The sequence below is a fragment of the Diadema antillarum genome, unplaced genomic scaffold (genome assembly GCF_040938485.1).
Source record: "Diadema antillarum isolate AM-2024a unplaced genomic scaffold, OU_Dant_1.0 scf00000000, whole genome shotgun sequence".
Classification (NCBI taxonomy): Eukaryota; Metazoa; Echinodermata; class Echinoidea; order Diadematoida; family Diadematidae; genus Diadema; species Diadema antillarum.
The window spans coordinates 357,870-429,958 of record NW_027270889.1 but is presented as its reverse complement, the minus strand read 5'-3'; the positions used below and the strand labels follow the sequence as shown (position 1 = coordinate 429,958).

General features: G+C 38.7%; 2 long non-coding RNA genes across 2 annotated transcripts in view; both read right to left on the bottom strand.

Moving 5' to 3' along the window:
* LOC139740121 (uncharacterized) overlaps positions 1-971 on the bottom strand; it is a 3,918-nt gene extending 2,947 nt beyond the window's left edge. Inside the window, exon 1 of the long non-coding RNA XR_011711562.1 lies at positions 784-971. This is a non-coding gene — a long non-coding RNA (uncharacterized lncRNA). The remainder of the gene's footprint in view (positions 1-783) is intronic.
* Positions 972-28,492: 27,521 nt separating this feature from the next.
* LOC139739425 (uncharacterized) lies at positions 28,493-53,425 on the bottom strand. Its single transcript, XR_011711528.1, has 4 exons — positions 53,251-53,425; positions 30,558-30,653; positions 29,692-29,805; positions 28,493-28,648 (listed from the first exon to the last, which is right to left on the bottom strand). It is a non-coding gene; the product is annotated as an uncharacterized lncRNA (long non-coding RNA).
* Between the last annotated feature and the right edge of the window lie 18,664 nt (positions 53,426-72,089).

Sequence of the window (72,089 nt, the reverse complement as noted above, 5' to 3'; positions counted from 1 at the left end):
CATTTCATTAAGATTCTAAGGCCGTGATTGCGTTATATGGTCAATAGTCCAGAATTGTCTCCCCGATATTAGAGCGACTACAATTGAGAGAATGAAAACGCAATTTGTGTACGTGCAGCGTACTGGCCTATAGTATGTTCTAGTCTATATCATGGCATACAATGTGTATAGGTTCGTACAGTCGGTGAAGGGCTGCACGTCTCTCATAATTTACATTTTCTACAACTTTGAGCCGAGCCGCACACCAAAGAGCATTTAAATGTTGTCCTTCAGGCTGCGTTCACATAGAAGTATTTGGTATTCGGTATTCGCTATTCGGTATTCGGTATTCGGGCACGAATACACCATCACCTGCACCGTCAACTCACCATCCCATGCAGTGAGGATTTCTTCCTCCTACATCCCAGCAAATCTTATTAACAATTTCTAAACTGCATCAGAATGTCAGTCTACATGCTTATTTTTGCTAAAGGGCAAATCCAGACCAAAAGTGTCATTATTTCATAAACGAGAGACGGTATACGCAGCAAGAAAATCGAACAAGCTCGATTCCCACTTTGCTATACTATTCGCAGCTATTCGGTACTTTCGAATAGTGCCCTCTTATGTGAACAGGTGTGAGGAAATCCTATCGTTCGATTCAAGCTATTCGCATGCCCTCGAAAAACGAGCCCGAATACCCGAATAGTATACTTCTATGTGAACGCAGCCTCACAGATTTAATACTCAGTGGGTCTAGAATAAATTTCGGACACTGGTTATGCAAAAGAAAAGAAAACTTACCCTTGCAGCTACAGCACGTACAGTTTGCGTTAGGCATGGTGAAGAATTTGGACGTTTACTTCAGTGGTCTGTCGGTAGGCTTCTTGGGAGCTTTTTCCTCCTCGTAGTTTTCTGCGTCGTCTTCGTAGATATTGTCGTCTTCGTATCAGTATGGTTGCCGTTTGCCTCACTCGGAGTCTTGGGTGAATAGTGAACATGGTGGATATGTGGTGAATTTATAAGGATTTTCGGCTGATAATTGCACTCAGTACACCAGCCATTACAACGGCACTTGACTTTGGCTCGTGTGCAAGCGAGGTGATTGCAAAAAATAATTTAGTGACGGCGGCACGACTCTTATTAAATTCGCACGGCACGGTAAAAGAGCTAGCCTTGCAGTCTACGAGCTAGCCGATGATGTGCCGCCCTTGCCTCGTACACCGGTCATGCAGCAATGGACTGCAGAACGCAGTATTTCCATGGGTTATTGATGATATCAGGACCTATACCATTTTTATACGCAGACTGTTTAACACTTGACAGACTTGTCCCGCTTAAATTTTCAAAGGTGAAGTGAATAACTAGATCTAGACACAATTCATATATTTTCATTACTTCTATTTTTCTTTAGAATACTTGGATACCCCCACAAAAAAAAAACAACCTTCCAAACCAAGATTCTGGTTGTGACCTCATCTGCCAATCTATAAAGTACTAATATGATAAACAAAAGACATTGGAATGCACGCTCTCCTAGACCGAGCATAATTTGCATGTTAGTCACATTAGTATCTAAAACATGCAAGTTATGCATAAATATTACTGTTCTTTCATCAGTTTGCGCGTGTCTTGCATTCATTGGAAACGACGTATTATAATTAGTTTGATTAATTTCTGAGATTTACAGATTTCGCCTCATTTCCTCATTATTTTTTCCCAGGAACTAGAAAAGTATTCCCGTTTTCAGGGGTCAAGTTCCTTTATAAATAATAAAATGATAAACAACTGGTGTTCAATCATCAAGTTAGAATTTTGTTCCAGTTCGGCAACTCTGAAAATCAATTAGCTTGTCTCTGTACATACCATTACTATTTTTCGAGTTGCAATTTTTAGAATAATCGCTCGCTGGTTATGACAATCGTGTCTTTTCACTCTTACAAGTAACACTCTGCAGTCTGAACAGCCAGCTGTTCAGATTATGGACATTCATCGCTCGTTTATTAATTCAAACACCTGTTTCTGTGAAAGGAGTCACAATGACATTTTAAAGATGCTTTGATCTCTTTGTGCATCACTGACAGCCAGCCTGGAGTAAAAACAAGATGGCGCTTTGAGATCCCTAAAAACTATAACATGCGCAGAAGATAGTAACTCTCTTGAATCCAAAAAGATGTATGTGCAGTTGTAGTATACATTGGGAAATCATCGCTTGGTTAAAGTTCATTTGCAAAATGTACGTACATTACGAGAGAATGCAAGTATTTCGGCAGGTTGGTTGTAATTTGTAATCGATTTTTTTTTTCATTTTTTGCACATTGTTTCAGAGTAAACATGGACAGTAATGGTAGACGACATGTATGTCTTACCATTAAGCAACGTTACATGCGCGTCCACAAGCGTCCACTTCAGTAATTACTGATTTTGTGACACGAAATTTTGTCATGATTTGAGGTTTGCTTATTCTCATCATTGTCTATTTTCCAAAGGCAGTTAGGTCTAAAAAGTCTTGCACCTCAGCGAAATAAAATCCAAATGAGGGAAACGGTTCCTTTGTCAGTGACGATGAACGATTACATAATCGTCGTTGTCCAAATAACTGAATGTACTCATCAAGGTGCGCATAATCAGGAGGCAGTGATGCAGGTCGGATCAAAGAAAAACCTCCGTTCATATGTGTAGTAGGTCCATGTTCAGATCGCTCCATCCGAACGGTTCAAGGACCTGTGGGGAAAATGCATATTTATAAGCCACTTCAGTCGCGCAGTGCCAAGCGTAGGACTATCCCCCCCCCCCCCCACATACACGTTTGTATCCACACGAGCTCTGCGCTCCGCCCCTTGCATTGTTTACTAATAATGTAGCATGCTGTGAGGCTCTTTGCAATAAGCAGAGACTCCAACTCTCCCGTTTTCGACGGGAGATCTCCCGCCGAAAACCCATTTTTGCAAAATCTCCCGTTCTCCCGTTTGAGATTTAATTTCTCCCGCCCAGGATCTTTGTCTCCCGTTGGAAAGGATTTCTTACATATTTCTATCGTATGATGAAAAAATAAGCCTTAGATAGCACCAGAGAGCATCTAGAACCCTGGGAATTTCGCGCTTCGCACACATCAACTTTGAGTCTCCCGTTTGCTAGGGGTTTCAGGCGGGAGAATCTCCAGATCAGAAGGTACTTTGGGTTGGAGTCTCTGAATAAGCACTAGTGCAAATTGAAGTAATGAACTTGTGATATTGAGCCTGGTGCAAACATTAGACTACGTGATGTGTAAAGTTTGAAACGTGGAGCTATGGTCGTTTGCCGACCCTAGTACACAGTACCAAAGGGAGAATAATGACTATTTCTTCAATGACACTAGTGTCGTTAACTACACTAACGTTAACGTTAACGATGGGGCAGCCAACAACTTTATTATGTCATCATCTCCTATAAATATAATTATGTACACAAAATGTTATAAAAACAATGAAAAACGATTTCTATCCATAGTTTAGCGATTTCTATCGATAGCTTAACAACTGCATTCTTGCCTTGTATGAGGTTTCTATGATGACTAGATAAAAAATAATGATAGTTTATACACTTCTATTTTTATAATTTTGTTATTATTATTGTGTTTCCTTTTTGGTATGGTTTACCTTTTTTAACATACCGTCAACTTCACAACATTTTGCAAACCTGTATCTATCTGCATGTTTTACCGGTTTCGATTACTGATAGTCACTGTACATTGATTCCTTCAATTTGATCTCAGTTTGGTTAACGGAAACGGAAATCTCTCGTCTGCTTACGGGGCTAAACGTTTTGCGCCCGAAAATAACAAGCACACCGGTAGCGTTTAGAGTCCCTAAACGTGTGAAATAATGCTGTGTGCGGTATTTTCTTTTCTTTCTCTCTTTTCACACGGCCAGTTCTTGGAAACAATGCATTTTGCAGACTGTGCGATCTTCGTCGATCTTTACGTGTGCATGCAGAGACGTGTCAGCTGTGTGTGGTGTGCCAAAAACAACAACCCCCCTAAAAAAAAACAAAGACACACACACACACACACACACACACACACACTCACACACACTCACACACTCACACACACAATTCACGGGATACCAATATTTACTTTGCACTTGGTACAAAAGTCCATCTCCGATGTCGGTCACAGAGATTACAACAAAATAACATCACTCGACAGAATGGGGCATATGAAGTGCTGCATTAACGGGCGAGGGGTCAGACGTGTAGTTACAATGTATGTGTGGTGTGCCAAACATAAAAGTAAGCAAACACAAATTTTAGCACGTGATGGTAAAGCATTAATCTCCGTTGTCAGTCACAAAGCACTGCGGACACAAAAAGCTGCCTTAAACTTGAGGGGAGGGGGTATTTCCTCTAAAAGGTTCCACGACATTTGCTCCGACAATGGCTTCCATGAAATATCTGTACGCTAAGCCAAATGTTATTCTACCCACATACACAACCTTTACCCTAATCCTAATCCTCACATCAAACTAAACCTAAAACCCTATCACAACCTTAACCCTGACCCAAGGTCCTCAGAGGAAATGAGACCGGTAGGAGCAAATGTCTTTTAACCGCTCTAGGCATCTCTGGGCCACTTGGAATATAGGAGTAGAAGAAGTTCATCTGATTTGTAAACCCGTATTAGAAGCGGAGTTCCGTTATAGTTCACAATGTGAGTTTGATTTTAATACGAGTATTCGCCTACTGAATGGTTTTTGCAACTGCAGCTGCGGGCCATGTCAGAGTGGCGTTGATTCGCCGTAGATGGCGCAATTGGCAGTCTTGAGATCAAAGAGGATAATGCTCTATTCTTCACACCACCCACTTCATTATGCGCTTGTTGTATACTGGAGGCTCGTGGAAAGGATCCATTCTCACTGACAGACTCAGAAGAGATTGAGACTGAGGAAGATGATTTCAAAAGTCCTCCTCAGTAAGACGTGGATACGCGTCTTTCGGACTGGTCTTTCGGACAAAATAAACTATAAATCAACAGTAATAAGCCAGTTCGTAAATGACCTTTCTATATTTTTAGTTGGCTATGCGCTTCTCTCATATTCAAAGCAACATAATGCGTACCGGTAAGTTTGCCTGGCGTAACAATTTATGGAATTCATGTCAAAAAAAAAAAAAAAAAAAAATCTCGCATAGCGACACCAGGTGACCAGTTTCGTCAAACAACCTTCAGGGGAAGCATCCATTTCTCTGTTTTGTATTGAATGCATTAAAACATGTTAATATTCGTATTGCCAAATACCAAGTTTGCAGTCAGGTGGATGTAATGGCAAGTATCATGTACAATGATTGCATAAATAATCATTATATGACAGATGCTTATCTCCGTGAATTTAAAAACTCTTATGCGTTTTGGTACAAACGACCTTTTTCTGCTCATGCGCAATGTAGAACTACGAACTGGCTTATTGTATGAGAGTTCCAATATCAAACAGGACCTTTAAAAACAGAAACGGAAGAAAGCCATGATCACCATACTTTATGTCAATTACACATTATGAAGCACTGCCAAATAATCTTCAAGAAAATGCCAATTCTATGACCGCCGCGCCGGGTCCGGCAAACCCTCGTCAGGAGAGAGTCAGGAGTCAGGTTATTCCTATCACTTATCCGTCTGCCATTACCCCATCTACGGCAAGCCAACGTCAGTCTGACGACGCTTACAGAAACCAGCTATTCTGGAATTTTGCTTCTAATCTCTAAAACACGTCTGGAATGGAGAAATTATTTCAAAGATGGCAAGCTGGGATCTAAAATATGCACTTATGGGCTTCTGGAATCACCCCCACCCCCGTACAAAGCTGGTACACAAAGATTTTATTCAATATTTTGGCTTAGTGATAAAAGCATTTTAAAACTGCGAAAAGTGTGATGGGGTATATTGAATTCAATAGTTTTTTTCTTAGTAAGCGTTTTCACATCAGCCCGATAAAAATCCAAGCTCGAAATATTTTTCGCGATCAGGCGTTTTCACATCAGCCCGATGTTTCGAAATAGCGCGCTATTTTCTGACTTGGGAAATTAAAAAATATCTCGAGCTTGGATTTTTATCGGGCTGATGTGAAAACGCCTAATGGCGAGCTAGCGCGCTATTTCATTTCTTATTCACATCAGCCCGAAGAGAATCAGCCTGAATTTTTGTCGAGCTAATTCGACAGCTGAGTATGTGCAAACGGCATAAGTAATGTATGTGCCCTCTTAAAAATTCCTCGTGATTTGTGTGCAGTTTGCCTCGATCGATCGGGTCACACACGCTAGACATAATGGGATGCATCGCGCTAATTTCTCGGGTCGTTTTCACATAGCGCGCTACTATCCCCGAGTTGGACTCGAGAAATTTTCTCGATCAGAGCGATACAATTAGCGCGTTAATAGGCGTTTTCACATCAGCCCGATAAAAATCCAAGCTCGAGATATTTTTTAATTTCCCAAGTCAGAAATTAGCGCCCTATTTCCAAACATCGGGCTGATGTGAAAACGCCTAGTGTGATAAAAACAAATCATGCCTCAAACAGTGAAGCTACTGGCCTACTACATGCTCAAACTGTGGCTTATAGGTGACATGAAATCAAGGGCTTTCTTTGTGTGTGTGTGTGTGTGTGTGTGTGTGTGTGTGTGTGTGTGTGTGTGTGTGTGTATGTGTGTGTGTGTGTGTTTGGTTCCTCACTGTGAGGAGTGAAAAGAGGCTGGTTATCTGTGTGAGCATGAAGCAGATCCCTTAAGCGTGAATCTGACATCTTTAACGTGTGGAAGACTTCGTAGGTCTGGGAACACAGTATACAATGTATATATTACATCTACACTATCATAACCATCATAGCAAGGTGAATGCAGATTACTAGTATAGCCGCGCAGTAATTTCACAGTTTCACCTATTCAGTTTGTCTCAACACAGCTTTGCATTTACGAATGAGTCACCATCGGACAAAACATTGCCCTTTGAAGTGACCCGAAAACAACTTCAGAGATACACTCACGCAAAGTATAGGAGTAAGAGGAACAATGATTTCAAAGCTATGCACCGTTATATCTTTTCTTATATCTCATTATGTAGGCCTATATGTATCATATCATATATGTTATATATATATATATATATATATATATATATATATATATATATATGTATATATTATATATGTATATATAATGTGAGAAATAATTCCCTGGGTCCCGAACGTACGCGGTGCCGCATTGTTGTATACATATCCGCAATGCAAATAGACATATGAATATGAAATATATGTATAATGATTCTGTTTGTGATCATCATGCCAAGAATTATAAGACAATATGATTATTATATGGCAGCATAATGATATGAGAATTTATTTATGTGTGCGTATGCGGATGTATACATATACGCAATGCAAATAGACATATGAATATGATATATAAGTATAATGATTCTGTTTGTGATCATCATGCTAAGGATTATAAGACAATATGATTATTATATGGCATCATTATGATATAAGAATTTATTTATATATTTTTTGGACATATGGTGTTATTCTGATGATTATTTGAGGTTAGATTGGATATTTGTATTGAATTGAATGATTGATTTGTGTATATAAAGGAAATGATTTAGAAGATTGGTAATATGTGAAATTGCATTATATATTATATGACACATCAGGTTATTCATATAATAATCGTTCTGTTGGTAGGTCCTGACGAAGGCCCAATGACGGGCCGAAAGCTTGACAAATAAAAGGGAGACTAAGATCGAGAGCAACGTCCCGCCTCAGTCCAATTTCTTTCAACTATATATGTATATATATATATATATATATATATATATATATATATATATATTTCACACATAAATAAAATCTTATAACAGCTTTTCAAGCCTGGGACCACGATGCATTTTGTAAGTTGTAAGCCAGGCTCGCATCTTTGTCTATTTTGCTTCTATCCAGGAGCGTCCTCATATCTGCCGATTATACACTAATACTCTGCGCCTACTTCAGCACGCACGCACAAACACACACACACACACACACACACACACACACACACACACACAAATATAAATATATATGTATGCATATATTATATACATGTACATAATTATATATGTATACATCTCATACATACACATTGAAACTCGTGCTGGTACTACATGTACTCTTTCATTGCAGCTATCATACCAAGTAAATCCTTAAAATACACACATTAGAAAAAACTATTCAGACCAATATCTGCATTGTCTTTCGTTTGGGTTGTTTTATTTCTTTACATATTCACAAGTGTGTTCACAAGAGTAAATTATCAGAAACAAAGTGTCTTGTAACCTTATAATGGCCCCATTAGAATTCAAATAGAAGTGCGGTTCACCGCAACTTGTTCAAATGACTTTTTTTTATAACAAAAGTAGAGGTTGCACAGTTATTTTCTCGAAAGCTCCGAATTTCAAATCCTTGAGCGTATTCTCTCCAAACCACATTTTTTTTTTAGTTTAGATATGAATAAAAAATAGTTTACCGTTCATACATTTCATACAAAATATTTTATACATTATTCACATGACTATTATACAACATTTTTTTTACAAGATAACTGGCGGTCAGGTTATTTCAAAGCTGGCTGCCATTTTCATTGAAGATGAACTTGACCAGACTGCTCAGGAGGTCCGCTGATGGATATCTGCACATAATAAAGAAAAGGAAGAAGACATAAGTACACGTGTATATCTTTGTCGAAAATGCATAAAGTAATGGACTATTCAACAGCACTACAGTTCATACTTTAATTTACAAAAAAAGTAATATAACTTTAAAGGGTTACTATTTCATAACTGTTAGCTAGTCAGAGCAAACAGTTTTTGTTGCGAGGGAAAAAAACTCTTCCTCTTTCCACTGGTACTCGGTATACATGAACTTTAAAGACCACAATGACAAATTGCACTTTTTTTTCCAATTTTGAGTGTCACATGAAGGAACAATGAATGTCTCTCACTGAATGAAGAATATCTGTCAATGAAAGTTGTCAAATAAATAGGCCAGGCCTGTACAGATGCATGTCTAAAAAATGTGGGTCTCACCTTAAAAGGGCCTCTCAAGTTGAATATTTCAGTCAAACCCAGTTTCATTAAATAAACTATGAATTCCTCTTATTTCCATCTCCCCAATCAATACTATACATCCCTTTAATATGTGTTTGATACTAGAGTGCAAGCTCTATTTTTCTAATTAGTGTATATTGATTCTCCAAACAGAAGTCAAAAAGACAAAAAAAAAATCCCGTGTTTTTCAATCCTTTAACCTCTGCAAATCACAGTCATGTTACATGCTCATAACCATGTTAATAAATTCAGCACTTGATCTTCATTGCTCGTTTACACTGTTGAAATCTGGTCTGTCTACGCCCTTGAGAATCTGAATTTGCATGTAAAATGTAATTATGTCTCTTGGGGCCAGTCTCTCTCCCTCCCCCCCCCCCCCCAATTCCCAACTAAAGTTAACCTTACAAGGTCCTAAAATCACAGAGCTCACTGTAAGATTCTTCGTGGGTTTTGCTTCCACAGCAAGTCAGGTACAATACAAATATCTTCGTTCACAAAAAAGGGGGCGACTTTTCTAAAGTATTCCCAATGGGCACCAATAATACTCAAATAATGTAAAGGGCTTTTTACACTTGTAAATTTTTGCTTAGCCCCGGACCAACGGTGGGGCTAAGGGGGGCCTTAGCCCCACCGTTGGTACGGGACTATCCTTAGCCCACTTTCTGTTAACACTCGTTTTTGCCAAAGTGGGCTAGCCCCACCGATAGTACGGTACTATCTGGCCCTGCAAAATAGCAGGGGTTAGCACCGCAATTGCGGTGCCAAGCAAGTGAGTGTAAACAGAACGAAAAAATAATCCTGGGCTAAGCGACGGAGACGAAGTCCGACCCTCACTGACCAATCAGAAACGAGGTAATCAAGTGCTGCCGGTGCGTGGGTGTACGTGAACAGTACACAGCGTAATTATGAATATTCATGTGGTTTGGAAAGTCCGGTGCTAAGGAATACGAGTGTAAAAAGGTCAGTTTTCCCTTAGCCCCGGACAAGAGATAGTACGGGACTAATTGGCGAGTGTAAAAAGCTGAAAAAATTGGTACGGGACTAACGATAGTCCTGGGTCAGAGAAAGTCCGGGGTAAAGAAACACAAGTGTAAAAAGCCCTTAAGAGACAGCGAGTACAAAATAAAAAGAAAGATGTTTTTATCTGTGACCGAATGCTTCAGTCCCATACCTGGCTCACAATCCTCCTCTGGCCACCATGTTACCGTGGACAGGATCTAACAGTTACAGCTTCCAGCAGGACATTTGCAGTTTGGGCCACAGTCACAGCAGGTGCATGCAGAGTCTGGAGGGGGAAGGGGAGTGGCGGTATTAGTAAGATTGCTTGTGACAACTCATCATTGTGTAGAGCAGCAAAAGGGTATTCAGTCTTCATACACAATATCATTTCTCAACTTTTCCCTTAACTCCACGTCAGATAAGACATAAGATTTCTTCCAAGCTGCCTTACACTGATGCGTTGAACGATTTCTTCTCCAACTCCATGAAAACATCTGGTGATGAGTTATATAAGCTCGACTAATGGCAGTTCAGAAGTGTTATAAAGCATTGCCACGAATTCACACAAGAATATGAGCACAAAACAAATTAAAAGTGTAACCACGTCTTTTGTCTATCATTCTCAAACGCACGTCTAGGAAGTGTGTCAACAAATAGACATAAATGGCGTTTACAACAGTGCGCAATTGCGACATGATGCACACAATGATAACATATGAACAATAACAACAAAACACCGAACATTTCAAAATACCTCGTGTCTTTTTAAATTGATTTATATGAATCAAAGCACACAATGATAACATTAATTATGAACAAGACGCGCGCCACGTAAAGTGCCCACGAGTACGTGTACACAGGTGTATCCATCAGCTGTGTGTAATGCACGCATATGCTTGGAACAAGGAGGTGTTTCTCTCACCAACAAGGTTTGAGAAATAGAGTAACAACAGTCTCATTCCCTTTGATCCCATGTCTCATGCCGCCACTCAGAAATATTTGAAGTATGTGCTAAACTGGAGCTACCTCACAGATAGGAAGACAATTGATTCATGTGGCATTGTATCATGACTCGTCACTCTCAAAGGAAGATATGTCTTTATGTTAGTGGTAATTGCTTTTCGCCGTCCCGTCTTAGAAAACAAGCGGCACATTAATAGTACAGGCAGTCAGGGCTTTGGACAGGGCTATGGAAAGGGCTATGGAAAGGGCTATCGAAAGTTGATAAACGCAGCCGACGAAAACGAGCGGCACATTAATAGTACAGGGAGCAGACAGGGCTTTCGAAAGGGCTATGGAAAGGGCTATGGAAAGGGCTATCGAAAGGGCTGTCGAAAGGGCTTTCGAAAGTCGTTTAAACTGGGGAAAGTTGATAAACGCAGCCATAGATAGACAAGTGCAGATAACAATCACGCAGTAATTAAAAGGATCGCCTATGAATAGTTTGTCTCAATACAACTTTACATTTGCGAATGAGGGACGGGGAGGGGGCGGACGAAAAACATTGCGCTTTGAAGTGACCAGAAAATAACAGTCTCGGGGACACACACACACACACACACACACTCACGGGTATAAGCCGACATATGCCAAAGACCCGGGTCTGAATAGATTCCCTGTAAAGACAAGTTTTTCAACTTGTTCATCGTTTTTTCCCCCTATCAAGCATGGGACGTACCATTTTGTAAGCATTTGTATACATTTTGTAAGCAGCTAAGATCTAATTCATGTCTAAGTTTAGCATGTTACACTCCCATTCTGCACCTGCCTCAACACACACGCACGCACACAAACTTACTAACATGAATTTGACTTTACTCGTATCACGTTAGGCAGAGTCTCTTCAACAACTCTTTATCTTGTCTCAATAAACCTACATCATCCACATCACCTTTTTTTATTATTTACTGACAGACAGTCATGTAATACAAATACAAACACTCACTCACTCTCACACACACACACACACACACACACACACAACCAGTGCTGTGCTTTCCATAGCAGCTATCGTACTAAGTAAATCCTTATTACACACATTACAAAATAGCATTCAGACCAATTTCTGCATTGTCTTGTGCTTGGGTTGTTTATTTTATTCGAAACTGTGTTTAAAAATGATTACGTAAAAGTGAGTTGTCAAAAACGAAGTATCTTTTAATATTATAATGACCCCATCTATAATCCCAATAACAGTGCAGTTCACCACTTTCTGAAATCAATTTTTTTTAATAACAAAATTAGACTACACGGTCATTTTCTCGAAAGCTCCAATTTCGTGTTTTTGGTTTAAATATAAAAAAATAGTTTACTGTTGAAACATACAAAATAATATTACATTATTCACATGACTATAATACAACAAAAATCTTGTCTAAGATAACTGGTGTTCAGGTTATCTCCAATGCCGGCGGCCGTAGTCTTGAGCAATAAGCTTGACCAGACTGCTCGGTAGTTTCAATGGATATCTGCACATAATAAAGAAAAAGGAAGAAGACAAAAACACATCTTTGTTAAAAAATGCACAGATAAGGTAATGTACCATAAGTTTAGCGGCTGGGGCATTATAAGAAGGAAAAGTAGTTTAATAATTTCACACAGACGGGATCGTGTCAAATTTCACACACACTGCATGTAAAGTCCAGGAAATCTTCCTCGACTAATCGGGAGAAACATATAGGAATCTCAATCAATCATTCCAATCTAGTAATAATTGTCTATAAAAAAGAATGCACAAAATCTATGTGTCTCGCGAAATGAAACTGAATTAATTTTGCTCATTAGTTGTTCCATATAGCATAGAAGCCGAGCACTGAGCATGTGGGATCTTGCTGTGCAATCTTTCTGATATCTTTCACTGACAATGCATGAACCTCGTATCTAATTTTAAAACATACCACTATACACCCCTGATAATGGTAAGAAAAGTGTTTCATGTGTGTACTACTCGTATCAGGTCGTGAAAGCTCTAGGTTACAATTTTTCAATTCAATTCAATAGTTTTATTTATTTCCTTCATCAAAAAAGAAAAAGAGAACATGATTCAAAGCGGTACAAATTGTCGATTTGTCTTTCATGCGTCTGATAAGGGCAGTTTTTTTCAGATACAATATAAAGTATATGCACGAATAATGTCATAAAAAATAAACAATGCACATTGTCATGGCAACAAATATAGTAAATAATCATAACGATGGAAAACAGTGTTCTACTAAGAAGTCAAGCTTGCAAGACGTGGAATAGTGGAACAAACAAACGATATCACCAATTTGTTATACCAAAATGAATAGGTTTTCAAATAGAAGATAGAGGCAGGACAAAAATCGAAGTGTTTGTCAGTCTACAAATTCTGCTCATAATATTCGTCCTTTTCTGCCCAAGTAATCTTCATAGCCTATTTACACTGTTTAAATTGGGACTGCCTGCACCATCAAAAATCTGAATTTGCATGTAAAATGTAATAAATCTCTTGGGTCAGTCATCCCCCGAATTCCTATAACCAATTTTACCTTAGGGTTCTCCAATCACGGAGCTCACACACCTCTCACGGACGATTCTTCATGGGCTGGCAAGTCAGAAAACATACAAATATCTTCCTTTTTTTTTAAAGAACGAAAACTTTTCCAAAATATTCCTAGTGGGCATCAACTATACGTGAAATGGTAAACACAAAATAAAAAGAAAGATGTTTGCATTCTGTAGTTCAATGTTTCAGTCCCATACCTTGTTAGCAATCCTTCTCCGCCATGTTACCGAGGACAGGTCAGATCTAACACGTGCAGCTTCCAGCAGGACATTTGCAGTCTGGGCCACAGTCACAGCACTTGCAGGCAGAGTCTGGAGGGGGAAGGGGGAGGGCGGTATTAGTAAGTTTGCTTGTTAAAATTCATCACTGGCTTTAGAGCAACACAAGGCTTCTTTTCTGTCTTCGAACACAATTTTCTCAAATTTTCTTTCACTCTCATTTCAGATAAGACAAAGATTTTCTTCTCTGCTCCCTTACACTGTTCGTGATGTAGCACGATTTCTTCCCTGCAACTATATGAAAAATCGTATCTGGTAACGATTTAGAAAGGAAATATCCATAAGCTCAACTCTCATCAGTTCACAAGTGTCAAAAGCATTGAATTTACATAATAAGAACACAAAGCAAAGCACACACACAATCATTTCTATGGTCTATCATTTTCAAATGCACATCTAGGCAGTATGTTAACAAATAAACTTGTAAATGGAGTTTCAGCAGTGTACCATTGCGACGTAATGCACAATAAGATGCGAACAAAAAAATATGGAACACTTTCAGTAATGTACCTCAGGTCTTGCTTATACATAAAATATCAATCACAAAAGACAAAAATAATCTACTTTAGATCTATCATTAATGGCAGCCATCCTTTATGAAGGTTGCGTTTATACCATTAATTGGCACACATCATGGAGGTAAATGTACTAGATAATCATGCAAGGCCTAGTTGGTAGAAAAGCTTGATGCCAACTTACCTGAACATGCTCCACACCCACACTTTCCACTAGTACAGCAACTGCCAGTCTCGCAGCAAGCTTTTCCTTGGCAACCAGCGCAGTTCTTGCTTCCCTCTATAAATAAACGGATGGAATCAAGAAAGATCAAAATATTGCCTCTGTGAAGCTCTCAAAACATAATGCTGTCTACCATTCTTTTCAAAACAATGCACTTGTACGTGATGTATGTTATTTTCCCCGGTCAAGTTCTTCCTTAGATTCCTCCCCTCATGAATAAACCATGAAGCTACTCAGTAACATGAATAAACATAACCACGTGCGTTTGCACAACTATTCCCGGAATTCGCGGCGTTATTCACTATACGTTGGTGTACGTGCTGACGAACAAATTAAATCTATGGGTCGATCCTCATTTTAGATTAAAATCTAAAGCATTCTTGTGACAAAAAAAAAAAACACAACAACTTTAATATATTTCATTAAGATTCCAAGGCCGTGATTGCGTTATATGGTCAATAGTCCAGAATTGTCTCCCCGATATTAGAGCGACAACAAGGGAATGAAAACGCAATTTGTGTACGTGCAGCGTTCTGGCCTATGTTCTAGTCTATATCATGGCATACAATGTGTATAGATTCGTACAGTCGGTAAAGGGCTCCACCTCCACGTCTCTCATTTAATTTACATTTTCTACAACTTTGAGCCGAGCCGCACACCAAAGAGCATTTAAATGTTGTCCTTCAGGCTGCGTTCACATAGAAGTATTTGGTATTCGGTATTCGGTATTCGCTATTCGCTATTCGGGCACCCAGTACACCATCACCCGCACTGTCAACTCACCATCCCATGCAGTGAGGATTTCTTCCTCCTACATCCCAGCAAATCTTATTAACAATTTCTAAACTGCATCAGAATGTCAGTCTACATGCTTATTTTTGCTAAAGGGCAAATCCAGACCAAAAGTGTCATTATTTCATAAACGAGAGACGGTATACGCTGCAAGAAAATCGAACAAGCTCGATTCCCACTTTGCTATACTATTCGCAGCTATTCGGTACTTTCGAATAGTGCCCTCTTATGTGAACAGGTGTGAGGAAATCCTATCGTTCGATTCAAGCTATTCGCATGCCTTCGAAAAACGAGCCCGAATAGTATACTTCTATGTGAACGCAGCCTCACAGATTTAATACTCAGTGGGTCTAGAATAAATTTCGGACACTGGTTATGCGAAAGAAAAGAAAACTTACCCTTGCAGCTGCAGCACGTACAGTTTGCGTTAGGCATGGTGAAGAATTTGGACGTTTACTTCAGTGGTCGGTCGGTAGGCTTCTTGAGAGCTTCTTCCTCTTCGTAGTTTTCTGCGTCGTCTTCGTAGATATTGTCGTCTGCGTATCAGTATGGCTGCCGTTTCCCTAATTCGGAGTCTTGGGTGAATAGTGAACATGGTGGATATGTGGTGAATTTATAAGGATTTTCGGCTGATAATTGCACTCAGTACACCAGCCATTACAAAGGCACTTGACTTTGGCTCGTGTGCAAGCGAGGTGATTGCAAAAAATAATTTAGTGACGGCGGCACGACTCTTATTAAATTCGCACGGCACGGTAAAAGAGCTAGACTTGCAGTCTACGAGCTAGCCGATGATGTGCCGCCCTTGCCTCGTACGCCTGTCATGCAGCAATGGACTGCAGAATGCAGTATTTCCATGGGTTATTGATGATATAAGGACCTATACCATTTTTATACGCAGACTGTTTAACACTTGATAGATTTGTCCCGCTTAAATGTTCAAAGGTGAAGTGAATAACTAGACACAATTCATATATTTTCATTACTTCTATTTTTCTTTAGAATACTTGGATACCCCCACAAAAAAAAATCCTTCCAAACCAAGATTCTGGTTGTGACCTCATCTGTCAATCTATAAAGTACTAATATGATAAACAAAAGACATTGGAATGCACGCTCTCCTAGACCGAGCATAATTTGCATGTTCATTGTTAGTCACATTAGTATCTTAAACATGCAAGTTATGCATAAATAATACTGTTCTTTCATCAGTTTGCGCGCGTCTTGCATTCATTGGAAACGACGTATTATAATTAGTTTGATTAATTTCTGAGATTTACAGATTTCGCCTCATTTCCTCATTATTTTTTCCCAGGAACTAGAAAAGTATTCCCGCTTTCAGGGGTCAAGTTCCTTTATAAATAATAAAATGATAAACAACTGGTGTTCAATCATCAAGTTAGAATTTTGTTCCAGTTCGGCAACTCTGAAAATCAATTAGCTTGTCTCTGTCTGTACATACCATTACTATTTTTCGAGTTGCATTTTTTAGAATAATCGCTCGCTGGTTATGACAATCGTGTCTTTTCACTCTTACAAGTAACACTCTGCGGTCTGAACAGCCAGCTGTTCAGATTATGGACATTCATCGCTCGTTTATTAATTCAAACACCTGTTTCTGTGAAAGGCGTCACAATAACCGTTTTAAAGATGCTTTCCTGCTTTGATCTCATTGTGCATCACTGACAGCCAGCCTGGAGTAAAAACAAGATGGCGCTTTGAGATCCCTAAAAACTATAACATGCGCAGAAGATCGTAACTCTCTTGAATCAAGAAAGATGTATGTGCAGTTGTAGTATACATTGGGAAATCATCGCTTGGTTAAAGTTCATTTGCAAAATGTACGTACATTACGAGAGAATGCAAGTATTTAGGCAGGTTGGTTGTAATTTGTAATCTATTTTTTTTTTGCACATTGTTTCAGAGTAAACATGGACAGTAATGGTAGACGACATGTATGTCTTACCATTAAGCAACGTTACATGCGCGTCCACAAGCGTCCACTTCAGTAATTACTGATTTTGTGACACGAAATTTTGTCATGATTTGAGGTTTGCTTAATCCCATCATTGTCTATTTTCCAAAGGCAGTTAGGTCTAAAAAGTCTTGCACCTCAGCGAAATAAAACCAAAATGAGGGAAACGGTTCCTTTGTCAGTGACGATGAACGATTACATAATCGTCGTTGTCCAAATAACTGAATGTACTCATCAAGGTGCGCATAATCAGGAGGCAGTGATGCAGGTCGGATCAAAGAAAAACCTCCGTTCATATGTGTAGTAGGTCCATGTTCAGATCGCTCCATCCGAACTAGGCCATGGGGTGAAGCTGAAAAAGAGGCTTAGAAAATGGGTTTCGTTCCAGCAACACTGGCACTACTTTCTGAATGCGGAAATGTGATGTTTTGTACATCCTAAATATACTGTAAAAAGTTCTCCTCGAAATATCCTGCAGTTTTTGCGAAAATCCATATTTTATAAACTGCGACCAGCAGCCCAATACACATATCGTAATGGGGCTGCGGATTGTAGCATTTAGGATCATGACAGGGAAGTATCGCGGACAAATGTCAACCTTAAATCGAACAAAAATTCTCCAATTTGAAGACTTACAAGTAAGGTTGAAGTATTGACAACAGGGTTCGTGCAAGGTTTGGTTCTACATATAGTCATTTTCTGTTCGATTTGATGACTTAATATGACTAGGTCGAGAGGAATCTGGGAGAGCTACGCTGAATTGACGGTCAGCGCAGGCGCACACATCACTGCGCACAAATTTCGTATCCATCGACTAGATATTAGATGTCTGTATGTGCATGCGCTGGCCGTCAATTCAGTGTAGCTCTCCCAGTTTCCTCTCGACCGAGTCACATTTAGTCATCAATTTGAACAGAAAGGAACTATTTGCAGAAGCAAACCTTGCACGAACTCTGTTATCAATACTTCAAATTTATTAATAAGTCTTCAAATTGAAGATTTTTTCCCGATTTTAAGTTGATATTTGTCCGCGATAAAATATCCGTCATGATCCTGTATGCTACAGTTCACAGCCCCATGACGCTATGCGTATGGGGCTGCTGGCCGCAGTTATGCGTATGGGGCTGCTAGCCACAGATATGCGTATGGGGCTGCTAGCCGCAGTATAGTTCCCATAGTGTTTCTAAGCTGAAATGCATATACACATTTGTAAAGCACTGCTTTTAGCCATATACCTAGAAAAAAAAAGTGAAGATTTGGTTTAATAGTTGCATTATATCTCATGTTTCAGCTTTTCCTGATGCTGGCTATGCAAAGGAGGACAAGAGCAAAGTGGTTCAAGACCATATGAGAGAGAGCACTGACTGACCGTCAGAGGTCAAGGCAAATGCCTTATATTCTGTTCAAAGACATGTTATTAATCAAATGACTAATCATTCAAGGCAAAAAAAAAAATCATTGTGTTTGTTTGTGTGTGTGTCCGCGTGCATGTGGGAGAATCTTATTGTACACACACACACACACACACACACCGTCACATGCACACACACATACGCACACACATAGTTATGAAGATTCAATATACCCAAGTGTATTAAAATATTATTCTTCATGCCTTGGCCATTTATCACATCAGCATCATAAAAAAGATTATCATAAACATGAACACACACAATGATATAATACATGTACTGATCAGTGCATTACACATACACAGGTGCATAAAAACGCTGACATATTGTATACACTCACACGCACACATACAAACTCATTGACACACATGAGACATTACTATTAAACAGATCATATTGTTTATCAGTAAACATGTTTTTCTTTTCTTCTTCTTCTTCTTAAGAAGCTTTAATATACTTAGATCACATAGCAATCACGTTGTTCATGAAATATTATACATTACTTTAGCACTAGAAAATTTAATCTTCATAAAATTTCCTGAAGTTTTCATTGCTATCATTAGGTTACAACATGGTGGGACACTACCTCCTTTCATGTAAGATAGCTCAAAATGATAATCATTAGTCAAATTTTCTAGTTTTAATAAATTTCCTGGAACATTCCATGGTCCAAATATCCTTGAAAGGGTGTAAAAGTTTTGAAAAATGCCAATATGTAAAATAAAGGCAAAATTATAGTTTACCCATTCATGAGTGAAAACTGTTGGATTCTGCATTGGAGGCAATGTGTACCTGAAAATCTTGGAGAGAATAAAACAGGTTTGGCATTACAAATTATGATAACATTGCAATTAACATCCAATATCAGAGGATCTGTGCAAACCTGACTCAACTTATGCACAATTTTCATTTGGCTGGTGTGTATTAGTTTTAGCAAACTGATTTTGTACTCACACCTACATTGTACTGACCTTTCTACATGAACATTCTGTTTCAGTATTAATAATAGTTACATATTTTTTTCCCCAGAGTGGGAGAAACAAATTTTAATCGCAGTCATTCAGTTTTATGAAAAAAAAAAACACACTTAGGAAAACATCTTTGTTCTTAGAATAATTCAACCCTAATCAAATCATAATAGTGGGCAGAAATGTTTGCTAAAGGGCGAACAATCACATACTGAGGCAAGGAGTCAAAACATGTTGCATAAACATTGGCATTCAAAATACAGGAAGCAATCTGTATTACAAAGATATTTTATCATGCACAACTTTGGTAAGATGTCAATTCTTGAATATCAATCACATTGACCAAAGCATTGGTGCATATACAGTACATTCTGTTGTTTCTGAACTTTGCACTGAAGTTCTTTGTGTATGTGTGTGAATGTTTCAGTGGTGTATAGGCCTATATATTGCTCCATTTTATCAAGGACAACTTATAGTAACATGACAATGTTTTCATGCTTCAATATCAATCATATTAACCTATTTCCCTTGGCAAGTAATGAGCAGGTTGACTCTGTTGCAAATGATGCATTTCACAGGCAACACAGCAGAAACTGAAGAGCTTCCAGAAGAAAATCTTGATCTTGATGTGAGCGTCTTAGGGGAGGAAACAGATGCTCCTGCTGACGGACCAGGCTCCTCCTTCAGCTTTCGTTTCCTAGCGAGATTCAGGCGTTTGCTATCTATAAACCTCTTGTAGCACGTTTCATGGAATCCTATTTAATACAATGGAGAAATGAACAGCAATGATTAGCCGTTGGATTTTGTTAGGGGGAAAAAGGCTAAATGCTAGAGGGAGGGGTTGAACATTACACTCAATATATCATTAAATGTATGGTAGACTATTGACTGCCAATATTTGAATCTTGTAATTACCAATACACAGGCCCTAGTACTATGCCAGGTAATCATGAACACCTCATGATCATTGTCATCATCAACTACTTCAACTTGTACTTGCAGTGCAATTACTGATTTTAAATTACATCTACAGCTTTCAGCACCTGATCACATGCAATATCAATTATCATAATTATGAATACAACTGCCTTATCACCATTAATACTAGTAATCCTTGGCCTTTCACTATCACCACCACCCACTGCTTTATAGTTTGGCACAACATAATGGTAATCATATGTTTTAGGGAGTTTAATTGTTGCAATTATGTTATTGTCATTGTTGGTCTTTTAGAGATCTATTTATATCAAATATTAATAAGTTAATTTAATAATAATAATAATAATAATAATAATAATAATAATAAGGTCTTATTTACCCAGGGTAGCCTCTTCAGTGTTGCCACTGCTCTACCAGAGGGCCCTGCTATTATTATTACCCTAGCGTTGCCAGGTACCCATTTTACACCTGGGTCGAGAGGGACATTGTGGGTAAAAACATCTTGTCCAAGGATGCAAGCACTGGGCGGGATTCGAACTCACGGTCCTCCGTTTGGGAGTTGGGAGTCTTATCCACTATGCCACAGCGCCCCCACACAGAGATGCTAAATGCGTGTTTTGAGGGAGGATTTGCCAATTTCGGGGCGAGAGAAACAGGATGGATTTTTAATATTAATACTCCATGGCCATGATTATGAAAATATAAATTTACATGCAGTTTAGACCTTTTTCAATCCAGTCCTGTGTGTCAAGACTTTTACAAAACAATATCACCGATCAGCTACATCAACCTAACCTGGGCTGTACATAGAACAACATGTAAAATTACATCTAGGCGACATTTTATAACGGCGCTATGCCATGCCAAGGTGAAATTCAAGATAATTTATCTAAGTAACAGACAGTACGCTAACGGCTAAGCTACTGCATTAGCGCCCATTATAACATACACAAGCAACGTTCATAACATAGCTATTAAACGTTGTACAATTGTACTTGTAGTCATCGTGGTCATTAACATTATGAGTGAGACTGCACTGCAGTGTCGACTGCTACGACTCGACTGTACGCACGTAAACTAACCTGTAAATTATCCTACTACCTGACTACGTAGGTTGCAGTCAGTCCCCCTGAGCAGCTGAATCACTTCGTTCTGGTCTGCGATTTCACGGTCTCCCCCACTCAATTTGATCCACTCTTTGGCACACAAAATAGGTTTCGTCTATCTTAGGTTTGTCATAGCCGTGAAATTTTCAAACTTTATCGATGTTACATGCATAATAACGCATAATAAGTTTCGGCTGAGCAGACGACGTAGACGCGTCGACAGGCTCACAGGGGGCGGCCATTTTGACTCGTAAACAATAATTCTCGATTCGGATTGGATAACATACATCACATGATCGTTCGCGAATGAATATCGTACACGGCAAAGTGTACATATTCAGCTCCTCAGTGACAAAAAAGTTCACTGTTTCCCCCTAAATTACCAAAATACTGCAGGAGGGTTTGTGTCGAACTTTTTCCTGTAGCCTTTTTGGTCATTTGTTTACACGTAGCTGTGGAGAAATTTTAGTGCCGCAGTTGTCGGAACGAAACAAGCGAAAAAACCAGCTCACCCCATGGCCTAAACGGTTCAAGGACCTGTGGGGAAAATGCATATTTATAAGCCACTTCAGTCGCGCAGTGCCAAGCGTAGGACTATCCCCCCCCCCCCCCCCATACACGTTTGTATCCACACGAGCTCTGCGCTCCGCCCCTTGCATTGTTTACTAATAATGTAGCATGCTGTGAGGCTCTTTGCAATAGGCACTAGTGCAAATTGAAGTAATGAACTTGTGATATTGAGCCTGGTGCAAACATTAGACTACGTGATGTGTAAAGTTTGAAACGTGGAGCTATGGTCGTTTGCCGACCCTAGTACACAGTACCAAAGGGAGAATAATGACTATTTCTTCAATGACACTAGTGTCGTTAACTACACTAACGTTAACGTTAACGATGGGGCAGCCAACAACTTTATTATGTCATCATCTCCTATAAATATAATTATGTACACAAAATGTTATAAAAACAATGAAAAACAATTTCTATCCATATCGCAGATTAGCGATTTCTATCGATAGCTTAACAACTGCATTCTTGCCTTGTATGAGGTTTCTATGATGACTAGATACAAAATAATGATAGTTTATACACTTCTATTTTTGTAATTTGTTATTATTATTGTGCTTCCTTTTTGGTATGGTTTACCTTTTTAACATACTGTCAACTTCACAACATTTTGCAAACCTGTATCTATCTGCATCTACGGTTTTACTGGTTTCGATTACTGATAGTCACTGTAAATTGATTCCTTTAATTTGATCTCAGTTTGGTTAACGGAAACGGAAATCTCTCGTCTGCGTACGGGGCTAAACGTTTTGCGCCCGATAATATAAACACACCTGTAGCGTTTAGAGAAACGTGTGAAATAATGTTGTGTGCGGTATTTTCTTTTCTTTCTTTCTTTTCACACGGCCAGTTCTTGGAAACAATGCATTTTGCAGACTGTGCGATCTTCGTCGATCTCTACGTGTGCACAGACTTGTCAGCTGTGTGTGGTGTGCCAACAACAACAACCCCCCTAAAAAAAAAAAAACCCAAGACACACACACATACACACACACACACACACACACACACACACACACACACACACAAACAAACACACACACTCACGCACACACACACACACACACAGACTCACACACACACACAATTCACGGGATACCAATATTTACTTTGCACTTGGTACAAAAGTCCATCTCCGATGTCGGTCACAGAGATTACAACAAAATAACATCACTCGACAGAATGGGGCATATGAAGTGCTGCATTAACGGGCGAGGGGTCAGACGTGTAGTTACAATGTATGTGTGGTGTGCCAAACATAAAATTTTAGCACGTGATGGTAAAGCATTAATCTCCGTTGTCAGTCACAAAGCACTGCGGACACAAAAAGCTGCCTTAAACTTGAGGGGAGGGGGTATTTCCTCTGAACGGTTCCACGACATTTGCTCCGACAATGGCTTCCATGAAATATCTGTACGCTAAGCCAAATGTTATTCTACCCACAAACACAACCTTCACCCTAATCCTAATCCTCACATCAAACTAAACCTAAAACCCTATCACAACCTTAACCCTGACCCAAGGTCCTCAGAGGAAATGAGACCGGTAGGAGCAAATGTCTTTTAACCGCTCTAGGCATCTCTGGGCCACTTGGAATATAGGAGTAGAAGAAGTTCATCTGATTTGTAAACCCGTATTAGAAGCGGAGTTCCTTTATAGTTCACAATGTGAGTTTGATTTTAATACGAGTATTCGCCTACTGAATGGTTTTTGCAACTGCAGCTGCGGGCCATGTCAGAGTGGCGTTGATTCGCCGTAGATGGCGCAATTGGCAGTCTTGAGATCCGAGAGGATAATGCTCTATTCTTCACACCACCCACTTCATTATGCGCTTGTTGTATACTGGAGGCTCGTGGAAAGGATCCATTCTCACTGACAGACTCAGAAGAGATTGAGACTGAGGAAGATGATTTCAAAAGTCCTCCTCAGTAAGACGTGGATACGCGTCTTTCGGACTGGTCTTTCGGACAAAATAAACTATAAATCAACAGTAATAAGCCAGTTCGTAAATGACCTTTCTATATTTTTAGTTGGCTATGCGCTTCTCTCATATTCAAAGCAACATAATGCGTACCGGTAAGTTTGCCTGGCGTAACAATTTATGGAATTCATGTCAAAAAAAAAAATGATCTCGCATAGCGACACCAGGTGACCAGTTTCGTCAAACAACCTTCAGGGGAAGCATCCATTTCTCTGTTTTGTATTGAATGCATTAAAACATGTTAATATTCGTATTGCCAAATACCAAGTTTGCAGTCAGGTGGATGTAATGGCAAGTATCATGTACAATGATTGCATAAATAATCATTATATGACAGATGCTTATCTCCGTGAATTTAAAAAACTCTCATGCGTTTTGGTACAAACGACCTTTTTCTGCTCATGCGCAATGTAGAACTACGAATTGGCTTATTGTATGAGAGTTCCAATATCAAACAGGACCTTTAAAAACAGAAACGGAAGAAAGCCATGATCACCATACTGTATGTCAATTACACATATGAAGCACTGCCAAATAATCTTCAAGAAAATGCCAATTCTATGACCGCCGCGCCGGGTCCGGCAAACCCTCGTCAGGAGAGTCAGGAGTCAGGTTATTCTTACCACTTATCCGTCTGCCATTACCCCATCTACGGCAAGTCAACGCCAGTCTGACGACGCTTACAGAAACCAGCTATTCATGTATTCTGGAATTTTGCTTAGCTATAATCTCTAAAACACGTCTGGAATGGAGACATTATTTCAAAGATGGCAAGCTGGGATCTAAAATATGCAGTTATGGGCTTCTGGAATCACCCCCACCCCCTACCAAAGCTGGTACACAAAGATTTTATTCAATATTTTGGCTTAGTGATAAAAGCATTTTAAAACTGCGAAAAGTGTGATGGGGTGTATTGAATTCAATAGTTTTTTTTTTTTCTTATTGTGATATAAACAAATCATGCCTCAAACAATGAAGCTACTGGCCTACTACATGCTCAAACTGTGGCTTATTGGTGACATGAAATCAAGGGCTTTGTGTGTGTGCGTGTGTGTGTGTTTGGTTCCTCACTGTGAGGAGTGAAAAGAGGCTGGTTATCTGTGTGAGCATGAAGCAGATCCCTTAAGCGTGAGTCTAACATCTTTAACGTGTGGAAGACTTCGTAAGTCTGGGAACACAGTATACAATGTATATATATATATATATTATTACATCTACACTATCATAACCATCATAGCAAGGCGAATGGAGATAATAGTCGCGCAGTAATTTCACAGTTTCACCTATTCAGTTTGTCTCAACACAGCTTTGCATTTACGAATGAGTCACCATCGGACAAAACATTGCCCTTTGAAGTGACCCGAAAACAACTTAAGAGATACACTCACGCAAAGTATAGGAGTAAGAGGAACAATCATTATTCAAAGCTATGCACCGTTATATCTTACCTTATATCTCATTATGTAGGCCTATATGTATCATATCATATATGTGTTTTATATATATATATATATATATATATATATATATATATATATATATAATATATGTATATATAATGTGAGAAATAATTCCCTGGGTCCCGAACGTAGTGGTGCCGCATTGTTGTATACATATACGCAATGCAAATAGACAAATAGACATATGAATATGATATATATGTATAATGATTCTGTTTGTGATCATCATGCTAAGAATTATAAGACAATATGATTATTATATGGCAGCATAATGATATGAGAATTTATTTATGTGTGCGTATGCGGATGTATACATATACGCAATGCAAATAGACATATGAATATGATATATAAGTATAATGATTCTGTTTGTGATCATCATGCTAAGGATTATAAGACAATATGATTATTATATGGCAGCATTATGATATAAGAATGTATTTATATATTTTTTGGACATATGGTGTTATTCTGATGATTATTTGAGGTTAGATTGGATATTTGTATTGAATTGAATGATTGATTTGTGTATATAAAGGAAATGATTTAGAAGATTGGTAATATGTGAAATTGCATTATATATTATATGACACATCAGGTTATTCATATAATAATCGTTCTGTTGGTAGGTCCTGACGAAGGCCCAATGACGGGCCGAAAGCTTGACAAATAAAAGGGAGACTAAGATCGAGAGCAACGTCCCGCCTCAGTCCAATTTCTTTCAACTGCATATGTATATATATATATATATATATATATATATATATATATATTTCACACATAAATAAAATCTTATAACAGCTTTTCAAGCCTGGGACCACGATGCATTTTGAAAGTAGCCAGGCTCGCATCTTTGTCTATGTTGCTTCTATCCTGGAGCGTCCGCATATCTGCCGATTATACACTAATACTCTGCGCCTACTTCAGCACGCACGCACAAACACACACACACACACACACACACACACAGATATAAATATATATGCATACATATAATACATATATATATACTAGGTGTTTCAAAAAACATTTCCCACTTTTGATCATTGATAGCTCAAAAACTATTCATTCGATAAAACTGTCATTGATATAAATAATAGCTGAATAGTGTACAATTTGGTTGAAGGTAATTTAAATGTGAAAGCATAAATAAGTTTCATTAAATCTAAGATTGATTTTGAAGTAAGGTTTCAGATTTTGATCAAATTTTAACCCTCTGTACAAAAATGAACTTTGCACAGGAACCAATGATGTGTATGTGAGTGTGTGCCGACAATGGCCCTGAACAATAGACATGCCTGAACCACCTGTTGACTAGGCGTCAGTCTCGTGCTCCCTGGCACATGAATGCTTAATCAATAATTCATGTGGATTGCCCAGGGCACTGCTAGTCTGGATTCATGCACGGTAAAGGGTAAACTGCATGCACATGGAAAAAGTAAGCACATGTTTCCATGTGCTTCCAAACACCACATTCCGTTCCAGCTGGCAATCATTTTCAATTTTTGCTTCACATATCACTAAATTTGGGATATAAATAAGCATGAATGATCTAAAGTTCCTCATTTTAATACAACTGTCTACTAATTAAATAGTCAGACAAATTTTTCGCTTTTTGATAAAAAGAAATCATTTTTGATAAAGAGTTCAGCAGCATTTATCATTGGGGCGATATGTTTCACAGTAGATTTATTTAAGGCTCCATTTACACAAGTGTATACTCTAATTGATTTTCTTTGCTTCCTGTCACCATGTTTACGATAGAACAGAAGGTATTCATTGTAATTTCGTTTTTCAGAAGTAGGGAGAGCACCTATCGAGACCCAACGACAGTATCTGCAGGCGTTTGACTTTACACAGATACTGCCAGAGGCTGAATAAAGACTAGTTGTGATAGTGGAATTTCTCATGAATAAATAATGAAGCATTCAAACCCTAACCATTGTTTAGGACCATTGTCAGGGTGTTAACCACACACTCCCATACACACCCATTGACCCCTGTGCAAAGTGAAATTTTGTACAGAGGGTTGAAAATAGAGCAAAATCTGGAACCTAACTGTGAAATTAATCATGGATTTCATGAAACTGATTTATGTTTTCATATTCAAACCACCTTCAACCAAATTGTACACTATTCAGCTATTACTCATATCAATGACAGTGTTATCTGATATATAGTTTATGAATTATTAAGAATCAAAAGTGGGAAATGTTTTTTGAAACACCTAGTACATGTACACAAATATATATGTATACATCTAATACATATACATTGAAACCCGTGCTGTACTACTCTTTCATTGCAGCTATCATACCAAGTAAATCCTTAAAATACACACATTAGAAAATACTATTCAGACCAATATCTGCATTGTTTTTTGTTTGGGTTGTTTTATTTCTTTACATATTCACAAGTGTGTTCACAAGAGTGAATTATCAGAAACAAAGTGTCTTGTAACCTTATAATGGCCCCATTAGAATTCAAATAGAAGTGCGGTTCATCGCAACTTGTTCAAATGACTTTTTTTTATATAACAAAAGTAGAGGTTGCACAGTTTATTTTCTCGAAAGCTCCGAATTTCCAATCCTTGAGCGTATTCTCTCCAAACCACATTTTTTTGTTGTTTTTAGTTAAGATATGAATAAAAAATAGTTTACCGTTCATACATTTCATACAAAATATTTTATACATTATTCACATGACTATCATACAACAAATTTTTTACACGATAACTGGCGGTCAGGTTATTTCAAAGCTGGCTGCCATTTTCATTGAAGATGAACTTGACCAGACTGCTCAGGAGGTCCGTTGATGGATATCTGCACATAATAAAGAAAAGGAAGAAGACATAAGTACACGTGTATATCTTTGTCAAAAATGCATAAAGTAATGGACTATTTAACAGCATTACAGTTCATACTTTAAAAAAAGTAATATAACTTTAAAGGGTTACTATTTCATAACTGTTAGCTAGTCAGAGTAAACAGTGTTTGTTGCGAGGGAAAAAAAAAACTCTTCCTCTTTCCACTGGTACTCGGTACATGAACTTTTAAGACCACAATGACAAATTGCACCTTTTTTTCCAATTTTGAGTGTCACATGAAGGGACAATGAATGTCTCTCACTGAATGAAGAATATCTGTCAATGAAAGTTGTCAAATAAATAGGCCAGGCCTGTACAGATGCATGTCTAAAAAATGTGGGTCTCACCTTAAAAGGACCTCTCAAGTTGAATATTTCAGTAAAACCAAGTTTCATAAAACAAACTATGAATTCCTCTTATTTCCATCTCCCCAATCAATTAAGACTATACATCCCTTTAATATGTGTTTGATACTAGAGTGTAAGCTCTATTTTTCTAATTAGTGTATATTGATTCTCCAAACAGAAGTCAAAAAGACCAAAAAAAAAAAATCCCAAGTGTTTTTCAATCCTTTAACCTCTGCAAATCACAGTCATGTTACATGCTCATAACCATGTTGATAATTTCAGCACTTGATCTTCATTGCTCGTTTACACTGTTGAAATCTGGCCTGTCTACGCCCTTGAGAATCTGAATTTGCATGTAAAATGTAATTACGTCTCTTGGGGCCAGTCTCTCTCTCTCCCCCCCCCCCCCATTCCCAACTAAAGTTAACCTTACAAGGTCCTAAAATCACAGAGCTCACTGTAAGATTATTCGTGGGTTTTGCTTCCACAGCAAGTCAGGTACAATACGAATATCTTCATTCACAAAAAAGGGGGTGACTTTTCTAAAGTATTCCTAATGAGCATCAATAATACTCAAATAATGTTAGAGACAGCGAGTACAAAATAAAAAGAAAGATGTTTTTATCTGTGACCGAATGCTTCAGTCCCATACCTGGCTCACAATCCTCCTCTGGCCGCCATGTTACCGTGGACAGGATCTAACAGTTACAGCTTCCAGCAGGACATTTGCAGTTTGGGCCACAGTCACAGCAGGTGCATGCAGAGTCTGGAGGGGGAAGGGGAGTGGCGGTATTAGTAAGATTGCTTGTGACAACTCATATCATTGTGTACAGCAGCAAAAGGGTATTCAGTCTTCATACACAATATCATTTCTCAACTTTTCCCTTAACTCCACGTCAGATAAGACATAAAGATTTCTTCCAAGCTGCCTTACACTGATGCGTTGAACGATTTCTTCTCCAACTCCATGAAAACATCTGGTGATGAGTTATATAAGCTCGACTTATGGCAGTTCAGATTTGTTATAAAGCATTGCCACGAATTTACACAAGAATATGAGCACAAAACAAATTAAAAGTATAACCATTTCATTTGTCTATCATTCTCAAATGCACGTCTAGGAAGTGTGTCAACAAATAGACATAAATGGCGTTTACAACAGTGCTCAATTGCGACATGACGCACACAATGATAACATATGAACAACAACAACAAAACACCGAACATTTCAAAATACCTCGTGTCTTTTTAAATTGATTTATATGAATCAAAGCACACAATGATAACATTGATTATGAACAACAACAAAAAAAAAACCCCGAACATTTCATAATACCTCATGTCCTTTTAAAGCAATTTATGTGAATAAAAAAGAAAAGAATAGCAGCTCTATCATAAATGACGAACGTCCTTTATGGATGTGAGGGCCAATTATACATATCAATCGCCACAGATCAGCGTAGTAAATTCATTGTAATGTAAGTTCTAAGGTGGTAGAAAAGCTTGATGCCAACTTACTTGTGCACGTTCCACACGCACATTGTCCACTAGTACAGCAACTGCCAGTCTCACAACAAGATTTTCCTTGGCAACCAGCACAGTTCTTGCTTCCCTCTGCAAATAAATAGATGGAATAAAGAAAGATCAAAATAATGCGTCAGGGTAAACGCGCCAGCAATATACTACAGAAGGTCTACCTAGCTTTTCAATACGCTCGGGCCATGTACCGGTAAGTGATCGATGTTATTGTCCTGTGATTTTCTTCCCACGCTCAAACTCCTCCCCTCATTAATAAACATAACCATGAGCGTTTACACATCCCGGAATTCGCGGCGTCATTCACTTGTAATTACCTACTGTACCTTGTACCAAGACGCTATTCTGAAAAAAATAGCTGGGTCCTCATTTATCTTTAAGGTTACAACCTAGTACTAAAATACAAAGGACATTACACTTCTAAATGCGTAAGTGATATGAATGCGTCGCTCTTGTAACATACATTGTAGCCCTCGAGCGACAACAAAATGAAAAAAAAACCAATAAGTGTAGAGTCATGTAGTTTAACTTTCTAGCGCATAGGCTGATGGTATAAGTTTACTTTTATTTACATTCCTACAATTTTCAAGCGTCCTGTACGCTAAAGCAAGAGCAATTAAATATGAAAATTATTTAACGAATTATTTAATGAATTTCGGAGTGGTTATATGCAAAGAAAGAAAACTTACCCTTGCAGCTGCAGCACGTACATGTTGAGTTAGGCATGGTGAAGAATTTTGAGGTCGACTTCAGAGGTCTGTAGGTTTGCTTCTTGGGAGCTTTTTCCTTCAGGTGATATCGTCGCCTTCGAAGATTTGTCGTGGTGGTAGAAGTATGGCTGCGGCTTGCCTGACTCGGAGTACTACCTCTCGATGAATAGTGAACATGGTTGTTATGTGGTGCTTTTATAGGGTTTTTCGCTGAGAATTGCACTCGGTACATACATCACCTGTAAAGCCGTCACAAAGGCACTTGAATTTGGCTCGTGTGCAAACCAGATGATTCTAGAAATACTCGACGGCACGACTCTCAACTCGCACGGCACGGTACATGTCAATGTGTGTACCGTGTGAGCGACGCAGCCGGTAGTTGAGCGTGCCGTGTGCAAAATTTGCTTCTGCGCATGATCAAATCCGAGAAACGCTCCGTCCTGGAGAAAACGAAAACGGTACTCGGCCAAAATAGCGCTCGGTCCCCATGCTGGGTTGACTTGAGCCATTCAGCCATTCAGCCAATCAGCGATCCTATTGCAACGTCTTCGTCCACACAGGAAAGCGAAACTGGCTTAGATATGGGGACCGGACGGGAGACCGAGTGCAGGGACTGTCACAGATGATTGCTTCCGCATACTCGCTGTCTTCCCGTCGTGTGACGAAAGCTCCAATAGTCTATGAACTAGACAGTGATGTACCGCTCTTATTAATTGATACTAGGACCTACACCCAGACTGTTTAACACGTGAGTGTTATTCCATTGACAACGACAGACTTGTCTCTCTTATGATAGTTATATACTCTCTTGCCCACTTGCCCACTTTGTAACTTTTGACTGTCATACCAACTAATATAGGCATACTTGTAAAAACATGCTAATGATTAAAAAAGAACAAGAAAAGCGTTTTGGAATGTGATTTTAAGCGACAGTATTATATGGATCGTTTTGTAGCTACCATTGTCTCCCAGCGACTATATCCAACTGAGTTGCAAACTTCCTCCAGAACATGTATCTATTGTTCTAATGTGAGGGAAAAAACTACATTCTTCTCATCATCGAAAGCATAATGATGTAATACATCATCTCCTCATAAAACCCAGCAGAATATAAGCTGGACCATTATTTTTTTTCCTATTAGAGTTTTGTATAGAGATTGTGTTTTAGAAGAATTTCGGTTAAAATCATCCCCAAAGCACGAAACAAAAACAGGAGTATGATATTATATTTTCCACTGAAAAAGATTATAATTTTTTATAATGTAATGTCTCAGCATCAAGTAATTGAGGGTGTGACAACCCCCTCCCCCCAGCTTGTATAGCAGAGTGCTTCAAGAGATCGGTGGAGGGAGGGAGGGGTAGGATGGGCAGAGGTTTTTCACCTATTCACAGGTGAGTGGTACTTTTATTATGGTATTACCACACCTGTATACAGTGTCTCTACTCGAATTGCTCGTGCTATCATAGGTGATCTGGAAAAATGATGTCTGGCGGTCAACTCAGTTCACCTCCCTGGTCAATTTAACAAAGCAGAGAAGGAAAGGCTCGTTTGTGTAGTTGTCAAAGTCACAGGAAGACGCTTTGGCAAAGAAGAACGGAATTAATGGAGACTGAGAACAGGGTGTTTTTGCCATATTGGCTTTTTATCTAACTAAACCATCTGTTTAAACAGACATAACATTCTCAACCAAGGATCGCCATGTGGTAAAAATAATTGGTACTAGTGCTACCTATATATAGGTGTTACAAAAAACACATTTCCCACTTTTGATGCTTAATAGATGTAGTTCGAAAACTATAAATATCAGAGAAAACTGTCATTGATATGAGAAATAGCTGAATAGTGTACAATTTAGTTGGAGGTGATTTGAATATGAAAACCTATATTAGTTTCATGAAATCTACGATTAATTTCAAAGTTAAGTTCCAGATTTTGGTCAAATTTCAACCCTCTGTACAAAACTTGAACTTTACACAAGGACTGATGATGTGTATTCGAGTGTGTACTTATAATGACCCCGAACAATGGACATACCACCTGTTCAGAGCTCTGCTTCAAGGCACATGAATGCTTTACGTATCAGTCATGATGGATTGCCCTGGGCACTGCTAGTCTAAATTCATGGCAAAAAGTGAAATGCATGCACTTGAAAAAAAAAAGTAAGCACGTGTTTCCATGTGTTTTACATATAGACCACATTTCAGAATGAATCAAAACTAGCTGTAAAAATGGAATTCCTCATGAATAATGGAGGATTCAAATCCTGGTCATTGTCCAGGATCATTGTCTAGGTGTCAACGACACACTCCCATACACACCAATGGACTTCTGTGCAAAGTTAAAGTTTTGTACAGAGGGTTGAAAATAGAGTAAAAATTTGAAAACTAACTAAAAAAAATCAAGGTTTGATTAAACGAAACTGAATCATGCTTTCATTTTAAAATTGCCTCCAACAAAATTGTACATTATTCAGCTATTGCCCATATCAATGTCAGCGTTTACTGATGTATAGTTTTTGAACTATTCAGGATTAAAAGTGGGAAATGTTTTTGTAACACCGTATACTATAATCATTAATGCACTAGGAGAACCATACAGAAACATGGGTTCTAGCCAGGACATTATATGAATAATAATTATATATATTATACATGACAGTGTGCGTGTAAGAGAAAGAGAAATTAATTCCATAAGAGGAAAATTCGTGTCATGTAAATAATCAACTTTATTACATTAGAGTTGTCTTGGGTTCATCTCGAATAACCCACTATGATGAGCTTTATCTGTTTTTTTGTTTAGATTTACAAATTTCCCCTGATTTTTACAATAAACTATATAGAGAAATACACTCGCTCTCAGGTGTCGAGTACCTTGGTCAAATCATAAAATTCAAAACAACCAGTGTTCAAACACCAACTTCAGTGTGCTTCTAGTTTCCTCTCTGAAAGTCAAATAGTTGGTCACTGCCTGTACACATCATTGCTATTTTCCGACTTGCATCTTGTTGGGATAATCTCTTACAAGAGATACTGGTCTTTTCACTCTTTGAACACTTTGCGGTCTGAGTAGTAGACTAGTCAGATCTCTCCGCCCACGATGAGAAGCGCACGGTTCGTCAAGGTGGAGAAAAATGCATATTCATAAGCCACCCAGTGGACGTGCCAGGCGCAAGATTGTTTTGTTTGGTTTTGTTTTTTCTCCCACGTACGTGTAGTGTTTCCACGTGGACTGTGCGCTCCGCCCCTTGCAGTGTTTACTAGTACAAAGTGCATGGAGCGTGCTGTGCGGTGTTCTTTGCAATTGGCACTGTAGTAAACTGAAGTAACTGAACGCATGTTGGATCTGGTGCAAACATTAGATCACGAATGTCTAAAGTTTGAAACGTGGTGCTTTGGTTGTTTGCCTAACCTAGTAAGGTATGTTATACAGCACTAAAGAGAGGATAATAATCATTTCCTCAAACGACATCAGCTATCCAGCTGTTCAGCTGTCGTGAACTTAAAATTGTCACAAATGTACACACTAGTAGTTATGTACATATGTATGATGTACTGTATGCATGGCTGTTTTAATGTGTATGTACACAGGTTGACCAGATTAATGGAGAACATTCTATGTGGTATAGATATAGTACATACAGGCTGACCAGATCAGTGGAGAATTTTCTAGGTGGTATACAATGTAGATATACAGTACATGCATGTAACAGGAAATACATTATAGCTCACTCAATCCAGAATGATTTCACCCATTCCAGAATGTTCTGGGAAGTGCTTACATGTTTGGCTGAGTGAGGCACTGTCCCTGTAGCCCAATGTGATTGGTAGTTAATTTTGGCAATGATGTTTTGTACATAGTTAGGCAGTGAGTCATCCAGGTTTCCTGGAACTTGGACTGGCTAGTAGGTTGGAGAGAGTTATAGAATGTGCTAGAAGGGGGTGAATGGATAGTATATAGGCCAGAGGAATTCTGCAGTAGGCAGAGTACCCAACACCTCTGCTCTGAGAGTTACGTCACTTCTGGCTCTGAAGTGACTTGTTATAGTCAGTCCTGTGTTACCTGCTGACCTGTTATGTTTGTGGAGATACTTGGCCTGGGAGACATTTTGCCTGCAGAGAATTAATGTGCCTTCATTGGACTCCATATTTTAATGTCAACGGACATAGCTACGGCAAAGCTGTGACGGGCTGGATTCCTAGCTGGACAATATAAAGTGAATCATCATTCAACGCATCGACTGGACGTGGTCGTTGGATTCTGCACATTTTGCTGGGAACATTATACTGTGGATCTACTGTGGACATCTATGTACCCTGGAATTATAACGCGGACTATTGTAACCTGTGCCTCTGGATTTACGTCGCAGGAATCATTCATCGGTGCATCGCGGATCATTCATTTGTGCATCGAACATCGTATCTGGACACTAGCAGGGAATTGTAGCGACTTTGTGATAGTTTGGATGCATGTAAGTGATTCCATTACCGATTTGTAATTGTTTCTATTGATCATTGTTGTACTGATATGACGCCGATTACCCGTCTGTACCCTCAATATCACTGTTAATAAACCGCCTGAACATCAGTTGATTGTTTCTTTTGTGCGATCATTCTCAGAGTGATTTTGGTCGTAACAAAATTGGGGGCTTGTGTCCGAGAAGTGAATTTAAGCCAAAACTTAGAATTTGGAACGTTCCGGAAGCCAGAATATTGGTACAGACAAAATATCAGTTGAGTTGATTGTTCAATTGTATATTGTGTGTAACACATTGTCACAATGTCAATCAGTACAATGGATGTTCAGGCATTTGTTCAGAGGACAGATTTGTCCCTCAAAGATTTGCAAAGGTTACGCAAATGTGATTTGACTGCTATTGCACAGCATTTGAATGTTGATGTTCCACAAGGTGCAAGAAAGGCAGAGATTCTTGACTTAGTAGCTGGTCACATGGAGCTCAAAGAAGAAATTGACACTCCAGATCGAGCTCAAATTTCAGATCAAACACGGCTTGAGCTTGCGAAATTAGAACTGGAGAAAGAGAAGATGAGATTAGAAATAGAAAGAGAACAAAGAGAAATGGAAATGAAGAAATTCGAAATGGAGCAGCAAATGAAATTGCGTGAGATGGAATTGACTCATGCACAGACTGTTGGAAATTGTGAAAGGGCTCCCTCTGAATTTGATTTGGCCAAGAACATTCGATTGGTGCCAAAATTTGAAGAAAACAGAGTTGATGCATATTTTGTGTCATTTGAGAAGGTGGCTAACAGTTTGAACTGGCCACAGGAATTTTGGCCCTTGCTCCTTCAAAGTGTGTTTGTCGGCAAAGCAGCCGATGTGTACTCATCTCTCTCTGAAGAGCAATCACGTGACTATGCTACAGTCAAGAAAGCAGTGTTGAATGCTTATGAGTTGGTGCCAGAGGCGTACAGACACAAGTTCAGAAATTCGTACCGCAAACCAGGCCAGACACATGTTGAGTTTGCTCGTGAAAAAGAAATGACGTTTGATAGGTGGTACAGATCCCTGAAAGTGGATCAGGATTTTGAAAACCTACGTGAGGTTGTTCTCTTGGAAGAATTCAAAAAGAGTGTTGCTTTCAGTGTGAGGTTGCATCTGGAAGATCACAAAATGACAAGTTTGCATAAAGCAGCCTTTATGGCTGATGAGTATGAGCTCATCCATAGAAATGAGAACAGACCACCTTTCAGGAATTTCTCTGGAAATAAGAGAGACAAAAATCAGTCGAGCAATCCAAAGAATGCTGGTTCTGAAAAAGGCACGAGTTCTGAAACTTCATCGGCACCAAAGCCTCAATCTGACAAAGGGTCCAGTACAAGTGCAAATGTCATCAAATGTTTTCACTGTAACAAGACAGGGCATGTAAAGTCACAGTGTTGGAAGTTGCAAAACAAAACAAAGAAGGACTTGGGATTTGTTATGTCAAAAAGTGTCCTACCCGAAAACAGTGTCCCGTTCAGTGAAACACAGGCCATTGAAAGTCAATCTCCCAAATTCAAAGATAGGATGAAGCAGGTGGATGAGAGCTATCGTAGCTTTTTGTTTGATGGTGAGGTGACCCCATGTACTTCTGGTGAGGCAGGTAAGCCAGTGGTCATCCTGCGGGATACGGGGGCCTCTCAGTCATTGATGGTGGATGGTGGTATGACTTTTCCACCAGATAGTGCAGTGAATGCAAAAGTCTTGATTCAGACTGTTGATGGCAGTTATATGTCAGTACCACTGTATAGAGTGGATTTGAAGTGTGACCTAGTTTCTGGTCCTGTTACTGTTGGAGTTGTTCCTGAGTTGCCCATGGCAGGCATTGACTTCCTGTTGGGGAATGACTTGGCTGGGGACAAGGTGGTTGCGTCTCCAGTTGTTTCGGATAAACCAGTGGTGGTTGCTGAAACTGAGCAGTTGCAGGAGGAGTTTCCTGGGATTTTCCCAGATTGTGTTGTGACTAGGTCTCAGGCTCGTAGAGCTGTTCAAGATGATGCGGATTCTGTTGATGTGGAGGAGAATTCCGGTGTTTGGTTGGCAGAAACCTTTTTCAAGGATTTGAATGATGGGGTTGCTGTATTAGGCTCCGAGGCTAACAGCGATGGGCTGTTTAGCAAGTCTTCCTTGGTTGAAGCACAGCAGGCAGACTCTGAGTTGAAAGGCTTGTCTCAGACGGCGTGTTCTGAGGCTGAGGCTGAAAAGGTCCCTGAGTGCTATTATGTCAAAGATGGCATTTTGATGAGGAAGTGGAGACCTCCCCATAGGCCAGCTGATGAGGATTGGACGGTGGTCCGTCAAGTTGTTGTCCCTCCTAGTTACCGCGGTGAGATCTTGAGGATTGCTCACGAGTTACCTGTTGGCGGCCATTTAGGCATCAGAAAGACAAAGGATCGGATCATGAGGCATTTCTATTGGCCAGGGTTGAATGTGGATGTGGCTGAGTTTTGCAAGACTTGTCACACATGTCAGGTGGCTGGTAAACCACAGCATTCAGTGAAGCCGGCGCCATTGATTCCGATACCTACGTTTGAAGAACCATTCAGTCGGGTTCTAGTTGACTGTGTTGGACCTTTGCCTAGGACTAGGTCAGGTCACAAGTACCTCTTGACAATCATGGATGTGTCTACACGGTTTCCAGAGGCTATCCCATTGCGAAATATCACTGCTAAGACTGTGGTAGATGCTCTAGTGCAGTTTTTCACTAGGTATGGGTTGCCCAAGGAAGTGCAGTCTGACCAAGGGTCAAATTTCATGTCAGGCATATTTCAAGAGGTGATGTATCGTTTGGGTGTGAAGCAGCTGAAGTCGTCAGCTTATCATCCCCAATCCCAAGGTGCGTTGGAGCGCTACCACCAGACCCTAAAGACAATGATTAGGGCATTTTGTGAGGAGTATCCCGAGGATTGGGATAAGGGCATCCCTTTCCTGCTGTTTGCAACGAGGGACTCCCCAAACGAGTCGACGGGTTTCAGCCCATTTGAGTTGGTGTACGGTCATGAAGTCAGGGGCCCACTGAAGCTCATCAAAGAGAAATTCATGACGGAGGATGATGAGGTCCACCTACTTGACTACGTGTCAAAGTTTCGTGAAAGGCTTTCAAAGGCTTGTGAGGTAGCTAGGGAACACTTGAAAGTGTCACAAGACTCTATGAAGAGAAAGGCAGACAAAAATGCCAAAGCCCGAATTTTCGAACCAGGTGACAAAGTTCTTGTACTGCTGCCCATACAAGGTGAACCACTGAAAGCCAAGTTCAGTGGTCCATACTGTGTCAAAAAGAAACTCAATGATGTGAACTATGTGATCAGTACGCCAGACAGACGAAAAGATCAGAGGGTGTGTCACATAAACATGCTGAAAGAGTACTATGAGAGAAAGGCTAGTCAGCCGGTAGGCGTAGCTCAGGTGGTAGAAGAGGAAGTAGAGGAAGAGGGGGAAGCTCAAGATGAGCATGGAAGTGAGCCCTCTAGTGCCAGGCTGTCTAACTCAGAGATGTTAGGGAAAGTAGATGAGGCACTGAACTACCTACCTGAAAATCAGAGGAAAGATGTGACTAGTCTGTTACATGAGTACAAAGAACTGTGTAAAGACAAACCAGGTTGCACCCCTCTGGCTGTACATGATGTTGATGTAGGAGATGCTGATCCTATCAAGCAAAACCCTTACAGACTAAACCCAAACAAACTGCAAAAAGTAAGGGAAGAGGTTCAATACATGCTAGACAATGACATAATAGAACCGAGTAAAAGCAGTTGGAGCTCCCCAATCGTCATGGTGCCCAAACCGGATGGGTCTCAAAGATTCTGTATAGATTACAGAAAGGTGAATGCCGTGACGAAAACAGACTCTTTCCCCATTCCCAGACTAGAAGACTGCATTGACAGGGTCGGAAATTCTGCATATGTCAGTAAAATAGACCTTCTAAAGGGATACTGGCAAGTGCCCTTGACCGACAAAGCCAGAGAGATTTCTGCCTTTGCTACACCAGATGGCTTGTTCCAATGCAAAGTAATGCCATTCGGCATGAAAAATGCTCCAGCCACCTTCCAACGGCTGACAAACCAAATCATTGCCGGACTTGACAACTGTGTAGTATACATTGATGACATCCTAGTGTACAGTGACACGTGGGAGGAGCACATTACACACTTGCGGCAACTTTTTGATCGACTCAAGGAGGCCGGATTGGTGATTAATCTGGCAAAGAGTGAATTTGCGAAGGCCAAAGTGGTGTATCTCGGGCATGTAGTCGGTCAGGGACAAGTATTGCCAAGAGAAGCCAAGGTAGAGGCTATACTAGGCTTTCCCATCCCCCAATCCAAGAAGGAGTTGCTCAGATTTCTGGGCATGGCTGGTTTCTACAGGAAATTTGTACCGAATTTCAGCACTGTAGTCACCCCCCTAACAAACCTGCTGAAGGGCAAGGCAAAGTACACCTGGACTGATGAGTGTCAAAGAGCCTTCGAGAAACTAAAGGCAGTCCTTGCTAATGAGCCTGTTTTGGCAGCTCCTGACTTCGCAAAGCCATTCAAGGTGGCAATAGATGCTAGCGATGTAGGAGTGGGAGCGGTTTTGCTCCAAGAAGATGAAGAAGGCACTGAACGACCAGTTAGCTACTTCTCCAAAAAATTGAACGCATACCAGAAGAAGTACTCCACAATTGAGAAGGAGGCTCTGAGTCTCATCCTTGCCCTCCAGCAATACGAAGTGTACTTGACAAATAGCAAAGGGGAGATCACGGTCTATACTGACCACAACCCCTTGCTCTTTTTAGACCGGTTCAAAATGAAGAACAACAGGTTGTTCAGATGGAGCATGATGACGCAGCCATATGCACTCAAAATCAAACATGTGGCAGGCAAAAACAATGTAATTGCAGACGCTCTGTCAAGAGTGTAACATGAAGAGAGTATCAAAGGTGAAAAGTTTTCACCGCATATCATTTCCAGTGTATGTGTTTAGCATATTCATTAATGTGTGCAAAACAGTTTGATATGATTGTATAAGCTCTGAGAATCCAAGCAATATCATTGTAAATGGTATCCATGAAAAGAGAACATGGAATTAATACAGCTATCCAAAAGGCATGTGATAGTATGTGATTATTGTTGCTTGACTTGGATTTTACCTCACATTCATTGTAAATAATAATGAGAAATTGTGAAGGTAAAAGAAACCCTTGCTACGGCAAGGCTTTCTTTTTCCCATGGGGGATGGTGTCACAAATGTACACACTAGTAGTTATGTACATATGTATGATGTACTGTATGCATGGCTGTTTTAATGTGTATGTACACAGGTTGACCAGATTAATGGAGAACATTCTATGTGGTATAGATATAGTACATACAGGCTGACCAGATCAGTGGAGAATTTTCTAGGTGGTATACAATGTAGATATACAGTACATGCATGTAACAGGAAATACATTATAGCTCACTCAATCCAGAATGATTTCACCCATTCCAGAATGTTCTGGGAAGTGCTTACATGTTTGGCTGAGTGAGGCACTGTCCCTGTAGCCCAATGTGATTGGTAGTTAATTTTGGCAATGATGTTTTGTACATAGTTAGGCAGTGAGTCATCCAGGTTTCCTGGAACTTGGACTGGCTAGTAGGTTGGAGAGAGTTATAGAATGTGCTAGAAGGGGGTGAATGGATAGTATATAGGCCAGAGGAATTCTGCAGTAGGCAGAGTACCCAACACCTCTGCTCTGAGAGTTACGTCACTTCTGGCTCTGAAGTGACTTGTTATAGTCAGTCCTGTGTTACCTGCTGACCTGTTATGTTTGTGGAGATACTTGGCCTGGGAGACATTTTGCCTGCAGAGAATTAATGTGCCTTCATTGGACTCCATATTTTAATGTCAACGGACATAGCTACGGCAAAGCTGTGACGGGCTGGATTCCTAGCTGGACAATATAAAGTGAATCATCATTCAACGCATCGACTGGACGTGGTCGTTGGATTCTGCACATTTTGCTGGGAACATTATACTGTGGATCTACTGTGGACATCTATGTACCCTGGAATTATAACGCGGACTATTGTAACCTGTGCCTCTGGATTTACGTCGCAGGAATCATTCATCGGTGCATCGCGGATCATTCATTTGTGCATCGAACATCGTATCTGGACACTAGCAGGGAATTGTAGCGACTTTGTGATAGTTTGGATGCATGTAAGTGATTCCATTACCGATTTGTAATTGTTTCTATTGATCATTGTTGTACTGATATGACGCCGATTACCCGTCTGTACCCTCAATATCACTGTTAATAAACCGCCTGAACATCAGTTGATTGTTTCTTTTGTGCGATCATTCTCAGAGTGATTTTGGTCGTAACAAAATGAACTGTGATGATTGTACTTTGTGCAAACAGCTAATTGGTCTAACATGAATGTGTAATGTTTGAAACGTGGCGCTATAATCTTTCGAGCATCATTCAGTAGATTAAGAGAATGATGTTTTCATGGAGGGAATCTTATTCTTTTTCACCAGAAATTAGAGGGTAGAAAGGCTGCTATACTTAAGATTAAATCGCAACTCCTTTTCACGTTTCACTGATAACAATGTGATTCAACACGGCAAAAAGTTAACTATTGAAGAGTTTGTTCGCAAAAACCGATAAGTCCATTTCTGAAGATTTTGAAGTACGGTCTTGGTCATAAAGTACAAAATAATACCTTTTAAATGAGATATTGGTCTCTACATATAAAGGTACATTTTTAAAGTTATGGTCAAAAGAAGCAAATATTTTCTTATTTTCTCTTTATTTTTCTTGTCTTTTAATCGCAAATATCTCCATTTGGCAAATGTGGACTTATCGGTTTTTGCCAACAAACTCTTCTATTGTAAGTTTGATCATGGAATTGGAGACGTTAAGTGTATAATCATTGGCATCGATATCACCCACTGTATAAAATGTTTTCATGAAACAGTGGTGTTAGTGTCAACGATGTAGGACAGTCAACAAGTGCAGTATCTCATAATCTTCTAGGAATTTTTTACATAAAACATTATAAAATTACGATTTCAGTCAGTGATCTAGCATCTATACACTCCTATCCTTTTTAACGATCATGATTATTTGATTACATTACAATTACTCGATAAAAAAAAGTTTACATCTACTTTTCTAGAGTGCTTTTTGGTTGTTGCTTGTTTGTATGATTTCATCCTTTTGACGGTTCTCAACTTCAAAATATTTTGCAAATCTTTATCTTTCTGCAAATAAGAAAAATGAGAATTTCTAGACTTGTGGTGGTTTCGATTTCCGTAGTCACTAGATATTGACTCTCAAACACTGTAAAATTCTCCTTTATGTTTCTGAAAACGGCGTACCAGCACAGTAATAACCGCTTTGAGTCCGTAAAGCGTGTTCAAGGGATGATATAGTTTTGGTTGAGGAGAGCTATTAACGTTTTGCAAGATACTTAGAAACCCCTTTCTGTAATGTTAAAAAGTATACAATAATTATGAGAGGAATTCAAAATTTATTACGGATGAAAATTGTTTTTAAAATAGAAGAGATATCCAAAAACAAAGGAAAACAGCAATGGAATAAAAATAATAATATAAGGTTATATTATTATGTCCCTTTGTTATGATCGCTTTGTTTTTTCATATCTCAGCCATTTCAAACCAACTTTTCATCAAATAAACTTTGAACTCATCTTAGAATTGCTCTTTCAAAGTTCAAGAGGTATCTCATACCTTAAAAAAAATCATCATAAAAAAATACACGTTGGAAACCTCAAGCCCCATCTCTAATGAAACTATTCCACCCTTTTGATAATGCCATGTATGATAGAATTTTTGCCCACGGCCAGTTTTGGGAAACGATGCACTTTGCAAACTGTGTAATCTTCGTCCATGCGTGTGAGTGTGCAGACGTGTTAGTTTTTGTAGCTGTATGTGTTTTGTCAAAAAAAAATGAGCTGAAATAATAAGTCTATTTCGCAGGTGGTAAATTCATCTAGGATGTTAATCACAAAGATTACAGCAAAATAGCATTTGATATCACTCTACAATATTGCGCACAGGAGAAGCTGTTTAAACCGGGCGGGGGTCAAATCCCTCATCTCTGAAATACTTAAATGGAGGAAAAACGATGCTCACGTGATTAGTTAATATTCCGGGGGTGAATTTCCATTAGTTCACAATCTGAGTTTGATTTTACATCGCCTCCATTAGTATCTCGCCTCCTGCCTGTTTTCTGCCTCTGCAAGCTTTGTCAGACTTGCGTTGACTCACCGTATAGATGGGGCAATCGACTGTCTTGAGACGATGGGGTTCGAATAAGCCAGTTCGGGGTTTCCACTTTGAGCATGAGCAGAAAAAGTAATTTGTACTAGGAGAGCATGTTGGTTCTTAAATTCACTGAGATAAGCATCTGTGATGTAATGATTATTTCAAGTAATCCGTGTAAGTGGTGCTTGCCATCACATCCACCTGACAGCAAAAGCAATATCAATAGAAAAATGATTGTCATTACATTCAATGTAATAATAATGAAGTGGATGCTTTCCAAAGTGCAGATTGATGGATCATTCTGCTCACCTGGTCTATGCGAGTTCATCATCCTTTGTTTGAACATGACTGATGAATTCCATAAATTGTTACGTCGGGTAAGGTAATGCATTCTGTTGCTTGAAGACTAGAGGAGTGCCTAATCAACTGAGAAAGAAGAAAGGTCATTTGTAGCCATCTGTACATGAGCTAACCCCGAACTGGCTTATTAATAATGTTCCATCAGGGACTAAGATGGTATAGTGTCTGATTCTTCACAGCATCCACTCCATCAGACGTTTGGTGTATACAGGAGGCTCACGAAAAGGGTCCATCATCATCCCAGATTTGGAGGTTGTGGAGACTGAAGAAGATGATAAATATCAACAGTTCTTCCTAAGAAAATGCGGATACGCGTCGTTACCTGGACTGGTCTTTCGGACAAAATAGTAGATCAACAGTATTGTTTCAGGATTCCAATACCAAACAAGTGCCTACAAAACAGACACGAAAGAAAGGTACGATCACCATATATCCTTGTATGTCAATTACACGTCGGAAGCACTACAAAAATCTTCAAAAAACAGTTAAGCAATACCTTCAACGTAACAATGCCCGTTCTCTGATAGTCTGCGGAACCCTCGGAAGGAGATTCAGGAAAGTTCTACTCCTCTCATAATAATGTCTGCCATTACCCCATCTACGGCAGGTCAACGCCATTCTGACGACCAGCTACTCTGAAAATTTCCTTCTAATCTTTCAAACACGTCTGGAATGGAGAAGATATTCCAAAGATGAAATTAAAAGCTGGGATCTAAAATATGCATTTATGAGCTTCTGGAACCCCCTCCCCCTCCCCATCCCCCTCCCCCACCAAGGTGGTACAAAAAAATACCAAAGCAACTCGAGAGCAGCTGGGCGTGAGAAGTTTGCAGTTTGTCCGTCCGGGGCGGACACGCGAAGCGACGACGGAACGAGGGAGTGATTCCCCTTCCACGGAAAGGCGCTTTAAAGAGGAAATCCAGTCCAAATATAAGTTAGTCTGATAAAAAAAAAATCTTATGAGTGCAATGGTAAAAATTTGACTGAAATCGGACGAAAAATAAGGAAATTATGACATGTTGAAGTTTTGTTAATTTCTGCAAAACAGCTCTTGTACGGTGGATATGAGTAATTATGCAAATGAGTGAGCCAACCATGTCATACCCTCACAATTTCCCATTGATCTTGTAAAAAAAAAATGACGCAATTCATTGTTTCTGTCATTGACGTCTGAAACATGATGTTGTTCCTGGTTGAATAACTTCAGAATAGTGATCAGTTAGATATACGAGGATTTGAGCCTCGGGCATAATTGCGTTTTAAATTAAAAACGGGAAATTCCACAATTTTATTTTCAAACTATATGGTAAGTTGTGAGGGAATGACATGCTTACTTTTCCATTTGCATAATATTATTCATATTGACTGTTCAAGAACTGCTTCCCCCGAAGATAGCGAAACTTCAAAATGTCATAACTTCCTTACTTTACATCCAATTTCGATAAATGTATGCAGTTGAACTCGTTATATTTTACTCTTTCTTATCAGACTAATTTATATTTAGATTGGATTTTCCCTTTAAATAGAATTTTAAAAGCTGTGAAATGTGTGATGCCTTGTATACTAAATTTGATATTTTGTCTTATTTTGATAAAAGCATTAATTAAAGCTGTGAAATGTATGATGGGGGATACTGAATTCAACTTTTATTTCTAATAAAAAAACAAATGCCTCAAACCATGTAGCTACTACGTGCTCAAACTGTGGCTTTTTGCTGGTAGGAATTAGGGCTTTGTGTGTGAGTGTGTGTACGTGTGTATGTGTGTGTGTGCGTACGTGTGTTTGTTCTACATTGTAAGGAGTGGAAAGAAGCTTGCAATTTGTATGATCACGAAGCAGACCCCCTGAAGAGATAGTCGAGCATCTATCGCGCGTGGAAGACTTGGTAAAGTATGGGTATACACAGTACATTTTGGAGGACCCTGGGGTCGCACTGGGCGTGTTGCCCTTTTGATTTTGCTCTTTGTTTTTTACATAAAAGAAATTTTAAAAAGTTGAAACGGGCCCCCAGCATTTTATTTTTATCTAAGCTAAGCTCTGTGTCTTCTTTGAAATTTGCTCAAAACCTGGAGCCTCTGCTAATATCAAATTGCTAATTGGGCCATTCTCAGATTAAGCGTTCAATTCCATGTGAGTAAAACCGAAAAATCAACCACAAAGTAATACATTCAAAGATGTGTTTTTGGTAACTTCAAAACCGGTCAAATACGAAACAAAAAGTGGAACATTCTAAATGATGGCCATTCATTGAGTAAAAATGAATTGAAATAGAGCATCATGTATGATTTTTGATCGCCAATCAGATACGTTACCGCATATTTACATGTTGTAATGGACTCATAACTTTGAATTAAATTCATTGTTTTGATCCAATTTCTGTTCAGGAAAAGACATCTGTCCCCCCTAAAGATATTGGGTTTTTTCAAGAGGTAAAGACGTTGTCATCCCTTGCTAATTGGTCGAAATTATTTCTGTGTTGTAGGTTGAAATATGTTTTTTGCTGAAATGAAATATAACCTTAAGATTCACTTTGTATGTTTAACAAACTTCGCTTACAAATAAAGTTTCGAATGCCACAAATCATGCAAAGGGAACGATCCGATCTGGAATTTGCACAGGAAACAAATATGAATTGCTTTCCCAGGGAAATAACTATTGAAAAACATCGAATTGCCTTTGGTAACGTATCTGGTAAAATATGACTAATAATTTTAGTTGTGTATGAAGTAACAAATATCACCTGTTTAATTATTTACCTTATGAATTGATGTAAAAATGAATGATGTAAGCCCAAATTAACCATTTTAAACATTGTACGTAATGTTTAAACTATGAAATGTAGTGGAAAAGAGCCCTAAATGTGAGAGCTGAGTTCTTCATTCACAGAATATTCTCATCTTACGTCTGAATGTATTTATCCATCTGACTATAGATATTCATTAAGTTTTGATGGATAATGCAAATAAGGTTTAAAAAATATATTTTTGCAGGCACTTAGAAGGAAGTAGGTACGGTCTCTATGAACTCGATATACTAAAAAGTTGTTTGATCTATGGTAACGTATTTGGCTTACCCCTTTCAATGAAAATGAATAAATAATTGTTCAACTTATCAATAAATCTTGAGTAGTTCTTCATATGTTGAAAAACACTAGAATAAATATGCAACAGAACACTGAAACTTTTCTCGGAAGCTTTTCATAAACTATTTTATACTCTTTCAAAGTTAGGTAACGTATCTGGCGTACCGTAAATGAATCTGTCGGTGAAGTTACAGAGCAATTTCTACTCAATATTCTTCATTTGAACATAACTTTGATCTTTTATGGAAGCGTCATTCTATGCAGAATTGTTTTATGAACACTTTGTTTTACATAACATTATTTGTCACCGTGGGTGCCCTGAATAATACGTAACGTATCTGCTAAATCTGAAAAGCAAAAAACTGATACGCTGAATCATATCTTCGTCTTGTAAAATAAACGTTAAAAGTTGTTGCATAGAATATGAAAGTGGCTGGGTTTTATAGAATAGAACTTTTGAGTTTGTGAGCACACAACGATTTGTTATTCAAATTCATGAAATTCTTCCGTCGAGATGTTTTCATTGCAACTGATTGACAAATTGCCCTACATCGACGTAAATAATTATTTACGTCGATGTAGGGCAATTTGTCAATCAGTTGCAATGAAAACATCTCGACGTATTATTTACGTCGATGTAGGGCAATTTGTCAATCAGTTGCAATGAAAACATCTCGACGGAAGAATTTCATGGATTTGAATAACAAAGCAGTACCCGCTGCATGCTATAAGGATTAGAACCAACACTTGCTGTCGGGCGAAAGCTCGGTGGTCTTGTGGAGATGACGCCTGTCCGGTGATCAGGAGGTCGTAGGTTCAAATCCTGCTCGAGTATGTACGCCCATGATTTTTTATCATGGCTACTACTAAAACACTGATCAATTCAGTGCTTATTTACGTCGATGTAGGGCAATTTGTCAATCAGTTGCAATGAAAACATCTCGACGGAAGAACTTCATGAATTTGAATAACAAAGCAGTACCCGCTGCATGCTATAAGGATTAGAACCAACACTTGCTGTCGGGCGAAAGCTCGGTGGTCTTGTGGAGATGACGCCTGTCCGGTGATCAGGAGGTCGTAGGTTCAAATCCTGCTCGAGTATGTACGCCCATGATTTTTATCATGGCTACTACTAAAACACTGATCAATTCAGTGCTTATTTACGTCGATGTAGGGCAATTTGTCAATCAGTTGCAACACAACGATTTGTTTGTCAAAACATTTACAATTTTTTCAGCATTTTGATTATGTGGTAACGCTTCTGTCGGAAAACTTGGTATTAAGTTGTGAGACACTGACGCAAAAAGAAAAAATCATGTGGAAGTGTTGCTCTTTTTCACCTCCCTGTCCTTTTTGGTGTAAGAATATAATCCCGAGGTCCAACAAAACGAAGCATGTAATATGTAGGGATGAATTCTGACCAGATTTGATCCCCTGGAAGCACAAGACCAATGAGCAAAATTCGGTCACGTATCTGGGGTAACGTATCTGTGGTAACGTATATGGTCGATCATGTTATTATGAGAGCGATATCTACCGAATATTTCTCACTTGTACTGAACTTTAATGTTGAATCGATGCGTCATTCCGAGGAGTATTGTGTAATATACAATTTGTCTGACATTGCAATATCTGTCGCAGTGGGTGGCGTGAAATGTATGTAACGTATCTGTCTAAATAAAAATGTAGAAAACCGATATTACAAACATTGTACCGTATTCTCAATAAAAAGCTGTCGCACAAAAAATCTAAGTACTTGCAATGTATGAGGTATATCCTCAGGGTTTCATATACACAGGGTCATTGCATAGTCCTGTTATTTTCGCAATGCTGTAACACTAAAGAAACTGGTAACGTATCTGGCGGTGAATTTGGCGACAGGTTTCAAAAGGCTATAAAAAAGAAGTCAATAAAAATTTTGGAACTTTTCGAGTATTGTGATTAGCACATATGATATGCTCATCGTCCATGCAAATGATATTTGGAAAGTGTGTTTGTGGACGGAGAGGAGCAATAAAACATAATTCTAAAATAGCCGGCGACACTGCGTTTTGGGGGTCTTAACGAAGTTTAACAGCAAAATTTTATACAAAAAGGCAGACAACCGCATTTGATCGTGTTTATTTTTAACAAATAATGTCCTCGTGATATATAATAAACATTTACATAGTATCTAATAGGTTTCAGGGAACCGCAAACTGTCATGGAATGTCGGCGACACCAAAATTCCGTATTTGCACACTTTTACTGAGAATGGGTCAATTACACCGACGATGCTTCAGCACGCACGCACAAACAAGCACGCGCACAAACGCAAACGCCACACATACACACACACACACACACACACACGCCAACATGAACTCGACTATAGATACTCGTGCACTTTGGGCCGAATCCTTCGACAATTGTTCAATTCCATGCACCTTCGTAGAAATAAACCTATGTACACCATGTCTATAAATATGACAGACAGACATACAATGTAAATACACACACACATTCACACACACAACACGAACAACGTGAATTTGACTTAACTCGTGCACGTTGGGCATAGACTGTCGACAAAACATTCAATTCTACCTTATCGAAATAAACCTACACAATAGGTCATCATTACTGTCATTCCCTGACAGTCATACACACACACACACACACACACAAACACACACACAAGTAATGTATACTTTCATTCCAGCTATCACACCAAGTACAAATCATTTATACACACATATAAAAGAAAATACTATTCAGACAAATTTCTGCAATGTCTTTGGTTTTGGTTGTTTATTTCTTCAAGTATTCACATGTGTGTTCTGAAAAGTGAATTATCAGAAACGAAACGTTTTGTATCCTTATGATAGCCCCATGCATTAGAATTCAAATAATGGTGCACTTTACCTCTTGCTCAAAATGAGTTTTCAAAACAAAATTAGAGATTGCACAGTAATTTTCTTCAAAGGTCCAAATTCCCAATACTTCAGCGAAATCTTTCCAATCTACCCTTCTTTTATTTTTTTTGGTTTATGTATAAAAAATAGTTTACTGTTAATACAGTTCGTACAAAATAATAATTTTTACATTATTCACATGACTATAATACAACACAAATCTTGTCCAATAAAATAACTGGCGGTCAGATCATCTCCAACGCCGGTGGTCATCATCATTGAAGATGAACTTGACCAGACTGCTCAGGAGGTCCGTTGATGGATATCTGTATATAATAAAGAAAAAGGGAGAAGGCATAATATATCTGTCTAAAATATATCGATTATAAATCTCAACTATGTCAAACTGCATTTCACAACGGGGAAGTAAATTAAAAAGAAGGGGAGCTTTATATAAAACTTCACACACACTGTCATGTCCAAGAAATCTACCTCGCAGAATTATGTGAAACATTGCAATACTTTAATCTTTCCCAATTAAGTAAACATAGCACTACTAAACAGTTGTTAGAAATGTTTTTATTAAGTATTTGATTTGCAGTGGAAGTTCTTTAAGGTTGCTAGTAGGATACGATTTCAAAATGTGGAAAAGAAAAGACAACTTTGCACCGAAGTGTCTGCCACTATTGAAATTCCGTTAAGCCTGTAAATCACACTCCAGTTATGTTCCGATTTCTAATTTTCAGCACTTGATTCTTATGGCTCATTACCACAGTTTGAATAAATTTGTCCGGTCTACGCCACCAAGTGTCTGAATTTGCCTGTAGAATGCAAAAAAAAATTTACTCTGGGGTCCACTGAATTCCTTCTACCAAGTTAAGCTTAGTGTCTTCCATCACAAAACACACACACTTCTCACGGTACTCATGGACTTGCTACCACCGCTAAGTTAGGGAAATCTTCATTCTCTAAAAAGAAAATGAAGGGGGGGGGGGTGACTTTCCAAAATATTCCTAATGGTATCAATGATATTTACATATATGAAACAAATACAAAACAAAAAGAATGATCAAATGCTTAATTTCCATACCTCACTGGTAATCCTCCTCCGCCATGTTACCGAGGACATGATCTAACAGTTACAGCTTCCAGAAGGACATTTGCAGTTTGGACCACAGTCACAACAGGTGCATGCAGAACCTGGAGGGGGAAGAGGGTGGGGGAATCAGTAAGCTTGGTTGTTAAAATTCATCATTGGTTGTAGCAGCACAAGGCTTCTTTTCCATCTTCAAACACAATTTCTCAACTTTTCTCTTACCCTATATGTCAGATAGGACATGAATTTTCTTCTATACTGTCTTACATTGTGATGTTGCATGATTTCTTCAACTCCATGAAAAATCTTGTAAGGTGATGATTTGCAAAGTCAATATTCATAAGCTCAAACTGCATCAGAAGTGTCAAAAGCAATACGACGAATTTACACAAGAATATAAACACGAAGCAAAGTGCAAATACAGTTCTGGCCTCTCATTTTTCAAATGCACATCTTTATAGGGAGTGCGTTAACAAACAGACTTATGAGTCTACAAGTGGTGTTTACAACAGTGTGTAGTTGCGACACGATGTACAAATCAAATGAAACACTTCAGATATTATATAATGCCTTGTATACATAACTTTATCAATCAAAAATGAAAATATACCATATCCTTTATGGATGTGAGCTGTAATTTCATATATCAATTTGCGTAAATCATATGAAGTAAATTTACTGTTATTAATAGAGTAGATACTCGGGTGTTAGAAAAGCTTGATGCTAACTTACTTGTGCATGTTCCACATGCGCACTGTCCACTAGTACAGCAACTACCAGTCTCACAGCAAGCTTTTCCTTGGCAACCAGCACAGTTCTTGCTTCCCTCTGCAAATAAACGAATGGAATAAAGAAAGGTCAAATTAATGTGTACTAGTAAGTGTAACGCTCAAAAACATACTGCAGAGGGCTTACACTCTTTTCAAAATGACATTTTCTTGGACATTGAATATACCGGTACGTGATGTTATTGCCATTGCACATGACATGTGTAATTTTCTTCCCACGCTCAAAACTCCTCCCCTCATGAATAAACATAATCATGTGCATGAACACACATCCCTGAATTCGCGGCGTCATTCATTATGTTCATGTTATACATGGTCATTATACCTTGCTGTACGTTGTCACGTTGTGCAAAGTCGCAATACTGACGAACAAATCTCTTGCTCGATCCTCCGTTACAGGTTCCAACCTCGAGCGTTCTTGTGACCAAAACACCCATATATTTCACTAAAATTCTAATCATGAATGCGTTACGGCATTATCCTGAAATCGGTCACCTCTCCATAGACTTTGCACACAGTGGAGACGCACTCGCAGAACAATGGGGGACCATTGCGTAACCGTGATTAAGCCTGCGTTACTCATAATGGCCCTTATTGGTCGAGAATTGTATTCCCGATACTCTAATGGCTACAAATGGAAGTAAACTATGATAAGTACACCATCATGGTCTGGCGTTCTCTATCAAGGCATAATAAATTATACTCTGCTGAAAAGGGCTGCACATCCCTATTTCATTTTTTACAACTTTCCGGCGAGCCGCAATAATTTTTAAATCAAAATGCGGTAAACTTATACAGGGCGCTGTTATATAAGGAGTTATAAATTTAATTGATTATACAATGAAGTTCATTTCTATCATAATAATATAATTATGGCAGCCTGTGTGGTATGAGGGAATTTACAGTCAATTCGGTCTTTTGATAAAAAGGGGCCCAGGCTTTATAGACGACACAGAATTAAAATGAATTTCAGTGAGTAACGAAGACTTACCCTTGCAGCTGCAGCATGTACACTTTGAGTCAGGCATGGTGGAGAATTTCGATGGTTACTTCAGTGGTTTGTCGGTAAAAAGGCTTCTTCGTAGCTTCTTGCTCCTCGTAGTTTCGTCGTCTTCGTAGATCGATTTCTCGTCTTCTTGTCCGAATGACTGCCGTTTGCCTGACTCTGTCTGTCAATGAATAGTGAACACGGTTGGAATGTGGAGCATTTATAGGCTTTTTCGCCGAGAATTGCACTCGGTACATCACCTGTAAAGCCATTACAAAAGGTACTTGAATTTGGCTCGTGTGCAAAACCAGATGATTGCAAATATATTTTAGTGACGACGCGACGGCGCACGACTCTCAATTCGCACGGCACGGTACAAGTGTACATGTATTTGTAATTGTATCGCAAAAATAGGGTTCGATCAGTAGTCTACGAACCAGACGGTAATGTACCGCTCTTGCCTCGAACAACCAGCAGCAATTAATGGACTGCAACTTTATAAATTGTTTTCTTTGATTCATTGATATATACGTAGACGGAGAGTGTGTAACATGTGAGTGTTATTCCATTGACAAAGACTTGACATTGACTTGTCTCGTTTGCGTGCTCTTTATATATCGATAAGCTAGGAACTATTTGCCCACTTTGGAACTGTTGGCTGTCATGTCAACAGAACATAGGCCAGGTCGCAGCTTGTTAGAACAGTCGGATAATCCTCCAGATATGCAACAAAAAAAAAAAGAAAAAAAAAGACGTTCTGGAATATGGTTTTAAGTAACAGTATGATATGGATCGTTTTGCAGCTATTTCGCAGAATTAGCATATCCCAATGAAATGCAAACTTTTTCCCAAACATCAGTGTCTCTTATTTTTTTCTTCTCTTTTTTTTTTTATTCAAAAGCTCAGTGGAAAACTACATTCTTTTCATCATAAGCATTTATGATAGTGGTTGTGCACAAAATCTATTCAAGGGAAGTTATCATGTAATAGCTACAATTTTCTCCGAAGCTGAATAACATGATACCTTTAATACAATATGCCATAGAATGCATAAGTCAATGGTGTAATATCTTCATCTCCTCATAAACACAGCATAGTATAGGCTGGAATGTTTTCCTAGTTGAGTTTTGTATACAGATTGTGTTTTAGAAGAAATGGGTTGAAATCAACCCCTAAGCACGAAGCAAACAAAAAAGATTATATTTTCAATTTAAAAAGATTATTCCTTTTTTCATAACATAATGTCTTAGCATCAACTAACTGATGGTGTGACACCCCCCCCCCCCCCCTTATATAGCAGAGAGCCTCAAGATTGAAGGAGGCAGGGAGGCAGGGAGGGAGGGGTAGGTTGGGCAGGGGTTTTTTTCACAGGTGTGAGTGGTATTTTTATTATGGTATTGCCACATCTGTGTCTCTATTCCAGTTGACTCATGCTTTTATAGGGTGTCTGGAATATCGATGGCTGGCGGTCAACTCAGTTCACCTCCCTGGTCGACTTAACAAAGCAGACCAGGATATGTTTGTTTGTTCAGTTGCCAATGTCACAGGAAGACGCTTTGACAAAAAAAGAACAAAATTGATGAAGACTGAGAACATGATGTCTTTGTCAAATTGACGCTTTTTCTCTAAATTAAACCATCTGTTAACAGGTCAATATATATATATGTGTGTGTGTGTGTGTGTGTGTGTGTGTGTGTGTGTGGCATTATGCTTAAAGGACAAGTCCACCTTCATTAAGGATTTAGAGAATGCAGCAATATTAGTAGAACACATCAGTGAAAGTTTGAGGAAAATTGGACAATCCGTTCAAAAGTTACGAATATTTTAAGTATCTGCGCAGTCACTGCTGGAAGAGAAGACTACTACAGTGTATGATGTCACGTGCGTACAACTATATAAGGAAAATAAAAAGAGAATTTCACAAAACTTTACTTTTTGAATAAAGTGCACATTTCTTCGACTTGCTACTGACGTATGTTAAGGGTAATATTATTCCCCCTGCCTTCTGAAAGAGAGAAGTCGAGTGCTCTTTTGTTATGCGAGAAAAATCGAAATATGTAGAATTTTCTTTATTCTTTCTTTATATCGTTGTACTCATGTGACATCACAAGCTATAGTAGTCTTTTCATCCAGCCGTGACTGAGCAGAAACTTCAAAAATTCATAACTTTTGAACGGATTGTCCGATTTTGCTCAAACTCTCACTGATGTGTTATACTTATATTGCTGCATTCACTCAACCCACATGTCTATGAAGGTGAACTTGTCCTAAGGCAAGAAAAATGAATTCGATGAGAGAAAAATTCCTGTCCCGTCCACAAATAATCAACTTTATTACGTTAAAGTCGCCACGTGCCATGGATTCATCTTAAATTACTCATTATGATTAGCTTTAAGGATCTGTATACAGACTTCCCCTCGATTTTCCAATGAATGTATAGAGAAATACGCTCACTTTCAGGTGCCAAGTTCCTTGGTTAAATCATAAATGATGAACAATATAGGTACCCTACTAGTGTTCTGTCACCAACTTGAATGTGCCTCCAGTTCCTCCTCTCTTAAAGTACAGCTGGTCACTGCCTGTAAACATCATTGCTATTTTCCGACTTGCATTTTGTTAGGATAATCACTTATAAGAAATATTTGATTATTAAAAACGTGTCTTTTCACTCTTTAGACACTTTACGGTCTGGATAGCAAACTAGTCAGATCTCTCCGCCCACGACGAGAAGCGCACGGTCAATGCATATTCATAAAGCCACTCAGTCGAAGTGCGTGCTCGGCGGAGGATTTTGTTTTTTCCCACGTTTGTATACACACGCATCAACTCTGCGCTCCGCCCCTTGCATTGTTTACCGTGTGAAGTGTGCGTGCTGTGCGGTTCTTTGCAACGGGTACTATTTTGTAAACTCAAGTCATGAACTCGTGACGTAGAGCCTGGTGCAAACATTGTGAAGACTACGAACTGTGCATAGTCTGAAACGTGGGCCTACGATTGCTTGCCTAACTAGACCCACACTAAAGACAGAATAATGAGCATTTCCTCAATTGACAATACCTGTATAGCTGTCGTAAACTAACGTGAACTTGATGCTGTGCCTGTAGCAAACAGCATGGTCTATGGGATTTATAGTGTTTGTAATTGTGTGAACAGCCTTCAATGAAATAGAGAAGAAGCAATTTCATAGAAAAGATCTTTGTCTTCGTTCACCAGAAATCAGAGGGTAAAAAGGCTGCTACTTTAGATTAAAGTGCAACTCCTTTCCACATTTCATTGAGAACAGTTCAACACGGCAGGAAGTTAATCAAATTATAACACAAAATGTGACATGCTGCATGTTGACACTGACATCACCCACTACATGCATTATATATGACCGAATGGTAGTGCCAACGGCGTAAGACAGCCAACACGTTTCGGTATCTCACTGTCTTACAGGAATTTTTACACTAAACTCGATAAGATTACGATTTCAATCAATAATCTATCACTTACACTTCCATCCTTGTTTAGGGTCATGATTATACTTGATTACATTTACGATCACGTATTCAATACAGTTAATGACAACTTTATGCACTCCTACTATTCTAATAGTCTTTTCTTGTTTGTATAGATTTAGCCTTTAGCCAGTCAACTTCAAAATATTTGGCAAACCTGTATTCATCTGCAATAAGGCAAATGAAAATTTATAGATTTCTGGTGGTTTTGATTCTTTAGTCACCGAAAATTGATTCTTAAAACTCTCCTTTCGGTAAACAAACACGGACAGTAAAGTATAAGACTGAAAAATTTTGCACCCGATATGTACTGAACACGTCAGTCCATCGGACACGTCAGTAGCGCGAGTTCCTAGAACGTGTTAAAAACAGAAATGCCGTGTATGGCAAGCCGTTCGGGTCAATGCGTCAGGTCACTACACGTACCTCGAAACACCTACGCGTGCCTGACCACACGTAACGCGTGGGTACACGTCACGTTACGTGTACCCACACGTCACGTAACGTGTACTTAAGCACGCGTAACGCGACGTGTGGGTACGCGTTACGCGACGTGTACCCTGGCGTAACGCGTGGTTGTACCTGGCGCTACACGTAGTCCACCACGCGTTACGCGTGGGGTAGGCACACGTAACGTCAGGTTGACTACACGTAGTCAAGTGTACACGACGCCACGCCAGGCTCCTGAAAAATTAGCCTTGTTTCAGGATATGTTTTTGTTTTTTAATCTGCTATAGTCGATCCGTGTCTAAATATTTTTAATGAGCTGAGATATCTTGTGTAGGGGAAAAATACGTGTCTAAATAATTTTGATGAGCTGAGATATCTTGTGTAGGGGAAGAATATCTAAGTTACGGAATTATGATTTCATTATTTCATTTGGAATGAGAGTGTTTTGTTTTTTTACTTTGTGTCTGCTAAAATGAAATCGATACTTTTTAGTACAGTCTGTTGACTTTTAATGAATAGGCCTATGGCGTTGATTTCACGGATTATGATTTTTGTGATTGTTTCTTATTTTTTCTTATGTTATATATCCTATATGTGTAGGCATTTGTTTCATGTTACTTTCATTTGTTTTTACCGCTTCTTCAGTATACTGTTCTTCAGTATTACTTTGCACTGATCCTTACAGTACCTGTACAGTATTTGGTCTACATAATGGTGATGAACATAGATGCCAGTTACGTTATTGTTTAATTTAGGTCGTTGGCTGAGCAATTAAATTCTTCCTTTTCAACCACAACTGGAAACTGATTATTTGAGGAGAAAATGAAACAACCGGAGAGGGTCAGTTTAGCCACAGAGAGAGAGAAAAAAAAAAACAGGAAAAAGAAAGGGAGAGGGAGATCGGAAAGGAGAGGAGAGAAGAGAGCTTGTGGAGCAGAAAAAGGCAGAGAAAATTTGAGCTGCTAAACACTGATGGACACAGTCACTCACACCTTACATACACACATAAACACACACACACACGCACAAACGATCACATACATACAATTCAGTTTTTTCTATAACTTTATTACTACTTTCACTTTTAACTTGTGGATCTATGGAATATGGAATTTATCAGAATAATTTGCCAGTTTTTAAAGATTCCCCCTTTTTATCTACCTTGCTCTTTATCACAATCACAAGCATCAGATAACCATCATCTGTCATTCATGCAATCATTTCGGCTCACAACAACAAAACAATTGTTTTCCCATCAAATTTTACAATCTTTTGTATTGAGAATCATATTTTCAATGAAATCACAATTTTAATTATGTAATGCACAAATCAATAAAATACAGTAATGCAATTGCCGCCATGGTCCATATGCTCATGCCACTTCTAGTATGTACCAATGAACATGCTTCTGATTCTTGGTCCAATTTCAGTTATATGTATTACAGTGTGTACTTGAAATGTTGGTTTTGTTACAATAACCTAATACAAGGCTGAACATTATCCTTGGTCTAGGGACAACAGTAAGAGATGAACGGGTCACTGAAAATTTGTGAGCATTTCCATTGTTCTTACATGTCTTCCTTGCCTAGAAAATGGAAGAAGATCTCACGGCTCACTAATTGCATGTATTTGAGCTATCGTCACGTGATGGCAGATCACCATTACTCTTCACAGCTATTGAAATTTATTTCTAAATTGCTTTGTTACAGTCATTGTGTGCATATCGCAGTCTGTAAACAGTGAAGGATAAACATATCACTCAAGGAACCTGGCACACCATTGCATTGTTCCCCAAAATCATCCAATTGGAAACAATGAAAACAAACATATTTTGAGAATGAAAGTATTCATAAGCACCACCAAACAAAATCTGGTGAAATTTTGTCACAGCTCTTAACCTTGCGACAAATGTCCATATCTGCGACAACTTTTACTCATTAATCAAACTGCTATACTTCTGCATTGAAAATCTTTTTACTAGTATTTGTGCAGTGGTTGTTTACCTTTCTTTTAAAGTTTGAATGTATCCGACATAAGCTATCTATATACACACACACACACATATACATATATATATATATATATATATATATATATATATATATACATATATATATAATATATATATATGTACACGAAATATAGATATGCAGTGGCGGATCTAGGGGGGCGCAAATGGCCCACACCACCCCCCCCCCCTTTATTTTAGGTTAAAAACAATAGATATAAAAAGAAAAAAATGAAATGAAACCTGGAAGTGGCACCAGGAATATTAGTTGCCCCCCCCCCCCCCCTTTACAGAATTTCTGGATCCACCCCTGATATGTATATTGACACATACATACACGCACATATACTAGTAAACATTCTTATTCACATATGTCATTTGTTATCTGTGGCTTTCACCATGTAAAAAACACTTTCACGGTCTGCATATTTGATGCGGTCACACCATTAATCATAAAAGCACATGATTTCATATACTATATGAGAAATGCATTATGCCCCACTAAAATCTACTTGTTGCAAAACAATCATCTTGTCCTTTTCATACTGAATGCTTGTATACATTTTACACTGTAGACCAAGAACAAAGCTCCGTGCACAGTCACCATTTTATACACCGTCCCTTTAGTTAATGCTCTCAAAGTGAAAGAAATTGTCAGTTTTGAGTTATGCTAAAGAGTAAATTCCAGAATGAAAGCACATTGTAAATTTGAAAAGGCAGATATTGAAAATGCATGCCTTGCTGAGTTTTGAAGAGCCAGTCATCTTATCTTACTCCTCAGAGATAACATGAAAGAGTTGTTTAATGTAAAATAGCAGAGCATGTGAATAAGTGCTAAAAATGAGATTATTTGCAATACCTCTAGGACAGTTGGAATTTCAGAACTGCAGTACACGATTTCAGTTGCAGAGACCAACAACAACAACAACAACAGAAATCGATATTGACCTGCTATTGTGATGAGTTGCATGGTCAGATTATTCAATATAAGGAGCCATTACTGTCACTAAACTCTCAAGAAATGTTGAAACTAAGGCTCCCATTTCTGTGCATCAAGATGCCGTGGACATAGGGCACGGTTAAGTGATGAGATCATTTCTTGCCACAGAAATGAACAAAGCATGGCTCTGTAACATATATTCTATGTGGATGCTCCACACCAGTGCTTGACTACTGGCTTAACCACACAAAGAATGACATTGTGCCTCATCATCTGTGTACTATACAAAGAATGAGCTCTTCCAGAAGGGAAATATCCACAAGTTTCTAATTGAAATCATAGTCAAGCACCAATACTTCGATGAGTTGTGATGAATTTGTGAGTGTTGCAGCCTGTGACCACTGTCTGCTCATGACTTTCTTCCCTTGCTTGCAGAGAGTGATGACCCCGGCAGCCTGATGAAATGTCTTCAGAAAGATTACTGCCTTCTTTTATCTCCACTGACTGTCGACAGCGAGCTACTCATCCTTTGCGTGCTTAAATAGTACCATCTTCCAACTTCAAGCTTGCCGAGTATGATGATTGAGTCAACTGAGTTATACCTTCATAAGAGACAAGAAATTTCAGAAAAAGAAAGTGGACAAAGAAAATGAGATTATACTTCACACATAAAACATCTCCCAAGAATCTAACATGTGTCTTGTGTTAAGATATATGCACTGAGATGTTAACCTCCCCATATTAAAGAAAACAAACAAACAAACAAACAAACAAACAAACAGGAAGATTTGACATAGCAAACATGAAGACTCTTGTGAAGGCCAATTTCATGCATTACAATACGCCAAAAGACATCTGAATTATGTAGACTGCTGTAATCGATCATTATCAGAAAATGAAGAAAATTTCCATTTTTTAAGGAAAGTGAGACTTAATATGAGATGATGTCTGACCTCTTTATACACAGAATATGAAATTTAAAAAAAATGTCCTTTCATTGGAGTGAATTATTATCTATAATCAAACTGCATTGCAAAATTCCTGCCTATGAACTGCCATAAAGTTTTATGTTCTCATCATTATGTTATGCATTATTATTCTTATGTATTGTAAATATGTCTGTGCAGCTCTGCATTCATTTGTAGACACGTGTGCATTTCTGCCACCATATATCTGTAATTAATATTTGCTTACCAATACCTATTGTGAGAATACCAATTGGGAAGTAAAAATCGGCATACACATGTTCTTGTGAGTTTGTTTGTGTGTGAATTCATTAAAATTGTGTGATACATTTCTATTAAGCGTTGTACAATCATTCAATCATATTTCAACAGTTTAATGTATATATGGCTTTCACAATATCTTACGATCAATAATAAACAATTACTAAGTGGTTAAATTCTTGTATGCAAGACATGTCCAGTGCTCCAATAACATAATGTTGATATCAGTGCAAGTTTTTTATTTCTTAATTGGTTAAGACACCAATAGCTGCTTTTAAAAAAATAATAATTTCAAATGTCAAACTGACACTAGCTGGTGTTCTTGCATGACATACACAAGAACCCAGAATATGATATAAAGCATTGCTTTTAACCCTCACTATAAGCTGTCGAGGAGGGGGCTGGAAGGTCCCCCTCGGCATTCCTAGCAATGTCGTCTTCGCAAAAAAACTATGGCTGTGATGTTTCACAACTTCTTCATTTCAAGTGTCTGCCGCATTCTCCCTATAGAGACCAAATTTTAGACACCCAGGAGGAAATTGCATATAAAATATATGTACATGCATGTCAGACCAAGATATGCTCGAAAACGTGGTACAGTTGCAATGAAATTTGTGCTTTCAGTCAAATTTTACAACAGCATGATTATTTTTTCTTTTCTTGATTAAAATCAATGAATAACATCTTTTCATGCTCCGAATACTGTCAACTACAAATTGCAATCGCACTGTTGAGATCTGGAAGGGGGAGGGGGCCTGGGAGGAGCCTAACTAAGATTACCTCCATCCCTCCCTTCCCTATCTTTTATCTTCCTAAACAGTTGAGGTTAATACAATGATAGTAGTTTGGATGAGTTCACGTACTCAGTGAAACACTCACCACATAACTCCTTGTTTTTCCAGCTACAGAAGAGCAAAATGCATGTCAAGGAGATTGGCACTGTCTTGTTGCAGCGTAGCTTGGCAATGGGTGGACTGATAGTCTCCCTCTTAATGTCGATCAATTCCCCAGCTGATGCATTTCTTCAGCTAATTCATGGTAATAAACACAAGAGTCAACCTTTCATAACTTGATTGTACAGTGGCAGGTGACAGATCAACCCCCTTCCCCTCCCCCCCCCCCCCCCCACAGCAACAACAAATAAAATACTAAACCCAGGACAATGAAATTCCCTGAAAGTATGAAATAGTCAACATCCCCAAGCATCTATGACTTGAAGGCCTGAAATTCATCAAACAAATCATATTTGTAGGGGTTTTAGTGCACTCAAGCACTCAATAAAGGAGCCTGAACATGAAAAGGAGCCTGAAGATGTAGTAATGTCTCAACCTCATTCACACACTATGATTCATTACTGTCAAGAATATCATTTTAAACGAGGTAAGTTGATATTCAGTAAACATCACATCACAAAATGTCTGCGTATGAACTTTCATAAAGTTCATATGCTGATTCATTCCACACAATGCATGTGCATGAGTACATGAGAATGTAATGTGCATTTCATTCTCATGTACTGCAACTATGCCTTAAACCCATTTAAACTGCGCACATGAAATTTGTAAATATGTGTGCATTTCTGTCACCAGATTTGCAAATTGATATTTGCTTAATTCATGCCTACTGCAAGATTACCAACTGGAAAGTGAAAACTTAATGTAGGCATATACTTATGTATTCCTTATTATTTCTTATATTTTAATTTATTATTATTCCTACAACATAAAGTTTTGACTGAATCCTTACACAAGTCACAAACAATACTGAGTGGCTAACTCTCCCACACAAGACAAATCTCATGGTGTAACAACCTACAGTTGACATTTCCAGGGAGGTGGGACTCAGTATTGCAGGCTTGGCTTTTGATCCATTTCTTTGGTAAAGGCACCAAAAGGTGCTAAAAAAAAAGAAATAAAAAAAAAAATTATCTCAAATGTTAAACTGATTCTTACACTGTAGCTGTTTGCTCTGAACAGAAACATCCTCCCATATTCCATGTACAAGAACCCTGAACCTCGTAAAAATACAGTTTTACCTACTGTATAACTTCATTAGAAATTGTGATTCATAATACATTATAGCGGTTGATGTACTTGATGATATACTCACCACTAAGCTATCACTTGCTTTTCCAGATTTTAATGAGCAAAACACACATCGGTAAGATTGGCACTGTCTGGGTGAAGCATGGACTGACAGTCTTCCTCTCAATTCATGTCAATACAGTCCCAGTCACTTCTTGAGCTACATCATGGTGATAAGACACAACAGTAACTTTGATAATTTGATTGTACACAACTTCAGGACAGTGGTAAATGGCAGATCACAACCCTTTGCCCCCCCCCCCCCCAAAAAAAAAAAAAAAAAACAACAACAACAACAATCACTGTGGAAACTGAAATTCAATGAAAATATGAAAAAGTCAAGATCCTCAGACAGCAATAACTTGACGTCCAAAAAATTCATCAAGGCAAAGGATTTTGAGGAGTTAAGTAATTTAGAATAAGGGTAAAAGATCTAGATTAACCTTACAAAGTAGCATTCAAGGTTTATTGGCTTTGACTTGTGCCCACTGACTTAAGGATCACACACTACTCAGTCAACCTGAATTAAAAAGAAAAGCTTGTTTACTTGCCCATAACCGTCTATGATCACCTGTCATATGACATTTTTGTGTGAGTGATGGGAGAGGGTTGTGGGGAGAAGGAATGATCACATATTGTTTTGTTACGAGAAATAGGAATGGGAAAGTGAAATGTGATGACCAAGAGGAGTATGATATTAGTTACTGACCAATGATAAACTTCCAATTGGGACACACATACATAATACCTCTACATTCATATCCACATTAGATATTCTGCAGACACAACATACTGTTTATAGTTTAAGAACTGATTCAGTCAGCAAAGTGAAGAAAAATAAAACATGTTACATATATGCCACCTGACAGAAATTTGAACACCTCAAGATCAAATTTCCTCATCTTTGAGTAAATGCAGTTCACTGTATATTTTAATTTTTTGATTTTTCCTTTTTAATGGCATACATATTGGCAATACACTAATAACTGTTGTCAGCCCAAGATATCATTATATTTATCTTATCTTTTCTGAAATGATATACTGCTGCTATGGTCCAGGCTGACATCACAATCTTTCTTTGACTTTATTACAGCAAAGTGGTTCCCAACCCTTTCTACTGTATTGAATTTAACTTCACATTTTTTTAATGTGATCATACACAGCCATGCCGCTGTAAATGAAGTTGCGATGCCATATGCTTTGCATTCTTGCACGGCGTCTGTTCAGGCTAGTGATCAGTAAAATAAGTCTAGGAAGATTACAGTACTTATCAATAGATATTCTTTGCCTAAGAATTCAAAACATAAGTGAACTGGGGGGAAAAAGTAACATGCCCCATGTGCATTGTATGTCATTATGTGAAGATAAGCAATGTGTGAAGAATTTAAAAAAAAAGCAAAATATTATGCCTTTGCTAGTATGCTGGGGAAATACTCCATGTCTATCAGTTGATAAGTAAATTGTTCTGCTGTTCCAAGAATCCCCAACGTACTGATCAACATACATTACCTAGAACTCTATATCATACATATATACATATATATGCATGGATTCCATGATCATGGAAATTACCAAAAAAGAAAAAAAAATCACAGAATGACTATCCCAATGACCTGTCAATTTTCCATGTCCAACCATAGATGGCCAACATAATCTGTACCGGTGCCTCTGTTCCTTTTCATCATTGTTTGGCCTTGCATTGACTATAATTTTCAAGTCTCACCTTAATATGCACTTTACAAATTTGATAATTTTGAGAATTATGAGGGTAAATACTAGGTATAGATTCTACTGTACTGTCTAATTTGTCTTTTGCATACTGTCGTACGTCAAACATGTAGATCTAACGTTACATTGTATTACACTTGCTGAAAACAGAATAACAATATTTAGGCCTATTCCTACTTGTTCACAATAAGTAGGTCTAGGTCTATTTATATAGGAGCCTACTACAGTACTAGTACAAAATAAGGCGCTGATGTAGTTTGGTTCTGTGTAATTATTGAGATTTGGTCATGGATACGACGGTACATCATCAGCGCCTATAGGCTACCTATACACAACCCACAAGGCCACATATCCATTCATGGCAATCACGACGGGCGTGCTCCCCCAGAGCTTCGGCGGGCTACACAGTCAGGAAAAGTGAAAGTACAGGGCTGGAAGACGGACAAGTCGAGTAATTTTGGAGTGCATTTTCTAATCGTGTACCTACAGTTTTCGTATTAACTGCAATTCTGTATGACATGAGACACATTAGTGTGGTAGACCAATAGTTTGTATTGCTATTAATAAATATCATGGGCGAAAAATAATCAAATGAACTTACTGTCACAGAAGGGTGCAATGTCGAGTACACTGCCCAGAGTAGATCCGTTACTTCGCAATTCGTGCGGTACAATCCTGCCATACGTCTGTCTGTAGTTACGTTATACGTGTCTTCAATCGGCAGTCTAGTCCGCCACAGCCAACGTTAGCTTATTTCATATGAAAGGTAATTTGTCAATGGTGATAAAAATGATAATAAGGCACGATTTGTAAGAATGATAGATAAAAGATTATGATAATGTACTGTTGTCTGTAGACTGACTACTAAAGTATAGACCTGTATTACAATTTTCATTTTATTATTTTTTAAAAGGCTATAAGCCTTACGCACGGCTAACTTTCCAGTAGCCTGGCGTGGCGTCGTGTACACTTGACTACGTGTAGTTAACCTGACGTTACGTGTGCCTGCACCTCGCGTAACGCGTGGTGGACTACGTGTAGCGCCAGGTACAACCACACGTTACGCCAGGGTACACGTCGCGTAACGTGTACCCACACGTCGCGTAACGCGTGCCCACACCACACGTAACGTGTGGTGTGGGTACGCGTAACGCCAGATCAGGCTTCACTGTGCAAAACCCATAGGCGAGCCCGACCTGGCGTTACGCGTACCCACATCACACGTTACGTGTGGTGTGGGCACGCGTTACGCGACGTGTGGGTACACGTTACGCGACGTGTACCCTGGCGTAACGTGTGGTTGTACCTGGCACTACACGTAGTCCACCACGCGTTACGCGAGGTGTAGGCACACGTAACGTCAAGTTGACTACACGTAGTCAAGTGTACACTTCGCCACGCCAGGCTCCTGAAAAATTAGCCTTGTTTCAGGACATGTCTTTTTTGTTTATTTGCTATAGACTATACGTGTCTAATTATTTTTCATGAGCTGAGATATCCTGTGTAGGTGATGTGATGCGGGAGATTCTGTCTTTGAACCATTTAATTTTGTATTATTGTTTCTAATTGGATGATAAAGAAAAAAAAAAAAAACATAATTATGGTATGGGTTCCTGGGGGATGTTTCATCAATTTAGTTAGACTTAACAACTTGTCAGCTCTGACAACTTTCATGAAACGGTACCATGGAGTGGCACGTCTATCATTCAGTATTTTTGGATTGTAATTCACGCACAATAATAATTATAAAGCCATTTACAAATTCTTCTTCCACAAATATTTGTTGATGAAAATGATAACATGAAAGTTTTATTCTAAATGCACTGTAGAAATTCAAGTTGTAATATTATTATGTATGCTGCATGTGCTGCCTGCAGAGATTATGATTTGCATTCGTTCATTTTTGTGTATATTTTTTGGTAATAAATTTGAGTTGTGCCGTCATGTACATGTATTATGTGGTATACATGTGAACAACAATCAACTGAAGTTTTCTGTATACGTCCTAATCATAACTAACATAATAAACACTTGCCAATTTGAATCTCTATTTGGCAGATTGCTAGTTATTGTTGTTTTTCTTTCAGGTCAGTTTAATTCCGGCAGAAGGTCGAAATTCTTTCTTTTTGGACCCATGTCATGGAACTACTCAATTTCTGTGTAGCTTAATACCGGTATTGTCAATAATCGCATTTAAAAAGAACTGACTTGCTACTCTCATGAAATTAAGAAAATATCTCATCAAAATGACACAATATCTCATCTGATAAGAGATAATTATATCTTGCTTTGATGAAATAGAAATATTTTTTCACATGTCTCTCCCTGGGCTCCGTATATACGAAAAAAAAAAGTGGACAAAACAATCCATAATTTCGACGATGGTGCTGAAAAATCACTCAGTCTTCCGTTTTTAACACACGCACCATAACAGAGTCTGCGTTGATGCTGGCTATTCAGAAAGCTTCTTTCATACCACTCCATCCTATCATGGCGAATTCTTGTCATTAGATGCCGACAGTGGCATCTGCTTATGTCATCTGTATAGCAGTTGTATTATCATAGTGAGGGCTTTAGCTTTGTAAAAACAGGCCCAAAGAGATTGAAGCCCTTGCAGGTTTTCTACTAGCACTTGGAAAGAACCGAACATTTTCATCAATTCAATCTACATTAATGTACCTGTTAGGGATCCAGCAGAGGTGGGCGCACCGAGCGTGTCCCGCCTCTTTTATTTTGTTTTTGTTAAAACGATAGAAATGAAAAGACAACGTCAGCCAATGGAACCCCCTTTTTATGGAATTCTTGGATCCGCTCCTGTGTACATTGATATCGGCATGTCTACCAAACATGAATCTATCCATCGAAGAAAAACAATGACATATTCTTTATTTTCATTAAGCAGGAATGATATACGATATCGAAGCACAATTCAAATGCGATAAATACGAGACATAGATAATGATATCGGTTTTCTTTTGTGTTTCTCTTTCATTTATCTTTTTGAGACCCTGAATCTCAAAACCGACAAAAAGTCACAAGACATGAATTTCTTAGGTTTAGGGCAAATTCTAAAAGAACACACTCTGAGCTTTAAATGATGTATTCAATTCAAATGGACTCTCCTAACTAATCTAACTATTGGAAAGAAATCACACATTGTTGAAAAGTGTGAACTGAGGAAAGAAGATCTGAAGTAATGGGTGTATTCATGCGCTTTTTAAATCTTCACCAAACAGTATACATAGCTGTGCCGTGGAATGGGACAAAACGGGATCTAAACCACAGGATCAACAACAACGAAGGCATTATCAGATTAAGCTGAAATAGAGCATGCTCTAGTAACATATTCTGTCCAGGCTATTGTATATTGATGCCAACTTTACAAGCAGTAGCATTCCTTGTTACAGTTCAAAGCGAAGAGTGTGTCTAAGGGTTTGGAAGATGCTATGGGATTTCCATGCTGAAACATACTAAATGATCTCCCTCACTTTACAACAAAAAAGAGGTTGTAGAAAAACTGCTGAAAACACACTTTACCATGCATGTATAATGACCCCAAACTTATGAGAAATAGTGTATGTGAAAGACTTAAGATTGATCTGGTTTGCCTGCATGTTTCAGCACTGAATGGTGAAACAGATGAGCGTTTCATTGAGTCCTAATGTAAAATTAAGGGTTGCGACCTTTTGTTGGTTTTGTGATGCACGGTCACATCATTTTATTTTCTACAAGTACACAGTACACAATGACTGTGCGTCCATTAGGGAAGGCTGAACATAAATGTTTCTTGTTGCATCAAATTTAATATTTTGAATGCCCCTAAACAGGAAGAAAACAAAATGTCATCAAATATCGGTCAATAACAGTCAAAAGTCATAAAAATTAGGTGAAGAGACTGCAGGTATAGCAAAGGGTTTCATAAATGTTTTGTGAGTTTGAAGATAGAAAGAAAGCCATACCTACGAAGTGAAATTCATGAAGAAATAATGCAATTTATGGACCATGATAATAATGTCAAATTTGGCAGGTACCATGGTATAAGTATATTACTATGAAAAAGTGCTTAAATGGCGTCATTAACATAATTCGAATAACATGCACTTTGACAAAGTTCATAAAGTCATACCACATCAATATGATGAACTGAGATATGAACAGTTTTTTTCCCCCATGACACATTATGTTCATGAAAATTATTAACGTTGGGGGTATACATACGTCCATTTTTGTCATTAATAGATAATTTTATTGTCCAATTTGGCCATTAGAGAAAAAAGGAATAGCGGGTTTGGCTGTATCACAACAGACCGAGGTTGGCCATGGGAGACTAATGGTGCTCTGGTAACATTGGTCTTGTCGAGAAGCATCTAGCTGGAATGCATGCAGTATGTGACCTATGTGTTGTTCTTCACTTTTTCTTTGCAAGGAAGATGTGCAAATACACTCTCACAGATTCCTGTGACCCGATCACCTTTCTCTGTTGTACCGGGGCCACGGCGAAAATGTAATGTCCAGCCTTGTATGACGCGTTGCACCAGTTTAGAAGAATAAAATAGATAAAGTTGGACCAACAATAGTTAGACTGCAGTTTAAGGATGGGCTCCAGCATGCAACTACTGTCATTTAGCATTATGAACTTTCAGGTAATTATTGTATTACTCTATTCTTAGGACGTGTACCACATATTGCATTTCTCAAGTACATTCTCACACATAAACGCCTTCAAAGTAAAACTATACGTTGTCAGTGTTGAGAGAAAAAAATCTTTCGTTTTAGTGTTGTTTGCTGTGAGCGGATGTGATTGCAACAAAAAAAAAAGAAGAAAAAAGACAGATAGCTACTGATATAATTATGATGCACGTGATTATGGTGATTTATTACATCCCAGTTCTGATAATCTAAGCGTGAGGTAGATGAGAGGGAGAATTTCGAATACAGGCATATTATTCTGATGAATTCCCCAATTATTAGTAATTTAATATACCCACAACAGGTGGTGAAAGTATATAGGAATAAAGCCATATGTAAAGTTTTATTTGTATGTCCAGGTCAATAGCGGATGTTGTGCGATTGTCCATGTGTCCAGAATGTGATGTTTTGGAAAGGTTATGCATATCCTTACTGCACTGCCTGTGTCTGGTTCATGGCATAACAGTCCGTATGCGTACAATCATGCGTCTGTGGCCACAAGAGGGTGCTATTCACAAGACGTTACGTTGTATTACTGTATTGTGATCTGCTATGCAGTCAGGTCTAAGGCTGCGTTCACATAGAAGTATACTATTCCGGTATTCGGGCTCTTTTTTCGAGGGCACGCGAATAGCTTGAATCCAACGATAGGATTTCCTCACACCGGTTCACATAAGAGGGCACTATTCGAAAGTACGAATAGCTGCGAAAAGTATAGCAAAGTGGGAATCGAGCTTGTTCGATTTTCTTGCAGCGTATACCGTCTCTCGTTTATAAAATAATGACAGTTTTGGTCTGGATTTGCCCTTTAGCAAAAATAAGCATGTAGACTGACATTCTGATGCAGTTTAGAAATTGTTAATAAGATTTGCTGCGATGTAGGAGGAAGAAATCCTCACTACATGGGATGGTGAGTTGACGGTGCGGGTGATGGTGTATATTCGGTGCTCGAATAGCGAATAGCGAATAGCGAATAGCGAATATCGAATACCGAATAGTTCTATGTGAACGCAGCCTAACGCATACACATTGCATTCGTACATGGAATCAGTGTGTTAAATTGTGCCCAAAGAGTATACACTCTGATTCCATATACGAATGTAATGTGTAATCTCTCCTGACTAAACTCTTTGGTTGTGCCATCTTGAATAATGCGGTTATGTTAGGCCTATATGCAGAGCTACCATCAAGTCTCAAGCATGCGTGAGACTCAATCATTTAGGGGCAATCTCACAATCTCACGCATGGCACCCATTTTTCTCACGCATCGGGCCAAGTCTGGAACTTGGGCCTATAATAATGAGTATAGCTCAAAAGATTAAAGTGATAGTTGCAAATGAAGGTATATTTCCCTTTTGTCTTTCAAAATAAGTAAAAGATAGTCACTTATAAGTATGCACCTAGCTGATGAAATTGAAAAAGCTCCCTACTCTGGCCACAGAGGGGCCGGGGCAAATCCCCTCCCACACCCTTGCTCGCGCGCATATTCGCATGCCGAGATGCCGATTAATGAATATCTCACTCATAATTTTTTGGTTTTTTTTTTTTTTTAACTTGGCATCCCTGCCTAGTGTATGTTTGAGTGCAAGCCTTCTGTCCACGCCCTGATCATGGTGTAATAAGCACGAGCCCTTTACATTGTCATGGCATATATTATGTCTGGTTATATCTAGTTTCCCCATTTACTCTCTAAAAAAAATCGAGTGAAAATATTCACTCTTAAAGGAGTGAATACAAAAATGAGTGAATTGAGAGTGAAATTGGAGTGAATTTTGAGTGAAAACGTTCATTTTCACTCGTTTTAGAGTGACCTCAGGGATCACTCCAAAATCTTCGAGTGATCCCTGTGGTCACTCCAAAATGAGTGAAAATGAACATTTTCACTCAAAATTCACTCCAATTTCACTCTAAATTCACTCTTTTTTTGTATTCACTCCTTTAAGAGTGAATATTTTCACTCGATTTTTTTTTAGAGAGTAATCCTGTATAATTTCCGATCCCGATTGTATAGACCGCGGGCAGAAGCTTAGCCTAAATTCTTACTTTTCATTTAATATTATGTCATTTTATGTTCATTTTCCTTTTTTTTTTACTCACTTCGATAAAGGAACTACAATCACACTGTGATAGCATAGGGCTTGTGGTAGGCATTACTTTGTCATATAAAGCAAGGAGGTATATAGGGCCTATAACAAAGACGACTTGTCATATTTATTG